At 52.8% G+C, this 68,125-nt stretch overlaps 3 protein-coding genes across 4 annotated transcripts in view; all 3 read left to right on the forward strand.

Annotated features, from left to right (window-relative positions):
- Positions 1 to 775: 775 nt before the first annotated feature.
- Nectin2 (nectin cell adhesion molecule 2) lies at positions 776 to 45,656 on the forward strand. Of its 2 annotated transcripts, XM_045134456.1 has the most exons (9): positions 776 to 1,142; positions 12,933 to 13,298; positions 18,594 to 18,890; positions 23,283 to 23,400; positions 24,790 to 24,938; positions 38,679 to 38,832; positions 42,617 to 42,680; positions 42,828 to 42,914; positions 44,565 to 45,656. In XM_045134456.1, the coding sequence occupies exons 1-9, from the start codon at positions 1,070 to 1,072 to the stop codon at positions 44,841 to 44,843; spliced, it is 1,587 nt and encodes a 528-aa protein (XP_044990391.1). In that variant the 5' UTR covers positions 776 to 1,069; the 3' UTR covers positions 44,844 to 45,656. The 2 variants fall into 2 exon arrangements, with proteins under 2 accessions (XP_044990391.1, XP_044990392.1); XM_045134457.1 differs by lacking the exons at positions 38,679 to 38,832; positions 42,617 to 42,680; positions 42,828 to 42,914; positions 44,565 to 45,656 and adding an exon at positions 33,198 to 33,914 and having other exon boundaries at positions 780 to 1,142.
- Positions 45,657 to 48,843: 3,187 nt separating this feature from the next.
- Positions 48,844 to 60,538, forward strand: Tomm40 (translocase of outer mitochondrial membrane 40). The gene is made up of 9 exons (XM_004670364.3): positions 48,844 to 49,117; positions 49,818 to 49,885; positions 50,378 to 50,470; positions 52,803 to 52,904; positions 52,996 to 53,101; positions 58,872 to 58,994; positions 59,114 to 59,190; positions 59,293 to 59,395; positions 60,039 to 60,538. Exons 1-9 carry the CDS (start codon positions 48,844 to 48,846, stop codon positions 60,176 to 60,178), a joined length of 1,086 nt encoding a protein of 361 aa, XP_004670421.1. The 3' UTR covers positions 60,179 to 60,538.
- Positions 60,539 to 63,853: 3,315 nt separating this feature from the next.
- Positions 63,854 to 68,125, forward strand: part of Apoe (apolipoprotein E) — a 4,748-nt gene continuing 476 nt past the window's right edge. The window contains exons 1-4 of the mRNA XM_004670291.2: positions 63,854 to 63,972; positions 65,149 to 65,214; positions 65,912 to 66,092; positions 67,769 to 68,125. The exon at positions 67,769 to 68,125 is cut by the window's right edge and continues 476 nt beyond it. Of these exons, the coding sequence (XP_004670348.2) occupies positions 65,172 to 65,214; positions 65,912 to 66,092; positions 67,769 to 68,125 (581 nt within the window). The 5' untranslated portion in view covers positions 63,854 to 63,972; positions 65,149 to 65,171. The remainder of the gene's footprint in view (positions 63,973 to 65,148; positions 65,215 to 65,911; positions 66,093 to 67,768) is intronic.

Below are 68,125 nucleotides of genomic sequence, written 5' to 3' on the forward strand. Positions count from 1 at the left end.
CAGAAAGGGCGACATGGGGGATGACCGCGCGACGCTGGGACACGAGCCGGCCTCAGCGAGGGGACACGGCAACGGGGAGACCCGCGCACGGACGGGACGCACGGGGACGGCGAGTCTAGCGACGAGGAGGCGACACGGGCGCCCCAGGAGCAGAGAGATCAGAAAGGGGACGCCCCGAGATGACCGCGACGCTGGACAACCAGCGGGACCGTGAGGCCGGCTGGGGCTGCAGGGCGGAGCCTCCGCGCGGCGGGGGGCGTGGCCAGACGGGGGGCGTGTCCGCGCAGTCCACCTGCGGGTCACCCGTGAGGACAGAGGGGGCGTGGCTTCGTGGGCGGGGCCTCGGGAAGGTCGGAGGGGGCGTGGCCACGGCTTTGAAGCCGCCAGTAGAGGGATGGGGGTGCGCTCCCAGGTCGCGAGGGCAGGGGGCGTGGCTAGGATGTCCGAGGGGGCGTGGCTAGATGCTGGAGGAGGCGGGGCTTGAGCCTAGGACGGGGCCTTAATGGAAGAGGGGGGACGAAGAGGAACAAAAATTGATTCCTGGAACGCAGGCCCTCGTAGAATTCCCGGGTCCGACGGGCGTGGAATTCAAGGGAGCGGGGGGGTGGGGGTGGGGTCGGGGCGGGGGGCGGAGTCATCATCCGGCAGGTGGGCGTGGCCAGGGAGCGGAGATCCGATAGGTAGAGAGAAGGACGGGGTGGATCCCGTGACGTCAACGAGTCCGACCCTCCGGAGCTCAGCGAGCGAGGTGCTGAGGGGCGCGGATCCAGAGAGGGAGGGAGAGAGGGAGAGAGAGAGAGGGGAGAGCGAGCTGAGGCTTAGGGGAAGGAGGGGTGTGTGTGTGTGTGAGAGTGTGTGTGTGAGTGTGTGTGTGTGTGTGTGCGCGTGGTGAAAAGCTGAGCCCGGAGGAAAAAAAAAATACCGAGCTGGAGAGCAGTTGTGTGGCGGGAACCAGGCCTAGAGCCAGACCCTTCAGGCACCTGATCGCCCTCCCAGCCGATCGGTGCACGCGGGAGTGGCCCGTGGGTCCCCCCCTTTGCACGGGCCCAGTCCCTTCCCCGGGCCCCCCATGGCCCGGGCCGCAGCCATCCCGCTGTCCAGATTGTCACCGCTGCTGCTGCTGCTGCTGCTCCGGGAAACAGGTAAAATGACCGTCGTTGTCCTCTCCCCTCCCCTGCCTTCGAATGCCCTAGCGTCGGCCCCCACCCCACTTCCTACAGCCCCGATGCCCCTTCCAGACTGCACCTACCGACTCTGATCCTCCCCACCCCCCCCAGCACACCCCATTCCCTTTCTGAGTCTCCGAACCCCTCCCCTCTGCGTCCCTCCTTCACCCCTGTAACATCTTTCTTAATCCCAAATGCCCATCCTACCAATCCCCCCCTCCCAAGTCCCTGGGCTTTTTCCATCTCCTCCACCTCCCCTTGGATCGCCCCCAGCACCGCGAGCACCGAATGGGTTAAATCCTCCCCACCCTGCGGGGAGCCCCCCCCCATCACTTAGGCTGGATCTGAATTTCCGTCTCTGCTATACCCCCTCCTCAGGAATGTGGGGAATGTTTTCCCCCACTCACTAGCTAGAGAGGGTCGTAATGGTGAGGCGAGACGACCCCCACCCCCGCCTTTTTTTTTTCCTCCTTGTCCAGATTGGGGCGCTGAGGCCCGGGGAGAAGTAGGGGGGGAGTGGGGGCGTCTAGCTAGACAGACAGACCAGGTTATCTAGACCAGGGGTTTTGGGAAAGCTTGGACTTTAGGAGGGGGTGGTGTGTTCGGGGGGGGGGGGGAGACGTGGATGAGCTGAAGTTGGGTTAGGGCCTGAGCCTGAACTCCCGGCTCAGGCCTCTCCAGGAGTTTGCAGTGGGCTCCAGGAGAAAAATGAATGGTTGTTTTTGGGGGGAGAGGGAGCTTTAACCTCAGGGGTCTCAGGTGGGATGCACATGGGAGGCCAGAGGCTCACCCTAAACGGGGGAGGGGTTCTAAGTAGAATTGGTGGGAGGGGTAGGCGCGCGAGGGGCTCAAACTTGGTGCATTTCTGGGCTTCACTGTGGGCATCGGGCGAGCTCTGCCCACCTCCCACAACACCCCGGTGATTCAGGTCGAAGTGGGGTTAGGGTGTGTGCGTGGGGGTGGGGGGAGGGCAGAGGTTCAATTGCACTAGCTTCAGATGGAGTTGTGAGCTCTGGAGTAGTGGTCAGTTGACTGACCTTTTGTCACCCCCCCCTCCCCCATGCTAGATCCAGGGCCAAAGACGGTGCTTGGAAGTTAAGGGACTCAAGTCTGCTGAGCCCCGAGTAGAGTCAGGGGTCGGGACCCAAAGCCTGGGTTCCCCCCCAACACACACACACACCCCTTTCCTTACGAGTGGCGCGGTCCCGGGGGAAGTTTTCCGGGTATCGCTTTCACCCAGCCCGGGAGGGGCGGGGCGGGGCAGGAGCGCGCTCCCAGGTTCCGGGACTCCCGGTTTCGGGACCTCACCGTCTCCCCGCCCCCCCGGCCTGTCCTTTGTCCATGGGGCCCTTTTGGAAAGTGGACGGGTGGAGCCTCCTGGTTGGTGCTTGGGCCCCCTCCTCCACCCCCACTCGGGGAGGGGCTGGGCCCCCAGAGGAGGAGGAGGAGGAGGGGGGGGAGAGGCTGGGAGGAAACAGGTTTGCGAGCCCCGCCCCTTGCAGGTGACCTGGTTGTTTATTATGCCCAGCTACAAATTGTGGGTCTCCATAGGGTCTGGCCAGAAAGGGACTGAAGGGGTCTGGGGGACGGTGGAAGCTTGACGGAGTCTCTCGCCGGTGGTCTGTTCTCATTTTTTTTTTTTTTTCCTCCAGCGTCTCTTAAGTTCTCCCCAACCTTGACCCTGAGCTAAAGACTACCTCTCCCCCTCTTTTTTTTTTCTTTTCCTGTGTGAGAGCCATAGATGAGATCACAACTTGCCACTTCTAGGTAAATGCTGAGAATCCACCAGTCCACAACCCGGGAGGGAGTGGGGGGGGTGCATGATCTCGTAGGTTCCAGATCTTCCCAAAAAACAAACCTTGTCTACTCCCCCCCCACACACACACACACAGACACCCGTCCCCATCTTGCAAATGAGGAAAGTGAAAGGGACAGCCACTTTCACAAGAGCACACGTCTCGGTCCTTGGCCCCCATGCGGAGGCCTGGAGCGCAGAGCCCCGGCCTTTGGGAACACAGCCCACCTTTCAGAGTCCCTGTCCGGGTGGGCTCCCAACCCTGCACCTGTTCGCTCCTTCCTCACAAATCGGGGTAACTGTCCCTCCCCTGTAGGGCTCTGGCCAGGTCTCACTGAGGTCCTTGGAGAGAATTCAGATGCTATGAGAAAGATGGGGGCTAGGCTTTCCTGACCCTTCTTCCTCTCCCGCTCCCTCCCTCCCTCTCTCTCTCTCTCTCTCTTTCCTTTCCCTCACTTCCCCCTTTTCTCATCTCCCCTCCTCACTACACTCTATCCCTCCTTTTCCTTTCCTCTTTCAGTTTCTCCCCTTTCTCTCTCCTCTCCTCTCTCTCTCTCTCTCTCTCTCTGCTTTCCCTCTTCCCTCACTTTCTCTCTTCCCATCTTCCTCTCCCTTCCCCCATCCCGTCTTCCCCCCCCAACCCCCAGAGCTCTCTTCCCTTCTCGCCTCCCCTCTCCCCCTCCCCATCTCTGTCACCCAGGCTCTATCTCCCCTGCTTCCTCCCCTCTGTGGCCTCCTCAGAGAATGGGGGTGCAGCACCTGGACCTCTGCCTGAGCCTTGCCCCTCCCCTTCCCCCCAGTCCTCCCCAAGCTTTCTCTGCTCTTCCAAGTCGACCGTGCAGCGGTGGGGGAGGGGACGGGAGTGGGGGACGCAGGCCTGGCTGTCTCTTCTTGTTAGGGAAGGGGGACTGAGCAGAACTGAACTGAAGGGGGGGGGGCCCGCAAGGACAGCACAGAGATGCAGGGATGGGGACAGGAGCCAAGGGAGGGAGGACTCCGATCAGACCTAGGCATGGAGTCACATGCAGAAGAATGGAGAGAGAGGGAAACGCAGCTGTGAGGACGAAGTGGGGCAGGCTGCGGAAGGGGACAGGGGGACAGGGCATTGGGGGGAGGCGGAGGCTGAGCAGGGACATCAGAAGAGAGGGGCAGGCAGCAGAGAGGTTTGGTGACCATGCGGGATCCCAAAAGACCCCAGCTGAGGAGAGGGGAAGGTGGGTGGTACTATGTATGGCTCACAGAGGACTGGGCACGGGCCATCAGCATGTGGGGGCCACAGGGACTTCTGGTGGACACAGGAGGGACAGGGAGTCATGCACAAGGGCCAGCTCCCCCGCCCCTGCCTAGGACACTGTTACATTTTTAATGTCCCAGTGGTGCTGAGAAATGGAGCAGGCAGCGGGGAGGGGGAAGGGGGAGAGCCCAGGCAGGGCGAAAAAAAAGAAATGAATGTGTCAGAGACATGTGGACACACTGGAGACCCCAGAGAGTCAGAGAGCAAGGACCCTACACCAGGTGTGCTGACACACACCTGTAATCCCAGCACTCACGAGGCCGAGGCAGGAGGATTGTGAGGTGTGTGAGGTCAGCCTGGGCTATGACAGACCCTGGTCTCAGTGAAAGGAACGAATACATGAAGAGTGACCGACAGACGAGATTTGTAGTCCAGACACACAGAGAGACCATAGCCCCCAGGAGTGAGCCACAGAGAGATACCAGCACATTCCAGACTGGAGATAAAGGCCCAAGAAGAGACCTCTGATGTCAGACACCCGGACGAAAGAGAGGTGCTGATAACTTTGTGGCTACTGGAAATGTGATGGTTTTGGGCACCAAGCCCAGGGCCTCATGCATGTGAGGCAAACACTCTACCAGCTGTGTGCTATAATGGGTGATTGTGTACTATGAGGAGGATGTCTCCAGAAATCTGAGGAAGGAAGGGAGGAAAGCAGAAATCCGTGCCTGAAATCCTAACCACTGGGGAGGCTGAGGCAGGAGGATCATGAGTTCCACGCCAGCCTGGGACTACAGAGTGAACTCCAGGTCAGCCTGGGCTAGAGGGAGATCTTACCTGGAAACAAAACAAATAAATTAATTAATAAAAATAAGAAAAAAAAAAACTGGGCATCGTAACACACGCCTTTAATTCCCAGCATTCGGGAGGCTGAGGTCGAAAGATCAGGAGGCAGAGGTGGGAGGATCACTGTGAATTTGAGGCCTGCTTGAGGCTACATAGTGAATTCCAGGTCAGCCTGGACTGGAGCAAGATTCTACCTTGAAAAACCTAAAGAAAGGAAAGAAAGAAGACACACTTTCTGAGCAAGCATGAAGGTCTGAGTTCAAATCTCCAGATCCCATGTAGAACATCTGGGAATGGCTACACGCACCTGTAGCTGAAATCCCCCTGGGGCGGGGACGGGGGTGGGGGGAGAGATAGAGATTCTAGCCCAAAACAAGACAACTAAGCTAGACACCTGACATTCCAGTCCTGCCACCACAGGCTAGCGGACCCCTCCCCCAGGCAAGCACCCAGCGTGCACACAAAGAGAGAAACCCATCTCTCCACATTCAGGAGAGACTTAGTCTCAAGGAAAAAAGAGGAAGAACAGCTGATGGTTGTCTGGCCTGTACACGCCTGTGAGCCCATGTGCACATGTGTAGACACCACACACACTCAGAGAAAAAAAGAGAGAAGCCGGGTGTGGTGTTGCATGCCTTTAATCCCAGCCTTCGGGAGGATGAGGTAGAAAGATCAGAGGGGCAGAGATAGATAGGAGGATCATCGGGAGTTCAAGGCCACCCTGAGACTTAATAATGAATTTCAGGTCAGCCTGGGCTAGAGTGAGACCCTACCTTAAAACAAACAAACAAGTAATAAAGATACAGCAGAGATGCAAAGATCCTTCCAGATGAAAGACTGAGAGAGGGGTTGGAGAGATGGCTCAGCGGTTAAGACGCTTGCTTGCAAAGCCTAATAATGACCAGTTGACCCCCCCCCCAGTACCCACATAAAGTCAGATGCATAAAGTGGTGTGTGCCATCTGGAGTTTGTTTGTAAGAGGTTGGAGGCCCTGGTACACCAATTCTCTTTGTCTGTCTTTTCTCTTTCTCTCTCCCTGCTTGCAAGTAAAGAAATCAAATAAAATTTAGAAAAAGACCGAAAAGAAACCAGAGAAGGAAAAGACTCAGAAGCTGGGAGGCTGGTGTCTCCAGGGACAGACACTGAGGTGTCAACTGTCTTGGCAGGATGTGGGAAGGATCTGTCCCAGGGCTGAGCCAGGACCAGCCTCCCGGGGAGTGTGAGACTCCTGCGGGGGGCTGAGCTATTGCAGCGGGAAAGCCAGAGCCGACCGAGCTCAGGAGGCACAGAAATCTAGTCACCGACCCGGGGTGGACCCAGGCAGCTGATCTCTGCTCAACCCTCACCCAGGCTCCGGATGTCCGCTGTGGGGGCGGGAACTGTGATTAATGTAATTAATTAATTAACCAGGTGGCTGAGGCAGCAGCTGAGGCCACTTTTCTAAGCACTTGGGCCTCACCGGGAGGTCTGCCCCACCCTGCTATGAGGAGCAGGACCCTGTGTTTTCTAGGGCTCCAGGGGTCAGGGCTGAGTGTTAAGGAGCCAGTCAGGCAAGAATGCAGGAATCCAGGACCCAGTCTGGCAGCTCAGACCCAGTAGTGGGGGGTGGGGGGGGGGACAGCCTCTGGGATGCAGACCACAATCGTCCTCCCTCACAGACCCAGGAGTCCAAGCCCCAGGGCCCCAGGCCTGTATATCAACACATTCCAGACTCTTGTGTCCCTGGCCCCTGATGTTCTCTCTGGGCCTCCTGGACGCTGCCCGTTCTGCCTTGTAGGAAGTTTGCTGACCCAGTCCTCATGGAGAGGAAGTGTGTTTGGGGACCCAGATGACATCTCTATAGAGCTGTCACCTATCAGTATTGCCCACCCCCCGCCCCCTCCCCCCCCCAGGAATGGGTGTGGTCTTGGCATGTCCCAGCCAAGGTCACCCGCACCAGCGCCGGCTTGGATTGGATCCTAACACCAAACTAGTCATCTTTGCTTCCTTTCCCTGCCCCCACACACCTGTTAGGGCACCTGCACAAACCCCTGGCATCTCCGGCACCCATCAGACTCAGTCCCAGCCCAGCCTTACCCTTCCTCCCTCTCCATGACTCCCCTGTTGCCCTTGGGGAAATATTTTATTTATTTATTTATTTGAGAGAGAGGAGGAGGGAGAAAGAGCCAGATAGAGAGAAAGAATGGGCGCACCAAAGCCTCCAGCCACTGCAAACGAATTCCAGACACATGCGTCACTTTGTGCATCTGGCTTAGGTGGGTTCTGGGAATGGAAGCTGGGTCCTTAGGCTTCGCAGGCAAATGCCTTAAACGCTAAGCCATTCTTCCAGCCCCAAGCCCACACTGTTTTTTGGGGTTTTTTTTTCCCCCTTTGGTGTAATTTTATTTTATTTGTTTAAGAGAGACAGAAAGAGGCGGGGGAGAGAGAGAATGAGAATGCCAGGGACTTCGGCCACTGTTAAACAAACTCCAGATACATGTGCCACCTTGTGCATCTGGCTTACAAGGGTCCTGGGGAATCGAACCTGGGTTCTTTGGTAACGAATATAGTTTGTTGTTCTTGTTGTTGTTTGTTTGTTTGTTTCTCTGCTTTTGCTTTTTTTTTTTTTTTTTTTTGCCAAGCCCACACTTTAACTCTGCCTGCCAGCTCGGGTTCGGTTCTCTAGCAAGCACCCACATAATGCTAAAATGTGAAAACTGTTCCAGGTAGCATCTGGTATTTGTTTGCAGCGACAAGAGACCTTGGTGGCAATCAAGGAATGGCCACTAAGCAAAAAAAAAAAAAAGAAAGAAAGAAAGAAAGAAGAAAATATGAAGGAAGTGGGGAGAGGAAGCCAGATGAATAGACAGAGAAGGGAAAACAGCAAGTTCAAAGGGCCCTGAGGCAGGACTTGGTTGTGAAGACCAGAGGGAGATCAGTGTGGCTGGAGCAGAGAGGGAAGAGGAACATGAGTGACAAGGTTGAAAAAGGGGTGGACAGTACCATGCAGGATTTTAGGACCCCTGTAAAGACTAGTTTTATGAGCCTGAGATAGCTCAATGGGCAGAGCGCCTACCTAGCATGTGGGAAGCCCTGGGTTCCATCCTGGCCCCACATAAACCAAGCGTGGCGGTCCATGCCTATGATCTCGGCACTCTTGGAAGGTGGAGGAGGCAGATCAGGACTTCAAGGGCATCTTTGGCCACATAGTGAATTAGAGGCCAGCCTGGAGACCCTGTCTCAAAAATAAAGGAATGGAGGGCTGGAGAGATGGCTTAATGGTTTAGGTGTTTGCCTATAAAGCCTAAGGACCCAGGTTCAATTCCCCATTTCCCACGTAAGCCATGGCACACTCATCTGGAGTTCATTTGCATTATCTAGAAGCCCTGGCACGCCCATTCTATGTCTCTCTCTCTCCTTCTCCTTCTGTATTAAATTTAAAAAAATAATAAAATAAAGGAATGGGGGCTAGAAAGATAGCCTAGGGTTGAGCCTCCAAAGCCTAGGAGCCCAGGTTCGATTCCCCAGTACCCACGTAAGCCAGATGTACAAGGTGGTGCATGTATCTGGAGTGAGTTTGCAGTGGCCAAAAGGCCTGCTGTGCCCATTATCTCTCTCGCTCTCGCTCTCTTTCTTTCTCTCTCTCTCTCTCTCCCACACACACACAATTAAGTAAGTAAATAATTTAAAAAAGAATAAATAAAAGGATGAAAGCCTTGCCTTTAGTCTCAGCACTTGGGAGGCAAAGACAGGAGGATTGCTTGAAGTTCAAGGTCAGCCTGCGGCTACAGAGTGAGTTCCAGGTCAACTTGACCTTGGCCAGAGGGATAGCTTAGCAGTTAAGGCACTTGCCTACAAAGCCAAAGGACCCAGGTTCAAGTCCCCAGGACCCACCAAAGCACAATGTGATGCATGCATCTGGGGTTTGTTTGTGGTAGCTGAAGACCCTGGTGTACCAGTTCTCTCTCTCTGCCTCTCTCTTTCTAAATAAATAAATATTTTTTCTTTAAATTTGAATTTTAAATTTGAAAAAATGACTTTATTTTCTTCTCAATTTTTATTAACATTTTCCATGATTATAAAAAAATATCCCATGGTAATACCCTCCCCCCCCCCCACTTTCCCCTTTGAAATTCCATTCTCCATCATATCCCCTCCCCCTCTCAATCAGTCTCTCTTTGATTTTGATGTCATGATCTTTTCTTCCTCTTATGATGGTCTTGTGTAGGTAGTGTCAGGCACTATGAGATCATGGATATCCAGGCCATTTTATGTCTGGAGGGAGCATCTTTCTTTTTTTATTAAATTATTTTTTATTGACAACTTCCATGATTATAAACAATATCCCATGGTTAAATATATATATATATATATATATATTGTGTTGTTTTGTTTTGTTTTGTTTTCCAATGTAGGGTCTCACTCTAGCCCAGGCTGACCTGGAATTTACTCCCGAGTTCTGGGATTAAAGGCGTATGCCACCACGCCCGGCTAAATATATTCTTTTTAAATGTCAATTTTTTTAAAAGAATGTAATACAGTTAATTATTATTTATTTATTTGTAAGAGAGGGAACTGATGAGAATGAGAATGGGCACACCAGGCCACTTGCCATTGCAAATGAACTCCAGATGCCTGTGCCACTTTGCACACCAGGCTTTGTGACTACTGGGGAATTGAACCAGGGCCAGCAGACTTTGCAAGGAAGCACATTTAACTACTGAGCTATCTACTTAGCCCGTTAAATGATGTTTTCTCTCTCTGTCTCTCTCTGTTTTTGGTTTGTTTTTCAAGGTAAAGGGTCTCACTGTGTCCCAGGCTGGTCTGGAATTCACTATGTGGTCTCAGGGTGGTCATGAACTCATGGTGATCCTCTTGTCTCTGTCTCCTAAATGCTGGGATGAAAAGTGTGTGCCACCACGCCCGGCCTTTTTCTGAAGAATCTTTCTAAGCCTAACCCTGTTCCTCTTCCTGGTTAAAACCCTCCAAGGGTTTCCTGATAGATTTCACGCAGGGCAAGACACAGAGACTTCTTGGTTGGGTTGATTCCAAAACTTCTATCCTGAGCTATATACTGAGGTGGAAGAGCTTTACAGGTGGATTGCTGATGGATCCCAGGTGTGCAGACTTTTGATCCCAGCACTTGGGTGGGAGGCTGAGGCAGGAGGATCTACAAGAGCTCAAGGCTAGCTGAAGATAAATAGTGAGACTGTCTAAAACAAAACAAAGTAAAACAGAAACCTCTGTGTTGGCTGAAATAAATGCAGGCCCCAGCCAGATGCAGCCTACAGTGACAGACTGACCTTTTGACCGGGCCTGCAGAGCAGTGAGGTGATCTTTTAGTGGGATTATCACAGGGGACCCTGCGGGGTGGCTTAAATGTCTCCATTTTACACATGGAAGAACTTGGGTTTGAAAAGGTCACTCATTTTGGAGGGACAGGATAGGCTGGAAGCCCACATGGATCTGTGTGTGTCAACGTTTTTCTTAAGCTTCCCCCACCATGGGGCATGGGGATGGGAAACAAAATCTCCAGTATTTCAAGGAAGCTCTGTACCACTGAACCACGCCCCCAGCCCCTCACTGTGGATCTAGACAAGTGCTCTACCTCTGAGCCACGCCCCAGCCCCTCACTGTGGATCTAGACAAGTGCTCTACCTCTGAGCCACGCCCCCAGCCCCTCACTGTGGATTCTAGACAAGTGCTCTACCTCTGAGCCACGCCCCCAGCCTCTCACTGTGGATCCTAGACAAGTGCTCTACCTCTGAGCCACGCCCCCAGCCCCTCACTGTGGACTCTAGACAAGTGCTCTACCTCTGAGCCACGCCCCCAGCCCCTCACTGTGGATCTAGACAAGTGCTCTACCTCTGAGCCACGCCCCCAGCCCCTCACTGTGGATTCTAGACAAGTGCTGTACCTCTGAGCCACGACCCCAGCCCCTCACTGTGGATCTAGACAAGTGCTCTACCTCTGAGCCACGCCCCCAGCCCCTCACTGTGGACTCTAGACAAGTGCTCTACCTCTGAGCCACGCCCCCAGCCCCTCACTGTGGACTCTAGACAAGTGCTCTACCTCTGAGACACGCCCCCAGCCCCTCACTGTGGATCTAGACAAGTGCTCTACCTCTGAGACACGCCCCCAGCCCCTCACTGTGGACTCTAGACAAGTGCTCTACCTCTGAGCCATGGCCCCATTTTCCACTGGTCTGCCCTACACCTCACTTTGCAGCCCGCTGAGGTTAGGTCACGAGGAGAATGCAGGTTGTGTGGTGACAGTGTTGAGCCTTCACTGGTGGCTGTTTACCCATCATCGCCATCACTGTCCCTTCCATGGGACTGTGTTTCTGCCAGGTTCACTCCTTGGTGACATCTGCTCACATTGGCTCAGCTCCCCCGTGTGTGAGATCAGCAGCGGCCGCACACACTGCTCACTGCAAGGGAGCAGCTGACCCTGGAGACAGGCGTGGCACCCTTGGCCTTGTGTCGCCTCAGGGCTGTGTCAAGGGCCGCGCTCATAATTACACCGGCCTCAGTATTTACGTTCTCATCTCCAGCTTCCCGTGGCTCTGTGCCAAGTGCTTCGCAAACATCCCTCGACTCTCATAACAGCCGTGAGAGACAGACACCGTCATTATCCTCATTATACAGCTGGGAAACTGAGGCACAGACCTCAGTTGATGCTGTTGAGAGCCAGCATCCATATGCTCACGTTCTTCCTTGTTCCTGTTGTTATTAAAACGGGGGAAACAAGGGGCTCTGGAGCCGAGTCCACTGGCAAAACTCTTGTCTGGCAAACATGACGCACTAGGCTGAGCAGCCATGCAGGAGCTGGAACCCCGGCACTGGGGAGTTGGAGTCAGGAGGATCCCTGGGTGCTCGCTCCCTAGCTCGACAAGCCACACTGGTGAGCTCTAAGTTCAATGAGAGATGACCCTGTCTCAAAAAATAAGGCTCAGGGGCTTGAGAGATGGCTTAGCAGTTAAGGCGTTTACCTGCCAAGCCAAAGGACCCTGGTTTGATTCTTCAGGACCCACGTAAGCCAGATGCACAAGGGGGCGCATGTGTCTGGAGCTTGTTTGCAGTGGCTGGAGGTCCTGGTGTGTCCATTTTCTCTGTCTCTCTCCTATCTCACTGCTTGCAAATACATATTTTATTTAAAAATATATATGTCGGGCATGGTGGCACATGACTTTAATCCCAGCACTCAGGAGGCGGAGGTAGGGGGAGTGAGTCTGAGGCCACCCTGAGACTCCATAGTGAATTCAAGGTCAGCCTGGGCCAGAGTGAGACCCTACCTTGAAAAAAAAAATAATAATAATGCCAAGCTGGAGAGATGGCTTAGTGGTTAAGGTACTTCTCTGCAAAGCCAAAGGACCCTGGTTTGATTCCCCAGGACCCACATAAGCCAGATGCACAAGGTGGTGCATGCATCTGGAGTTTGTCTGCAGTGGCTGCACCCATCCATTCTCTAATCTCTCTCTCAAAAATAAATAAATAAAACATAATTTTAAAAAGTGAGGGATGAGTGATTGAAGAAGATGCCAACCACCAGCCTCTGGCCTGTACGCACATGCATCCACACATGTATGAACACGTGTACATGAATGTACTCTCTACACACACGCACAAACTGAGAAAAGAGGGCTGGAGAGACGGCTCAGCGGTTGAGGCGCTTGCCTGCAAAGCCTAAGGACCTGGGTTCAATCTTCCCCGGTATCCACACAAAGCCAGATGCCCGAACTAGCCCGTGTATGTGGAGAAAAGTGATACAACGGGGCAGAGGGTGTGTAGCTTCATAGAATTCTCCTTCTAGCCGGGCGTGGTGGCGTGCCGTGAGTTCAAGGCCACTGTGAGAATACATAGTGAACTCCAGGTCAGCCTGAACTAGAGTGACCTCTTTCCTCTCTCTCCAGGAGCCCAGGATGTGTGGGTGCAAGTGCTTCCTGAGGTGCAGGGCCGCCTGGGAGGCTCTGTGGAGCTCCCCTGCCACCTGCTTCCGCCCACGTCGAATGTGCGAGTGTCTCAGGTGACCTGGCTACGCCTGGGGGTGGCCACGGTGGCCGCCTTCCACCCTTCCTTCGGCGTGCACTTCCCCAACCCTCAGTTCAGCAAGGATCGGCTGTCCTTTGTCAAAGCCAGCCAGGACGCCAGCGCCGACCAGCGAGATGCCACGCTGGCTTTCCAAGGACTGGTGGTGGAGGACGAGGGCAACTACACCTGCGAGTTTGCCACCTTTCCTAACGGCACCCGCCGGGGCGTGACCTGGCTCAGAGTCATAGGTGAGCAGACGGGTGCGGTGTCCTTTCCTGGCCTGCTTCTGTGGTCTCAGCTTTAAAATTCATGTTTTCTTTTCTTCCTTCCTTTCTTCTTTCCCTCCTTTTGTTTTGTTTTGTTTTCGAGGTAGGGTCGTGCTCTATAAAATAAATGTTGTTTTTTTTTTTTCTTCTTTCTTTCTGGTTTTTCGAGGTAGGGTCTCGCTCTAGCCCAGGCTGACCTGGAATTCACTATGGTGTCTCAGGGTGGCCTCGAACTCACGGCGATCCTCCTACCTCTGCCTCCGAAGTGCTGGGATTAAAGGCGTGCGCCACCACAGCCGGCTTAAAATAAATGTTTAAAATAAAGAAAGAAAAGAAAAAGGGGAGGAGGTACCATAGTCAGTACAAGGCACTGTTGCCCAAGGGATGGGGGAGAAGGACCAGAAAGACTCCAAGCCTGCTCATGCCACAGGATGTGGCCGATGCTCATGGGTGGGAGACATTTCTCACTAAGTCTGGGAGAGTCCCCTTCAGAGGTCCTCTTCCCTCCCTGCATCTTTCTGGAAGCCACGTCACTCTGGTTATTCCATTTCCTTTTTTTTTTTTTTTTTTTTGGTTCCCATGAGTTGGAAGCCACCCTGTAAACTTCCTTTCCATCAAGCCCTAATACCACCGCAACTGGCCGCACTGCTCTCCCGGGTTAGCTGGTGTAGGCCCATCATGTCAGCGACTTGACGTGACGTAGCAGAAAGAGGATGGAAAGTTTGAGGCCCGCCTGGGCTACAGAGTGAGTTCAAGGACAGCCTGAACCATTAGTGAGACCCTAGCTCACCCTAGGAAAAAAGAGAGCTAAGGGGGTAACTGTATTAAAGATCACTTGCCTACCAGCTGCAAGACTGTCGGGTTCAATTTCCAGTACAGAAAGAAAGAGAGAGAGAGGGAGGGAGGGAGGGAGGGAGAGAAGAAGGAAGGAAGGAGGGAAAGAAGGAAGGAAGGGAGGAAAAAGGCTGGGTGTAGTAGTGCAGACGCAAGCCTTTAATCCCAGCAGAGGCAGGAGGATCACTGTGAGTGTGAGTTCTAGGCCAGCTTGAGAGTACATAGTGAATTCCAGGTCAGCCTGGGCCAGAGTGAGACCCTACCTAGAAAAAAACAAAGAAGCATTCATGCTGAGCATGGTGGTACACATCTTTAATCCCAGCACGTGGGAGGCAAAGGTAGGAGGATTTCAGGGAGTTCAAGCCAACCTGAGACTACATAGTCAATTCCAGGTCAGCCTGGGCTAGAGTGAGACCCTACCTTGAAAAATAAGATTAAAAAAAAAAAAAAAAAAAAAGATAAAACCAAAACCAAACAACTGGCTTTTTATTTTGAAACAAAGTTATCTGTAGCCTAGGCTAAACTCAGACTTGAAATCCTCCTGTTTCATTCTCCCAAGTTGTGGGAATACAGATGTGTGCCACCACACCTGGATCCCACATCATTGATATCATGTCGCACCGTCATACCGGAAACCAGCTCTTCATCCCATGAAACTTTGGAGGGAACCCACACCGTAGCAGAGCCATTAGAGGCTGTCAAAGCCCAAGATGAGTCAGATCACCTTGTTGACATTATAACATGATCGCTTCTGAACAGGAAATTGGGAGTTTGGAGAGAAGGCTTAGTGGTTAAGGTGCTTGCCTGCAGAGCCTAAGGACCCAAGTTTGATTCCCCAGTGCCTACTTAAGCCAGATAATACATGGTGTTACATGCATCTGGAGTTTCTTGACAGTGGTTGGAGGCCCTGGTGTGCCCATTCTCTCTCTTTCTCTCTTTGACTCTTTCTCTGTCTTTCATAAATAAATAATTTTTTTTAAAATATTACAGTAGAAAAAAGTGGTAGTGCACGCCTTTAATCCCAGCACTAGGGAGGCAGAGGTAGGAGGATTGCCATGAGTTCGAGGCCACCCTGAGACTCCGTAGTGAATTCCAGGTCAGCCTGGGCTAGCGTGAGACCCTACCTCAAAAAACAAACAACAAAAAAAAAATTACAGTAGGAATAGGCCAAGGAAACTGAGCAGGCAGGAAGAAAGTTCAGTTTAGTGTATTACGTAGACTGTCTCAGAAAAAAAAATTGGGGGCTGGACAGACAGTTTCTCAGTTGAAGGAGCTTGCTTGCAAAACCTAAAAGCCTGATGGCCCTGGTTTAATTCCCCAGGATCCATGCAAGCCCAGTGGACAAACTGGTGCGTGTGTCTGGAGTTTATTTGCAGTGGTTAGAGGCCCTTGTGAGCCCATTCTCCCTCTGGTTTCTGTCTGCTCCCTCCTTCCCCATCTCTCAAAAACGAAACAAAAGGGTTAAAGGAGGGCTGAGGGCATGGGTCAACAGGAGAGCACTTGTCTCATGCACAAGGCCCTGGGTTCCATTCCTGACACTGCAAAAAAAAAAAAAAAAAAAAATGAAGGTAGACATAGTGGTGCCCATCTTTAGTCCCAGCACTGGGGAGACAGAGGTAGGAGGATCGCCATGAGTTCGAGGCCACCCTGAGACTTCATAGTGAATTCCAGTCAGCCTGAGCTAGAGTGAGATCTTACATTGAGAAAAGAGAGAAAAGAAAGAAAAAGAACTATATATACACATATACACACCTATATACATACATACACATATACATATATATGGCCTATTTTGTGAGAAGCTCTGGACTTGGTTCTCAGATTGCATAAACTCTCAGCTGTATGGAAAGTTCTAGGACAGCCTGGGCTACATGAAACCCTGTCGCAACAACATATAAATAAACACGGAAGGGACCTGCTTGAGTAAATAATACTTCAAGCCAGTCAAGGCTACAAAAAGACCTGGCTGTGAGAGAGATGTTGAGAACACCCGCTAAGCCTCCAGGCTCACACCCGGGGACAGAGAGAAGCAGCCATGTATGGAGGGGCAGGTGCCGTCAAAGCCGCCGAGGGGAGATCCAGCAGAAGTCCCTGAAAGGAAACAAGGCTCCCCTTGTCATCTGAGACCCCGAAGTGTGGCAGGAGTGGGGATTGAGGTGAGGGTGGGTTAGGGAATGTCTGAAGTCACCACCAGCAGTTTTTGTTGTTGTTTGTTTGTCCCTCCCCCCCCAGGCAGGGTCACACTCTAGCCCAGGCTGACCTGGAAATTCAGGATGTAGTCTCAGGGTGGCCTTGAACTCACTCACGGTGATCCTCCTACCTCTGCCTCTCCAGTGCTGGGATTAAAGGTGCATGCCCCCATGCCAAGCAGGACTGCCCGTCTTAACCAGAAGTTCCCATGGGGAAGTAGTAGGTTTGGGTTCTGGAACATTCCATTGGCTGTAGAAAGTTGGGAAAGCCTGAAGGAAGGCTCTTGGAAGTCAGAGATAGGAGAGATAGAGAGCCTGAAAGATGCCCCCGCGGGCAGGTCTAGAGAAAGCTGGAGCCGCACAGGTCCAAGCCCCAGGGTCAGCCTGCGTCTGTGACCATCAGTGAGAGTGCTTTTGCTAGCTCCCTGGGGCAGGTCCTTTCATCGCTGAGATCTTACAAAAAGGACTAGGTGAAAGGGGTGAAACCAGATAGGGACTCTCCCTTGGCTTTAACTCACTTTCAAATCCCAGCATAATGATGCATGCATTCAAAGAATTATACATTACATAAAATTAATTTTATTACTTAATATTATTAATTTTATATAAATTATAAAATATATAAAATCATATATATATATATTTATTTTTGGAGATAGAGTCTCACTGTAGCCCAGGCTGGCCTGGAATTTACTATGTAGTCTTTGGGTAGCCTCGAACTCATGGTGGTGGTTCTACCCCTGCCTCCCAGGTGCTGGTATTAAAGGCGTGCACTACCGTGACTGACTCTGTACCCTTTTTTTTTTAAAAATATTTTTTGTTCATTTTTTATTTATTTATTTGAGAGTGACAGACACAGGGAGAAAGACAGAGGGAGAGAGAGAGAATGGCGCGCCAGGGCCTCCAGCCACTGCAAACGAACTCCAGACACGTGCGCCCCCTTGTGCATCTGGCTATCGTGGGACCTGGGGAACCGAGCCTCGAACCGGGGTCCTTAGGCTTCACAGGCAAGCGCTTAACCGCTAAGCCATCTCTCCAGCCCTTTTTTTTTTTTTTTGAGGTAGGGTCTCACTATAGTCCAGGCTGACCTGGATTGCACAATACACACACACACACACACACACACACACACAGAGAGTCTCAGGGTGGCCTGGAATTATTCATGGCAATCCTCCCACCTCTGCCTCCCTGGTGCTGGGATTGAAGGCGTGCACCACCACACCCGGCTTACTTGATTTTGGAGACAAGATCTCACTATGCAGTCCAGACTGGCCTCAAACCTGCAATTATTTATTTATTTATTTATTTATTTATTTATTTATTTGACGAAGAGGGAGAGAATGGGCGTGCCAGGGCCTCCAGCCACTGCAACCGAACTCCAGACGCGTGCGCCCCCTTGTGCATCTGGCTTACATGGGTCCTGGGGAATCGAACCTGGGTCCTTTGGCTTCGCAGGCAAACGCCTTAACCACTGAGCCGTCCCCCCGGCCTTCGAACCAGCAGTCTTCCAACCTCCATAGTTTTAGGGTCACAGGCCTGTACCAACACACCCAGCCTGTGTGCCATCCTGACGGAGCCAAACACGTTGCAGCACATGCCCCACACAGGGATGGCATCGTGTGTGTCACTCCCCCCCCCCCCCCAGGCAGGGTCTCACTGTAGCCCCGGCTGACCTGGAATGCACTGTGAAGTCTCAGGGTGGTCTCGAATTACCGGCGATCCTCCTACCTCCGCCTCCCAAGAGCTGGGATTAAATGTGTGCGCCGGGCTGGAGAGATGGCTTAGCGGTTAAGCGCTTGCCTGTGAAGCCTAAGGACCCCGGTTCGAGGCTCGGTTCCCCAGGTCCCACGTTAGCCAGATGCACAAGGGGGCGCACACACCTGGAGTTCGTTTGCAGAGGCTGGAAGCCCTGGCGCGCCCATTCTCTCTCTCTCCCTCTATCTGTCTTTCTCTCTGTGTCTGTCGCTCTCAAATAAATAAATAAATTTTAAAAAAATGTGTGCGCCCCATGCCTGGCGGTGTGTGTGTCCCTGTCTTTGACCTAGGTGACAGTCCTGTGGGTGAAGACTTTTCGTTATCCCTGTCTGTCACAAAAGGAAAGAGTTGCAAAATACTTTGCCCAAAGCCATACACCTGGCTGTAGTGAACATGAGCTTGCCCTCAATCCTGGCAGCCGGGACTGGCCATGCCCCTCCACTGCTGCTGAGTTGCAACGGCAGGGGAAGTGACTCACTCCTCTCTGGTCTCTCCCCAGCCCAACCCGAGAGCCACGCCGAAGCCCAGGAGGTCACACTGGGCCCGGAGCCCGTGCCCGTGGCCCGCTGTGTCTCGGCCGGGGGCCGCCCACCTGCCCGGATCACCTGGATCTCACCACTGGGTGGAGAGGCCAGAGACACCCAGGAGCTTGGGCCACAGGCTGGCACCGTCACGGTCATCAGTCGCTACACCTTGGTGCCAGTGAGCCAAGTGGATGGCGTCAAGGTCACATGCAGGGTGGACCACGAGAGCTACGAGGAGCCCGTCCTGCTGCCGGTGACTCTCTCTGTGCGCTGTGAGTGTGACAGGCGTCGCCCCACCCCAGCAGTTCTGTAAGATTTCCTTCCTTGGTTTCCATCAGCTGAATTAAAAAAATAAATAAATGAAGAGAAAGCTGGGCGCGCACGCCTTTAATCCCAGCACTCAAGAGGCAGAAGTATAGGAGGGTTACCGTGAGTTCGAGGCCACCCTGAAACTACATAGTGAATTCCAGGTCAGCCTGGGCTACGCTGAGACCCTACCTTGAAAAACCATAAAAAAGAAAAGAAAAAAGCAAGCAAGCAAGTTGGGGTGGGGGGGGTGCGTGCCTTTAATCCCAGCACTCGGGAGGCAGAGGTAGAAGGATCGCCATGAGTTTGAGGCCAGCCTGAGACTACATAGTGAATTCCAGGTCAGCCTGGGCTAGAATGACACCCTACCTCAAAAAATCAAAATAAAAAAGAAAAGAAAAGAAAAAGAAAATACAATACATATATATATAATTTGCTTTAAAAAAATTTTTGTTTATTTTTATTCATTTATTTGAGAGTGACAGAGAGAGAAAGAGGCAGAGAAAGAGAGAGAGAATGGGCACACCAGGGCTTCCAGCTACTGCAAACTAACTCCAATTGCGTGCGCCCCCTTGTGCATTTGGCTTACGTAGGTCCTGGGGAATTGAGCCTCGAACCAGGGTCCTGAGGCTTCACAGGCAAGCACTTAAGCACTAAGCCATCTCTCCAGCCACTATAATTTGCTTTTTGAGGTAGGGTATCACTCTAGCGCAGGCTGGCCTCAAACTCAGAGTGATCTCCTATCTCTGCCTCCTGAATGATGAGATTAGAGATGTGAGCCACCATGCCTGGCTTCCTGCCCCTTGTCTGTCCCGGCCCCATGGGTTACATTCTACACGCCGCCCTCACCATTCACGACACGGACTTCAATGGAATCCTGTCATCTTGCCCCCCAGTCAGTGCCCACCTGAGAGAGGGCTGGATTTCCTCCCGGGTCTGCGTCCAGCGAAGTCTTGCTGGTAGTGTGAAATCAGCTGAGGAAAGCAACAGGCCCTACAGAACCTCAGAATTGAATTCCGCCTTCTGGGAGGCTGGGCTGCCTCTGACAGCTGTCCCAGCTTTCTTTTGTGTCCCCCAGGGACTGCAGGTGACAGGCCATATTCCCTGACTATTCTCCTCAGCGTTCCTAGGGCACTGAGAACCTTGTCCAACCAACATGGCCTCACACTTTCCCTCCGTAGATCGCCTCCCCTGGGCAGTCAGTCTATGCAGGGACCTGTTTCCTTCTCTCAGGGCCTTAGGGGTTCTGAGCCCTCCCTAAAACTTCCTAGATTGGGCTGGAGAGATGGCTTAGCGGTTAAGCGCTTGCCTGTGAAACCTAAGGACCCCAGTTCGAGGCTCGGTTCCCCAGGTCCCACATTAGCCAGATGCACAAGGGGGTGCATGCGTCTGGAGTTCGTTTGCAGAGGCTGGAAGCCCTGGCGCGCCCATTCTCTCTCTCCCTCTATCTGTCTTTCTCTCTGTGTCTGTCGCTCTCAAATAAGTAAATTAAAAAAATTTAAAAAAAAAAAAAACAACTTCCAAAATTAAGTCCTCTAGGAACTGCTGAGGGACCACAGCACACCTCGTCCCCTCCCAGGATGCACAGCCAACACTCTATACAGAGCCTAGAAAGGTTTTCTGTTTTTTCTGTTTTTCTTTTTATTATTTAAAGATTTTTTTAACATAATTTACATATTTATTTGTAAAAGAGAGTAAGAGAATGGGCACCCCAGGGCCTCCTTCCACTGCCAAGGAGCTCCAGTTGCGTGCGCCCCCTTGCGCATGAGGCGTTATGTGGGTCCTGGGGAATCGAACCCCAAGGCTGTCCGGCTTTGCAAGCAAGTGCCTTCAACTTCAGGGCCATCTCTCCAACCCTGTTTTGTTTTTGCGAGGTAAAGTCTCACGGCAGCCCGAGCCAAGCTGGAATTTACTCTGTAGTCTCAGGATGGCTTCGAACTCACAGGGATCCTCCCACATCTGCCTCCCAAGTGCTAGGATTAAAGGCATGGGCTATCACGCCCAGCTCGTTTCATTGATTTATTTTTATTTATTTATTTTGGTATGTGTGTGACTGTGTAGCGTGTGTGCCGCACGCATGTGTGTGTGCAGATGTACACCCTCTGCTCACAGAGGCAAAAGCAAGAGAAAGACGTGGGACCCTCCTCCATCACTCTGCCACGTTAAAGGCTTGAAGCAGGGTCTCTTGCTGAATCTGGATGTCTACGAGTTTTCTTTAGACTTGCTGGCCAGGGAACCCCAACAATCCCTCACTCAAATGGTGGGGTGGTTATAGGTTTGCTTGGCCGTGTCTGGATTTTATTTTTAATTAAATGTATTTTATTTATTTATTTATTTGATAGAGACAGGCAGAGAGATAAAAGGGAGAGAGAAAATGGGTGCCCCAGGGCTTCCAGCCACTGTGAACGAACTCCAGATGCATGCACCCCTTTGTGCATCTGGCTTACGTGGGTCCTGGAGAATCGAACCAGGATCCTTTGGCTTTGCAGGCAAACTCCTTAACCGCTAAGCCATCTCTCCAGCCTTCCCATGTCTGTTTTTTTTCTTTCTTTTTTTTTTTTTAATTTTTTTCTGTTTGTTTATTTGAGAGCGACAGACAGAGAAAGAAGCAAATAGAGAGAATGGGCAATTCTGGTTTTGTTTGTTTGTTTGTTTGATTTTTCAAGGTTGGGTCTCACTATAATTCACTATGTAGTCTCAGGTGGCCTCGAACTCATGGTGATCCTCCTATCTCTGCCTCCTGAGTACTGGGATTAAAGGCGTGAGCCACCACGCCTGGCTATTCTTTTTTGTTTTTTTTTAAGGGCAAGGAATAGTACTTTATTTACCATTTGGTCTGCAGTTCCTGGTGCCCCCTAAAAACAACTGAAAGAGAATATTTCTTTTTTTAAAAAAAAAAATTTTATTTTATTTTTTTAAATTTTTTAAATTTTTATTAGCATTTTCCATGATTATAAAAAAATATCCCATGGTAATTCCCTCCCTCCCCCCCCCACTTTCCCCTTTGAAATTCCATTCTCCATCATATTACCTCCCCATCTCAATCATTGTACTTACATATATACAATATCAACCTATTCAGTACCCTCCTCCCTTCCTTTCTCTCCCCTTTATGTCTCCTTTTTAACTTACTGGCCTCTGCTACTAAGTATTCTTAACCACTAAGCCATCTCTCCTGTTCTAATTTATTTATTTGTTTGCAAGGAGGGAGAGAGAGTGAGCAAGAGAGAATGGGCATACCAGGGCTTCTTGCCACTGGAAAATAACTCCAGATGCATACACCACTTTGTGTACCTGGCTTTATTTACATGGTTACTGGGGAATCAAACCCATGCCTCCTGGCTTTCTAAGCAAGTGCCTTTAACCACTAAGCCAGTCTCCCCAGCCCTTGTTTAATTTTAATTTAATTTAATTTATTTATTTGAGGTAAGGTCTCACTCTAGGCCAAGTTGACCTGCAATTCACTATGTAGTCTCAGGTGGCCTCGAACTCAGGGTGATCCGTCTATCTCTGCCTCCCGAGTGCTGGGATGAAGGCATATGCCACCATGCCCGGCCTTTTTTAAATTTTTGAACCAAGGTCTCATATAACCCAGGTTGGCCTCGAACCCCTGATTCTCCTGCCTCCACCTCCCAAGTGCTGGGACTATAGGCGTGCACCACCATGTCCGGCTAGAACCTGGGAAATATTGATGGTGTCACCCCGTCTGTTCATTGTCCCAACTTCAGAGCTGTGTGGACTCACTGCCGAGGTGACATTCATTATGGACGCCCAGCATGCAAGCCTGGCCCAGTGCAGTGGACTTCCTGTTTGTCTCCACCGACTGCCAGACCCTGGATCCGTACCTTCCCTCCCATATAGACTGCTGTGGGCATATCATAGACAGCATGCATGCGCACATGTGCAGTATCTGTGTGGTCTTACTCTTTTTTTTTTTTTTTCTTTTTTAATTTGTTTGTTTCGTTTCTGTTTTTATTTTTCCAAGTAGGGTCTCACTGTGGCCCAGGCTAACCCGGAATTCACTATGTAGTCTCAGGGTGGCCTCGAACTCACAGCGATCCTCCTACCTCTGCCTCCCCAGTGCTGGGATTAAAGGTGTGCGCCACCACGCCCGGCTCTGTCGTATCTTGCTCTTGCCTGCCACGGACATTTGCAATTTTGGGCTGGTCCCCAGCTGCTTCCTTGGTGGGGTCTCCCTGACTTAGACATACAAAACAGCCAGGGCTGATGACCCAGCTCCCTTAGGACCTGGGTGCCCCTTGTCCCCTGCCCCTTTTAGGCGGAGTCCTCGGTGGCTGCTGGCTTGCGCCCTGTGCTGGGTTTCTCTTGTCTCTAAGCCAGCCCCGCCCTCTCCCCAGACCCGCCCGAGGTCTCCATCTCCGGCTACGACGACAACTGGTACCTCGGCCGCAGTGAGGCCGTCCTGACCTGCGACGTGCGCAGCAACCCAGAGCCCACGGGGTACGACTGGAGCACGTGAGTGACGCCGACCTGGGCTGGGTCTGCGGGAGGAGGGCTGGGCCTGGACCCCAAGTCTGAGGGAGGGGGGCTGGGTCTGGGCCCCCAAGTCTGAGGGAGGAGGGCTGGGCCTGGACCCCTAGGTCTGAGGGAGGAGGGCTGGGTCTGGACCCCAAGTCTGAGGGAGGGGGGCTGGGTCTGGACCCCCGGGTCTGAGGGAGGAGGGCTGGGTCTGGATCCCTGGGTCTGAGGGAGGGGGGCTGGGTCTGGATCCCTGGGTCTGAGGGAGGAGGGCGGGGTCTGGACCCCTGGGTCTGAGGGAGGAGGTCTGGGCCTGGACCCCAAGTCTGAGGGAGGAGGGCTGGGTCTGGACCCCCGGGTCTGAGGGAGGAGGGCTGGGCCTGGACCCCCGGGTCTGAGGGAGGAGTGCTGGGCCTGGACCCCAAGTCTGAAGGAGGGGGGCTGGGTCTGGACCCCTGGGTCTGAGGGAGGAGGTCTGGGCCTGGACCCCAAGTCTGAGGGAGGAGGGCTGGGTCTGGACCCCCGGGTCTGAGGGAGGAGGGCTGGGCCTGGACCCCCGGGTCTGAGGGAGGAGGGCTGGGCCTGGACCCCTGGGTCTGAGGGAGGAGTGCTGGGCCTGGACCCCAAGTCTGAAGGAGGGGGGCTGGGTCTGGACCCCTGGGTCTGAGGGAGGAGGTCTGGGCCTGGACCCCCGGGTCTGAGGGAGGAGGTCTGGGCCTGGACCCCCGGGTCTGAGGGAGGAGGGCTGGGCCTGGACCCCCGGGTCTGAGGGAGGAGGGCTGGGTCTGGGCCCCCGGGTCTGAGGGAGGAGGGCTGGGTCTGGACCCCAAGTCTGAGGGAGGGGGGCTGGGCCTGGAGCCCCGGGTCTGAGGGAGGAGGGCTGGGCCTGGACCCCAAGTCTGAGGGAGGAGGGCTGGGTCTGGAGCCCTGGGTCTGAGGGAGGAGGGCTGGGCCTGAATCCCTGGGTCTGAGGGAGGAGGGCTGGGTCTGGACCCCTGGGTCTGAGGGAGGAGGGCTGGGTCTGGACCCCTGGGTCTGAGGGAGGAGGGCTGGTTCTGGACCCCTGGGTCTGAGGGAGGAGGGCTGGGTCTGGACCCTTGAGTCTGAGGGAGGAGGGCTGGGCCTGGAGCCCTGGGTCTGAGGGAGGAAGGCTGGGTCTGGATCTCTGGGTCTGAGGGAGGAGGGCTGGGCCTGGAGCCCCGGGTCTGAGGGAGGAGGGCTGGGCCTGGACCCCTGGATCTGGGGGAGGGAAGGGCTGGCAGTTTGGGTCTTCAGGGATAAGGCAGGTGTTTAGAGCTTGCCTATTGAGTTCTGTCATCAGATCAGGACCAGCCTGTCCCCTCTGTGACCACTGCTGTGGCCCTCACCTCACTCCACACCCTCCAGGACATCGGGCGTCTTCCCAGCCTCCGCAGTCATCCAGGGCTCCCAGCTGCTCGTCCACTCCGTGGACCATCTGGTCAACACCACCTTCATCTGCACGGTCACCAACGCCGTGGGGACGGGCAGGGCCGAGCAGCTCATCTTGGTCCGAGGTAAGCTGGCCTTGACAGTTGAATACGGAGACCTGGGTCTTCCCCTCAGCTGTTCCGTTGGGGTTTGGTTTTCACGTTGGGGGGGTGGTCTCATGCTGCCACAGCAAGGGAGGGACTCTGACCTGCCTTGTGAGCACAGCCCAGTGTATGTTTTGGTTTGTCCATCTTGGCCAGAGGAGCTGAGGGGCTAGAGACCCGTGCTGGGGTGTCCAAGGCTTCGGCTCAGCAGGGAATGTGCGCCTCTTGAGAGGCAGTGGCAGGAGGATTGCCGCAAGTTTAAGACCAGCCTGTGGTACCTGACTTCCAGTCCAATTTATGTTACAGAGTAGACCCTGGGTTGTTAAAAAAAAAAAAAAAAGTTAGGGAGGAAGGAAGAGAGGGGAGGGGAGAGGAAGGGAAGGGAGGAAAGGGGAAAGAGAAAGAAAATAAATACGGACAAGTCCCAAGACCCACAATGGGAGAAGAGAAGCAGGATGCTGATGTAGGCTTATGGTGGAAACGGGGGTCAAATCCGAACCGTAGAGCCAGGATCCTGGAAGACAGGGCTGTCACCAGCCACAGATTTCCTGAAGCCACTAACAGAGTGACCCCTCGCAGTAGGGAATTGTGTGACCGTTTGTGACAAATAAAGCCCCAAGACCCACAGCCATGGAGACACCCAAGGCTCAGAATTCTGTCGCAGAGAAGCGTGGGAATCCAAACAGTTGCCCAGATATAACCCTCCACACTGGGACCCGATGTCACCAAGACTCGCCCAAACAGTGGCGCCAGGCAAGACCCACTGCACAAGGGCAGGTGATGCTGACCCGAGCCTGTGACATACCACGGGAGCCTGGGAAGAGCCATTGTAGAAACATCCTTGGCTAAGCCAGGTAGCACAAGGCTGTAGTCTTAGCTACTTCGGAGGCTGAAGCCAGCTTGGGCCACAGAGAGAGACCCTGTCTCAAAATAAAAGGAAGAGAACTAGAGCCAGGTGTGGTGGCGCCTGCCTGTAATCTCACCCCTCAGGAGGATTGCTGTGAGTTTTGAGGCCTGCCTGGACTTAGAGTGAATTCCAGGTCAGCCTGGGCTACAGGGAGACCCTACTTATAGTGGGGAAGGCGGTAAGGTGGTCCAATGGTGTGGCTCAGCAGTAGAGTCAGTGAGGGGCTGGGGGCGTGGCTCAGAGGTAGAGCACTTGTCTAGAGTCCACAGTGAGGGGCTGGGGGTGTGGCTCAGAGGTACAGCACTTGTCTAGATCCACAGTGAGGGGCTGGGGGCGTGGCTCAGAGGTAGAGCACTTGTCTAGATCCACAGTGAGGGGCTGGGGCGTGGCTCAGAGGTAGAGCACTTGTCTAGAGTCCACAGTGAGGGGCTGGGGGCGTGGCTCAGAGGTAGAGCACTTGTCTAGATCCACAGTGAGGGGCTGGGGCGTGGCTCAGAGGTAGAACACTTGTCTAGATCCACAGTGAGGGGCTGGGGCGTGGCTCAGAGGTAGAGCACTTGTCTAGAGTCCACAGTGAGGGGCTGGGGGCGTGGCTCAGAGGTAGAGCACTTGTCTAGAGTCCACAGTGAGGGGCTGGGGGCGTGGCTCAGAGGTAGAGCACTTGTCTAGACCCACAGTGAGGGGCTGGGGGCGTGGCTCAGAGGTAGAGCACTTGTCTAGAGTCCACAGTGAGGGGCTGGGGTCGTGGCTCAGAGGTAGAGCACTTGTCTAGAATCCACAGTGAGGGGCTGGGGGCGTGGCTCAGAGGTAGAGCACTTGTCTAGATCCACAGTGAGGGGCTGGGGGCGTGGCTCAGAGGTAGAGCACTTGTCTAGATCCACAGTGAGGGGCTGGGGCGTGGCTCAGAGGTAGAACACTTGTCTAGATCCACAGTGAGGGGCTGGGGGCGTGGCTCAGAGGTGGAGCACTTGTCTAGAGTCCACAGTGAGGGGCTGGGGGCGTGGCTCAGAGGTAGAGCACTTGTCTAGAATCCACAGTGAGGGGCTGGGGACGTGGCTCAGAGGTAGAGCACTTGTCTAGAGTCCACAGTGAGGGGCTGGGGGCGTGGCTCAGAGGTAGAGCACTTGTCTAGAGTCCACAGTGAGGGGCTGGGGACGTGGTTCAGAGGTAGAGCACTTGTCTAGAGTCCACAGTGAGGGGCTGGGGGCGTGGCTCAGAGGTAGAGCACTTGTCTAGGATCCACAGTGAGGGGCTGGGGGCGTGGCTCAGAGGTAGAGCACTTGTCTAGAGTCCACAGTGAGGGGCTGGGGGCGTGGCTCAGAGGTAGAGCACTTGTCTAGAGTCCACAGTGAGGGGCTGGGGGCGTGGCTCAGAGGTAGAGCACTTGTCTAGGATCCACAGTGAGGGGCTGGGGGCGTGGCTCAGAGGTAGAGCACTTGTCTAGAGTCCACAGTGAGGGGCTGGGGGCGTGGCTCAGAGGTAGAGCACTTGTCTAGGATCCACAGTGAGGGGCTGGGGGCGTGGCTCAGAGGTAGAGCACTTGTCTAGATCCACAGTGAGGGGCGTGGCTTTGTAGTGGATTGCTTGCGAATCACATTGGAGGCAGTAACACACTCACACAAAGGAAAAGTAAAACACACCCTTGCACGTGGCCAGCCACATAGTTCACCCTTGCAAAATTATGACTCCAAAAGAGCGGCCCCACCAGGCAGTATCTGATCTCCTCAGAGGGACTCCCAAAGATGGAGAAAGTGGGATGTGGTCAGACACGTCCTTCCTGAGATCACATGCACATAACATGCATAAGGCCACCCCAAGGAAAGTAGACCAATCTGTAGGAATTCAGACCATGGGCCGGGATGTGGGACACCAATATTAAGAAACTCTCTCACCAACCCAGAGACACAGTCACCTCCCACAGCAACTGACACATTTACACACACACACACACACACACACACACACACCCCTGAAGGGAGGCGCTGTCACACGAGGCAACAGCCCCATATGCAGAAATACTGTTTTGTGCACATGAGATGAGGAACATTCTAGATCCTCCCCACTACCACCACCACCATCACTACTGCACACACAGACTGTTTGGAAATTCCATTATGAGAGATTCTCAGTTGTCAGTTTCTGATGTCTCCCATTCTAAGAAGGCTCTACCCAGGTGTGGAACATGCAGAATAATCTCTCTCTTTCTCTCCCCCTGTCGTGTTCCATAGAAATTTTAATATTTTTCCTGTTTTGTTATTTTCTGAAAGTTGTTCTTCCAATTTTCATAGGCCAATATTGCATTATCATCTCTGGTACTTTGCTTTTTATTATTTACCTAGCTGCATGTATGTGCACGCGTACACTCCAGGGTATCTTACCACTTTGCACGCAAATGGTCCATCTGTCTTTACAAGGGTTGCTAGGGAATTGAACCTTGGCCAGCAGGTTTTGCAAGCAAGCGTCTTTTAACAGCTATGCCATCTTCGCTATTTTCAGGTACTTTGCTTTTGGTTGTTATTATGAAGCAAGCTTCTTTATGAAGCAAGGAGGCTTGATTCAGCCCAGCCCATCTTGCTAGAATTATCCACCGGTGCTCAGGGTATTATATAGCCAGAGACCCAGAACATGTATGTGCATGTCTTCTTTATATTTTATTTTGCTTTGTTTTTCAAGGTAGGGTCTCACCTAGGCTGGCCTGGAATTCAATGTGTAGTCTCAAGGTGGCCTGAGCTCACAGTGATCCTCCTACTTCTACCTCGGAGTGCTGAAATTAAAGGTGTGCACAAAGCTGGGCGTGGTGGCGTACGCCTTTAATCCCAGCACTCGGGAGGCAGAGGTAGGAGGATTGCTGTGAGTTCGAGGCCACCCTGAGACTCCATAGTGAATTCCAGGTCAACCTGGGCTAGAGTGAGACCCTACCTCGAAAAACAAAACAAACAAACAACGACAAAAAAAAAAGGTGTGCACACCCATTCTTGGCTTTAAACATTTTTACTTTTTTATTTTTATTTTTATTTATTTATTAGAGAGGGAGAGAGTGCACCAGGGTCTCCAGCCACTACAAATGAACGCCAGTCGCAGGTACCACCATGTGCATGTGGTTTATGTGGGACCTGGAGAATGAAACCTGAGTCTTTAGGCTTCACAGGCAAATGCCTTAACCACTAAGCCATGCAGCCCTTTAAAAACTTTTGTCATGACTGTGTGTGCTGGCACACGCCTTTAATCCCAGCACTCGGGAGGCAGAGGTAGGAGGATTGCCATGAGTTCGAGGCTACCCTGAGACTACAGAGTGATTTCCAGGTCAGCCTGAGCTAGAGTAAAACCCTACCTCAAAAAACAAAAAACAAAAAAAAATTTTTTTTTTTTTTTTTTGTAATGGATTACAGGCTGGAGAGATGGCTTAGCGGTTAAAGCACTTGCCTACAAAGCCAGAGGACCCAGGTTAAATTCCCTTTACCCACGTACTCCAGATGTACAAGGTGGCGCATGTGTCTGGAGTTCGTTTGCAGTTCCTGTTGCACCCATTCTCTCTCTCTCTCTCTGTGCCTCTGTCTCTTAAGTAAATAAATGAAAACATATACATATATAAAATAATTGTAGCTGGAAAGATGGCTTAGCAGTTAAAGGTACTTTGCAAAGCCTAACAGCCTAGGTTTGATTACCCAGGACCCATGTAAAGCCAGGCTCACAAAGTGTCTTGTGCATCTGAAGTTCATTTTCAGTAGCATGAGGCCCTGTTGTGCCCATTTTCTCCCTCTCCATCTCTCTTTCTCTTTCTGCTTGAAAATAAATACATTAAAAAAAAAGTCTGAATAGATTGCTCAGTGGTTAAGGCACTTGCCTGCAAAGCCTAATGACCCAGGTTCAGTTCCCTAGATCCCACTTAAGCCAGAGGCTCTAAGTGGTGGATGCATCTGGAGTTTATTTTCAATGCATAGATATCCTGGCATGCCCATTCTGTCTGTCTCTTTTTGCAAATAAATAAATAAAATCTTTTAAAAACATATTTGGGGCTGGAGAGATGGCTTACCAGTTAAGGCACTTGCTGGGAAAGCTAAAGGACTCATGTTCCCAGTACCCACGTAAAGCCAGAGGCTCAAGGTGGCACATGCGTCTGGAATTTGTCTGTGGTAGCTAGAGACCCTGGTGCACCTATTCTCTATCTAATTGCCTCTTTCTCTCTCAAATAAATTTTTAAAAAATTGGCCATATGTGGAGGCAAATAACTTTGATCCAAGCATGCTGGAGGCAGAGGTAAGAGAATCACTATGAGTTTGAGGTCAGCCTTAGACTACATAGTGAATTCCAGGTCAGCCTGGACTAGAGCAAAACCCTACCTCAAAAAAAAACCCAAAAAACTTCTGGGTGTTGCATGATGCTGGGACATGACTAGTGAAATCAAACTGCACCAGGCTGCGTGTGATTGAACTTTCAACAGGAGTAGCTAATGGGTATTCATGAGGCCTGAAGGCACGGTGAGTTACGGTACAAAAGAATTCCGAAAGTGGTACCCAGTGAGGAACGGGACGGCCGTATTGCAGGAGTCTTAAGCTGTCACCGCAGGCTATGCTCTGCGGTGAATTCCCGGTCAGCCTGGGCCACAGCGAGACCCTGCCTGGGGGGCTTGGTGGGGGACACCACTTCTGGAGCTGGACAGATGGCTTAAAGTTAAAGTGCTTGCCTGCAAAGCCAAAGGACCCAGGTTCTATTCCCCAGGACCCACGTAAGCCAGATGCACAAGGTGGCACGTGTTTCTGGAGTTTGTTTGCAGTGGCTGGAGGCCCTGGCGCTCCCATTCTCTATCTGCCTTTCTTTCTCTCTGCTGCTTTTTCTCCCTCTCAGCTTAATAAATAAAAAAATATTAAACATTTTTTAAGCCGAGCATGGTGGTGCACGTCTTTAATCCCAGTACTTGGGAGCCAGAGAGGTGGTAGGATTGCCGTGAGTTCGAGGCCAGCCGGAGACTACATAGTGACTTCCAGGTCAGCCTAGACCACAGTGAGACCCTACCTCGAAAAAACCAAGAAAAAAATTAATCAATAAAATATAAAATAAAACCAGTTTCAATGAACCTTAATATTTATTTAGTTAGTTTTGTTTTTTCAAGGCAGGGCAGAAGTAGGAGGAGAATCGTTGTGAGTTTGAGGCCACCCTGAGACTACATAGTGATTTCCAGGTCAGCCTGGGCTACAGCAAGACGCTATCTAGAAAAACTAAAAAGAGAGGCCTGGGGATATGCTTCAGTGGTTAAAGACACTTACTTGCAAAGCCTAACAACCCCTGTTTGATTCTCCAGGACCCACATAAAGCCAGATGGACAAAGTGGTGCATGCATCTGGAGTTTGTTTGCACATTTGCACTGGCAAGAGGTCCTGGCATGCTCATTCTCTTTCTTTGCAAATAATTTTTTGTTGTTGTTGTTGCTTTTCCATGGTAAGGTCTTCCTGTAGACCAGCTTGACCTGGAATTCACTATGTAGTCTCAGAGTGGCCTCAAATCCATGGCAATACTCCTACCTCTGCCTCCCAAGTGCTAGGATTAAAAGGCCTGAGCCCCCACGCCCGACCCAAATAAAATATTTTTTAAATAAATTCAAAGCCACGCCCCCAGCCCCTCACTGTGGACTCTAGACAAGTGCTCCGCCTCTGAGCCACCCCCCCGCCCCTCACTTTGGATCCTAGACAAGTGCTCTATCTCTGAGCCACGCCCCCAGCCCCTCACTGGTGGGTTTTAGAGAAGCACTCTCCTGTGTGACATCCCAAGCCCAACAATTTTTATCCTTTTTGGGTTTTTTGTTGGCTTTTTTTTTTTTTTTAAATTTTATTTTTTTATTTGAAAGTGACAAACACAGAGAGAAGGACAGATAGAGGGAGAGAGAGAGAATGGGCGCGCCAGGGCTTCCAGCCACTGCAAACGAACTCCAGATGCGTGTGCCCCCTTGTGCATCTGGCTAACGTGGGACCTGGGGAACCGAGCCTCGAACCGGGGTCCTTAGGCTTCACAGGCAAGCGTTTAACCGCTAAGCCATCTCTCCAGCCCTTTGTTAGCTTTTTAAAAAACATTTTATTTCTATGTATTTACTTGAGAGCAAGAGAGAGATAAAGAGAGAGAGAAAGAGAATGGGTCACCAGGGCCTCCAACTGCTACAAATGAACTCCCGATGCGTACACCACATTATGCATCTGGCTTTACATGGGTACTGGGGAACTGAACCTGGGTCCTTTGACTTTGCTGGTAAGTGCCTTAACCATTAAGCCATCTCTTCAACCCTTGGTTTTTTTAATGTTTTATTTATTTATTTATTTGAGAGAGAGTGTGTGTCAGATAGAGAATGGGCATACCAGGGCCTTTTGCCACTGCAAAGGAACTCCAGATGCATGTGGAGAATTGAACCTGGGTCTTGTGGTTTTGCAGACAAGTGCCTTAACCACTAAGCCATCTCTCCAGCCCTCCTCTCTGTCTCTCTCTCTGTCTCTCTGTCTCTTTCCCTTCTCTTTTGAGATAATGTCTTGTTCTAGCCCACGCTGACCTGGAACTCATTATTTAGTCTCAGGGTCACCAGGAGTTTAGGGGATCCTCCTACTTCTGCCTGGAGTGCTGGGATTAAAGGCAAGTACCACCATGCCCAGCTTTTTTTTTTTTTTTTTTTCTTTTTTTGGTCTTTTTCAGATAGGGTTTCAGGGATGGGGAGATGACTCAGGTGTTAAAGGCACCTGCTTGCAAAGCCTACAGGTGTGGGTTCAATTCCTCAGGACCCATCTAAAGTTAGATGCGTAAAGTGGCGCGTGCATCTGGAGTTTGTCTGCAGTGGCAAGACCCTGGTGCACCCATGCACACGAGTGAAGGAGCGAATGAATGGATGCAGAGTGTCACTAGGTCGCCCAGGCTGCCTTGCCACCCGTGATCCTCCTGCCTCAGCCTCCCAAGTTCTAGGTGACAGGAAGTTGGCCTCATTCTTCATTTGAGAGGAGGTCTTTTTGAAGTGAGGTCTCACTTGGTTAGCCCAGGTTGGTCTTAAACTCAGGGTAGTCCTGTCTCAGCCTCCCCATTGCTGAGATGGGGGGGCTGTAGGTAGACATCTGGGCAGCACCAGTTGGCATCCCCTCCTCACATAGTGCTCAGTTTGAGGTGAGGGGGGGTCCCAGCCCTTCCCCCCTTTCTCTCCCACTCTTCCCTTCTTCTCCCAGCTGGTGATCTCCTATGCTGTGGTTACTATGGTTACTAACCAGTGTCCAGAGTCTCCCCACGCCTCACCCCAGATGTGTGCTCTTGACTTCGTCTCCCTCTCTTTCTCTCCCTCCCTCCCTCCCTCCCTCCTTCTCTCTCCTCAGACACCCCCCAGGCCTCCCGAGATGTGGGTCCACTTGTGTGGGGGGCCGTGGGGGGAACATTGCTGGTGCTGCTACTCCTGGCTGGGGGGTCCGTGGCCTTCATCCTGCTGCGGGGGAGGAGGAGGAGGAAGAGCCTCGGAGGAGCAGGAGGAGGAAGCAACGGCGACAGAGGGTCCTATGACACAAAGACTCAGGTGTTTGGGAACGGCGGCCCCGTCTTCTGGACACCCACAGCTCCCGGTCCCATGAGGCCTGATGGCAGGGATGAGGAAGAAGAGGAGGAAGAGGAGAAGGCAGAGGAAGGCCTCATGTTGCCTCCGCCGCCCGGGTCGCTGAAGGACGACATGGAGTCGCATCTGGACGGCTCCCTCATCTCTAGGCGGGCGGTTTACGTGTGACCCCCCCTTGACACAGACACTGGACCGAGAGACCCACATCCCCACCCCCAACCAGCTCCAGCCAACCACGGGCGGGCTCCAGACCGGTTGGACTGGTTTGTCTGGCACCCCAGCTTTGGACTAACCCCCTTTCTGGATGGTGGGGGTCGTGGAACCACACACAGGACTCCTCCCTCCCGTCTCCAGGGCCCCAGAGGAAGGGGGGCCCCTGGAGCTCCATGGTGCACACTCGCGTCGGACTCCTCAGAGATGACTTTCTGCCCCAGCCTCTGCCCCTGGCCCCAGGACACTCAGGAGCAATAAATGCCTTGTCAAGAAACCTTGGGGTGTCTTGTGATAAATACGTCAGGGACCATCTATCTAGTCCCAGGGCAGTGGGTGTGGAACCGGGCCCTGGGACGGGGTCCTGGTGAGAGTCAGGCCACTTGGATGTCCAAGCCCCCATGAGACAACTGGGATTTGAAACTGACTTGCTGCACTTATTTATTTATTTGTTTATTTATTGAGGTAGGGTCTCACTCTAGCTCAGGCTAACCTGGAATTCATTATGTAGTCTCAGGGTGACCTCGAACTCAATGGTGATCCTCCTACCTCTGCCTCCCGAGTGCTGGGACTAAGGCTTCCTGCCAGCAGCAAAGAACCCCAGACGCATGAACCCCAGACGCATGACACTTTATGTGTCTGTCTTTTCCTTCTACTTTTTTTTTTTTTATTCACAACTTCCATGATTAGAAAAAATAGCCCATGGTAATACCCTCCCTCCCCCCGCTTTCCCCTTTGAAACTCCATTCTCCATCATATCCCCTCCCCCTCTCAATCAGTCTCTCTTTTATTTTGGCGTCATGATCTTTTCCTCCTCTTATGATGGTCTTGTGTAGGTAGTGTCAGGCACTGTGAGGTCATGGATATCCAGGTCATTTTGTGTCTGGAGGAGCACGTTGTAAAGAGTCCTACCCTTCCTTTGGCTCTTACCTTCTTCCCGCCACCTCTTCTGCAATGGACCCTGAGCCTTGGAGGGTATGATAGAGATATTGCAGTGCTGAGCACTCCTCTGTCACTTCTTCCCAGCACCATGATGCCTTCTGAGTCATCCCAAGGTCACTGCCATCTGAAAAGAGAAGCTTCTCTACCAAAAGTGAGAGTAGCATTAATATAAGAATATGAAAGGGCTGGAGAGATGGCATAGCGGTTAAGCGCTTGCCTGTGAAGCCTAAGGACCCCGGTTCGAGGCTCGGTTCCCCAGGTCCCACGTTAGCCAGATGCACAAGGGGGCGCCCGCGTCTGGAGTTCGTTTGCAGTGGCTGGAGGCCCTGGCGCGCCCATTCTCTCTCTCACTTTCTATCTGCCTCTTTCTCTCTCTCTCACTCAAATAAATAAAAAAAAAAATGAATCAAAAAAATATACATATAAGGGCATGAACATTAAGAGAAGTGCTGATTGGGCAGTTTGATAAGCGTAGTATATACATTTAGCCTTTCTTTTTTTTAACCTTGAAGAAGTTATGTTTCACTTTATTTTCTTCTTTTTTCCTTTCACTTTTTTTTTTTTTTTTTTGAGGTAGAGTCTCACTCTGGTCCAGGCTGACCTGGAATTCACCCTGTAGTCTCAGGGTGGCCTCGAACTCACGGCGATCCTCCCAAGTGCTGGGATTAAAGGCGTGCGCCACCACGCCCGGCTTCACATTTTTTTTTAATTAACAACTTCCATGATTATAAAGTATCTGGCTTTTCTTGTGTACTGGGGAATTGCACCCAGGCCATCAGGCTTTGCAAGCAAGCATCTTTAACCGTTGAGCCATCTCTTCAGTCCAGGGCTGAGCTTCTTGATAGAGCATGGCTGGCTATATTAGACCCTTGGGGCCTCCAGTGATGATAGCAGTGGTCAGGGTCTTGGGTCCTGACCCTTTAGAGGACATCTCAGGTCCCCCTTTTTGGCTGCAGAGGGTTCTGAAAAGGGGCTTTGTGGCTAATGGGGAAGATACGGGATACCAGGTGGGCTTAACCTCCCTGTCATTTTTGTTGTTGTTTTTCGAGGTAAGGTCCCACTCAAGCCCAGGCTGACCTGGAATTCACTAGGTATTCCCAGGCTGGCCTCGAACTCACAGCGATCCTCCTACCTCTGCCTCCGGAGTGTTGGGATTAAAAGTGCGCGCCACCACTCCCGGCCCTTCCTGTCATCTTGGCATCGCATGATGTGGTCCAAGGTGTTTCTCAGTCACCCACACACACACACACAAACATGCACGTCCCTAGTAAGGACCACGACAGATGCAGAGGTTCCCGGGGCCCCGGCGTCTGGGAGGTAGAGGGTGGGTTTTACCTGTCCCACCTCTGCCTGTCACAACGACTGTATGGCCTGCTGGAACATGAGTGGGGAATCTGCTCAGAGGGCTGTCAGGGTATCACTGGATCCCAGGAGTGGAGCAGCCAGCAGATCTGGATACATCTTTCCGTAGCTAGCAGATCTTTGACTTCCATCTGTATAGAGTCAGTACCTGGCCGTGCTGGGGACACAAGTGTGGCCCAGATTCTCTGGCCCTGATCCCTCCTGGGGCCCAGCCTGTAGCCGTTAGCAATCACAGGAAGAGCTGAATGTTTCTCAAGTGTGTGTGGACCACGCGCCGACGACACTGCAGCTACGCTCCTGCGCAAGCAAGCCTTCCGGAGCAGGCTCAGCGAGGACCAGAAACCGGATGTCAGACACAGAGGGCGTCCCCTGGGCGGCTTCCCTTTGTTCCGCATAGGGGTGGCAGGAAGGATGCCAGAATGACACCTAGGGGCTCCCCCCCTGTCCCTTGTCCACTATGCTGATTCCTACCCCCCCCCCACTTCCTCTGTGGGCTCACCGCCCATCCTTGGCAGGGCTTTTTCTTCTGCACACAGTGGGTCCTTTAGCGCCCAGTAGGGTAATACAGGGCTCTGGATCTAGTGAGGAAATTGTCAAGGAAACAGGTAACGGCTCCACCGACTACTGTGTTAAGAGAGGGTCTGGGGATCTTGAGGCCTCTGTTCTGTTAAGACTGGAAGACAACTTCACTCCCCATAATGAGTGGTTCTGCTTTTGGTTCCAGAGTCTCCCCGATTCTCTTTCTAACCTTGGAAATGCTCCCTTCGTCCCCCTCAGCACTCTGGTCCAGCCCCCACAGTCTCCTTGCTAGTCCTGTGTGCGTCTTTCTTTGTGTTTGTTGGGATGGTCTTGGCTGTGTCGCTCTGGCTGGCCCAAAGCTCACTGTATAGCCCAGCTTTGCCTGGAAACTCAGAGTAATCCTCCTGCTTCAGCCTCCTGGATGCTGTGATTACAGGCATGAGGCACCACTCCTAACTGTCATTGCTCTTCCTTAAAAAAAAAAAAAAGACATGGGGCCGGGCGTGGTGGCGCACGCCTTTAATCCCAGCACTCGGGAGGCAGCGGTAGGAGGATCGCTGTGAATTTGAGGCCACCCTGAGACTCCATAGTGAATTCCAGGTCAGCCTGGGCTAGAGCGAGACCCTACCTCGAAAAACATGAAGCAGGCTGGAGAGATGGCTCAGTGGATAAAGCATTTGCCCTGCAAAGCCTAAGGTCCCAGGTTTGATTCCCCAGTACCCACTTAAAGCCAGATGCACAAGGTGGTGCATGTATCTGGAGTTTGCAGTTGCTAGAGGCCCTGGTGTGCCCATTCTCTCTCTCTCCCTTTCTCTCAAGTAAACAAATAATTGTTTGTTTTTTGAGATAGGGCTCACTCTAGCCCAGGCTGACCTGGAGTTCACTATGGAGTCTCAGAGTGGCCTCAAACTCACGGCAGTCCTCCTACCTCTGCCTACCGAGTGCTGGGAATAAAGGCGTGCGCCACCACACCTGGCTATCTGCATAATATCTTAATATTTACAATATTACAATACAATTTACAATATATATAATATAAAAATATGCATATATTATTTATTTATTTGCAAGCATATATATATAGTGAGGGATGAGAGACAGAGAGTATGGAAGCTCCAGGACCTCTTGCCTCTGCCAACAAACTCCGGACACAAGCACCACTTGGTGCATCTGGCTTTATATGGTACTGGGGAATCAAAATCAGGTCGTTAGGCTTTGCAGGCAAGTGCCCTAACCGCTGAGCCATCTCTCCCGCCCCCTAGTTGGCTTGTATCTTCCATCTCTGATTCACTTGGCATTAGACATCACATCTGTTTGCAGCGTGTGCCTCCCTGTTCAGCAGCACTGTGAGCTCCTGAAGGGGGAGACGCACGTTTGGTCCCCCTCAGTACCACCATGGTCTGCACGCTCCTGCTCCTTATTCATGTACACTGAGGGGTCAGGTGACACACTCGCACCTACCCACGGAAGGGTCAGTTAGAGAGAGCACTTACTTGTCTAGCAAGCCTAATGGCCTGGGTCTGGTCTCCAGCACCACCAAAACCCAAACACCTGCCCATCGTGGTGTGCGCCTTTAATCCCAGCAGCCAGGAGGCAGAGGTAGGAGGATCACTGAGTTCGAGGCCCGCCTGAGACTACAGAGTGAATTCCAGGTCAGCCTGGGCCAGAGGGAGACCCTACCTTAGGGTGGGGGAGGGGGAACAACATGTCATCGAGTCTGGTAAGTAAGCAGTGTCTTGGGGGCGGTGGGACTGGGATCCAGCACCAATGGCTTCTTTCCTCAAGGCCCCTTAATATTTTATGTATTGATTTATTGATTTTTTTTTTCTTTCAGTTTTTCAATGTGGGGCTTCCCTCTAGCCCAGGCTGACCTGAAATTCACAATGTAGTCACAGGGTGGCCTAGAACTCGGGGTGATCCTTCTACCTCTGCCTCCTGAGTGCTGGGATTAAAGGTGTGCACCATCACTTCTGTCCACTCTTAACATTTTATTTATTTATTTGAGAGAGAGAGAGAGAGGAAGATGTAGATAGAGAAAGAATGGGCTTACCAGGCCCTCTAAGCAAAGGTATGCCAGACGCATGCGCCACCTTAAGCGTCTGGCTTACGCGGGTGCTGGGGAATGGAACCTGGGTTCTTAGGCTCCGCAGGCGAGCGCCTTGACCGCTGAGCCATCTCCCCAGCCCTCAACGAGACACTCTTGCCTCTGTCCTCACAGAATCGCCCAGCACAGCAGGCGCAGGGGCCACGGGCGGCATCATCGGGGCCATCATCGCCACCATCATAGCCACCGCGGTGGCCGTGACAGGCATCCTCATCTGCCGCCAGCAGAGGAAGGAGCAGCGCCTGCAGAGCGCAGAGGAGGAGGAAGAGTGAGTGGCCCGTCCCGAGAGGAGCCCGGGAACGGGGTGGCAGAACTGGGGAGTGCTGGGGCCCGCTATCATGGGGCCCTCCTTTAATCCCAGCACTCTGCAGGCCGAGGCAAAGAGGATCTCCGTGAGTTCGCAGCCACCCTGAAACTCCATAGTGAATTCCGGGTCACCCTGGGCTACAGTGAGACCCTACCTTGAAAAACCAAAAAACAAAAAAAAAAGAATTGGGAAGTGCTGATGGGAACTTAGGATGGGAGGCAATCACCCCTAAGGGCTGTGTAAAGCAGGAGCGCCCCAAACAGCAGGTGTCTAATGGGATTCTGTCCTATAAAGTATCGTTAGGACAGCTTTGCTCTGAGATGCCATCAGAGCCCAGGGCCCTGCCATCTTGTTGTTCCACACATTTCGCAGGGTGTGGCCTACGTACACATTCCAAGGTAGCTTCTGCAGTCTTCCATCCAGGTCTGTGGTACCGAGCCAGGCACATGTCTGTGATTTCGGAGGTAGAGGCCAGAGGATCAGGAGTTCAAGGATATCCTTGGCTACACAGCAGGTTTAGGACAAACACAGACTTTATAAAAGAAACCAAACTGGGGCTGGAGGAATGGCTTAGCGGTTTGTCTGCAGAGCCAAAGGACCTAGGAAGGTTTGATTCCCCAAGACCCACCTAAGCCAGATGCACAAGGTGGCACATGTCTGGAGTTTGTTTTCAGTGGCTGGAAGCCCTGGCGCCCCCATTCTCGCCCTCCCTCTTTCTCTGTCCCCTACCTTGGGAGGGGGAAGGGAAGAAGAAAAAGAAGGAAGAGAAGGAGGAAGAGGGAAAATATAAGGGCTGGGAAAATGGTTCAGTGATTAAGGCACTTGCCTGCAGAGCCTAATGACTGGAGTTCGAGTTCCCAGTACCCATAAAAAGCCAGATGCACAAACTTTGCAACAGCTGGAGGCTGAGAGTGATGTGTTCTCTTGTCAGTTCAGACCAGCAGCTTGCTCTTTTTTTTTTTTTTTTTTTTTCTCGAGGTAGGGTCTCATTCTGGCTCAGGCTGACCTGGAGTTCACTCTGTAGTCTCAGAGTGGCCTCAAACTCACAGCGATCCTCCTACCTCTGCCCCCGAGTGCTGGGATTCCCGGTGCTAGGATTAAAGGCTTGCGCCACCACACCCAGCAAGACCAGCAGCTTGCTCTTATTCCGTGTGTGTGTGTGTGTGTGTGTGTGTGTGCGCGCGCGCGCGCGCACATGCGTGTGCATGTTGTGTGGCATATGCGCGTGCACGTACCTTTCTGGCGCCCCATGCCCTCACCACTCTTATGTGCTTTTGGGTCAGAGTCTCCTACTCGTTCTCTCCAGAACATTTTTTTGGTTTGTTTGTTTTTCGAGGAAGGGTCTCACTCTGGTCCAGGCTGCCCTGGAATTATCTATGTAGTTTCAGGATGGCCTTGAACTCTCAGCAATCCTCCTACCTCTGACTACCGAGGGCTGGGATTAAAGGCGTGCGCCACCACGCCCGGCTCACTGGAGACATTTAAAAATATATATATTTATTTATTCATCTGACAGAGAAAGAAGGGGAGAAAGAGAGAGAGAGAGAGAGAATGGATATGCCAGGGCCTCCAGCCACTGCAATCGAACTCCAGACGTGTGCGCCCCCTTGTGCATTCGGCTAATGTGGGTCCTGGGAAATTGAACCTGGGTCCTTTGGCTTTGCAGCCCTAACAGCTAAGCCATCCTCCAGCACCTCCCCCCTTTTTTTTTGAGAGAAAGAGAGAATGAGCATGCCAGGGCCTCTAGCCACTGCAAATGAACTCCAAGTGCATGTGCTACCTTGTGCATCTGGCTTACGTGGGTCCTGGGGAATCGAACCTGGTTTCTTTGGCCTTGCAGGGAAGCATCTTAACAGCTAAGCAATCTTTCCAACCATGGAACCATTTTTTAATGATTCTTTTTTATTTTAAATATCTTATTTATCTGAGTCGGTAAAAGCAGCAGAGAGAGAGAGAGAATGGGCACTGCAAATGAACTCCAGATGCACGTGCTGCCTTGTGCATCTGGATTATGTGGGTCCTAGGGAACTAAACTTGGGTCCTTGGGCTTTGCAGGCAAGGGCCTTAACTACTAAGCCATCTCTCTAGCCCTGATACTTTTCTAAATTAGTATTTGTTTACTTATTTATGTGCACATATAGAGAATGGGCGCACCAGGGACTCCATCAGCTGCAAAAAAAAAACTCTATTTTTTTTTTAAACATCTTTTTCTTTTATTTTATTTGCTTATTTATTTGAGAGAAATAGAGGCACGTAGAGGAGAGAAAGAGAATGGGTGCACAGGGCCTCTAGCCACTGCAAATGAACTCCAGGTTTATACACCACCTTGTGTATATGGCTCATGTGGCTACTGGAGAATTGAACCTGGGTCCTTCAGTTCACAGGGCAGGATCTTATCCGCTAAGCCATCTCTCCAACCTCCCCCCCCCCTTTTTTTTCATGATTCTGTAGTCTCTGCTCCCCTGTGGCTTGGGGTGACAGGCGCTTGTGGCCATCCCCAGCTAGTCATGTGGGTCCTGAAGATTCCAACCCTGCCAGTCTCAGGGCCCCTTGGGCCTTCATGCTCGTTCGTGAAGCTCGTTAAGTCCCCTGAGCTGTCTCTCCAACCCCAAGCGGCAGCTTTCCCTTGATCTAATGATTGCTTGGCTCCATGCTGCGCCCCAGCACCCCTGAGATGGCCTCCCTTCAGCTTTCCCTCCTGGCTTGGGAGACAGATAGATAGTCATAGGGCACTCAGGGAATGTGGAAGGCCAGAGGGCACCTGACCCAGCTTGGAAGGACAGGGAGGGCTTCCTGGAGAAGGGGATGCTGAGTTGATTTAAGGCATAGTGAGCCCCCTCTCATCAGTATGGCGAAAAGATACCCTCATCTATTAGTAGATAGAATGCAGGACTTTAGGGCTGAAGAGATGGCTTAGCAGTTAAGGTACTTGCATACAGAGTCTAAGGACCCAGGTTCGATTCTCAGGACCCATGTAAGCCAGATGGACAAGGTGGCGCATGCATCTGGAGCTCATTTGCAGTGGCTGGAAGCCCTGGTGTGCCCATTCTCTCTCTCTCTCCTTCTCTCTCAACATGGATAAATAAAATAAAATAATATTTAAAAAAATATTTATTTAGAGCCAGGCTTGGAGGCGCACTCCTTTAATCCCAGCACTTGGGAGGCAGAGGTAGAAGGATCACTGTGAGTTGAAAGCCACCCTGAGACGATATAGTGAATCCCAGGTCAGCCTGGGTCAGAGTAAGACCCTACCTCCCCCCCAAAAAAATAAATAAATAAAATAAAGAATTTATTAGGGCAATAGACACAGAGAGAAAGAGGTAGACACAGAGAGAATGAGTATGGGAATGCCAGGACCTTCTGCCACTGCAAATGAACTCCAAACACATGCGCCACTTTATCCATCCGGGTCCCAGGCACTCAAACCTGGAGAATCGAACCCAGGCCATCAGGCTTTGAAAGCAAGTGCCTTTAACCACTGAGCCGCACAGACAGTATTTCCAACACAAACTCAGCGAGCCAGCAGCAGGGGACAGCTAGATGTGACCAAGAATCCCTGATCCCTTTGGAAAATCACAGGCACTTTCCTGCAAGAGGAGGAAGCAGAGGAGTTCCCAAGTGCTGGGGTGGGCAGAGGCGGCGGGTTCCTGGCAGAGGGAGCCGCACCCGCCGTCACCCTGGGGAGGAATTATTCTCAGAGCTCAGCCCTCCCTTGACCTGTCCCCATCCCCATTCTACCCCACAGATTGGAAGGCCTTCCCTCCTACAAGCCACCAACCCCAAAGGCCAAGCTGGAGGAGCCAGAGATGGTGAGCTTTCTCTCCTGGAGCCTAGGCCGCCCTGACTCCATACCCAGCTTAACCCACTGGGACCAGACGGGGAAGGGACTGGGTTGACTGGGAAAGGGGAAAGACTACTGTGGAGGAATCCTGACATCCTTCCCCCTCCCACCACAGCCCTCCCAGCTCTTCACTTTGGGGGCCTCAGAGCACAGTCCACTAAAGACCCCCTACTTTGATGCTGGCGTCTCCTGTGCCGATCAGGTAGGCGCTCTGCAGAGAAGCGGGGCGGGGGGGGGGGGGTTGCAATCTGGGTGGAAGGACTGAAGATTGAGCCTGAGTCTTTAGTCACAGCTCGGGACATGGCACTGCAGGACTTAGGTCACAAGAAGAGACAAAATATCCAAGGACACCAAGCGAGAGAGTGAAGTCACTCCTTTTTGTTGTTGTTCATTTGTATTTATTTATCTGAGAGCGACAGACAGAGAGAGAAAGAGGGGGAGAGCGCGAATGGGCGCGCCAGGGCTTTCAGCCACTGCAAACGAACTCCAGATGCGTGCGCCCCCTTTGTGCATCTGGCTAACGTGGGTCCTGGGGAACTGAGCCTCGAACCGGGGTCCTTAGGCTTCACAGGCAAGCGCTTAACCACTAAGCCATCTCTCCAGCCTGAACTCACTTGTTTGAGCAGCTGCATTTGCCAGGGGCTATGCCTGCATCTGGAGCCAACCCTCCCCCCTCCCCCTCGGGCTCTCCTGGAAGTCAGGAGTCAGATTTGAAGGCTGAGATAAATTCAAGTTCCCAGGTTGTTTAGGCCTCAAGGCTAAGTAGCCAAAAATCAAGAGCTGGAGAGCTGAGCATGGTGGCGCACGCCTTTAATCCCAGCACTCGGGAGGCAGAGGTAGGAGGATCGCCATGAGTTCGAGGCCACCCTGAGACTCCATAGTGAATCCCTAGAGCTGGGCACCACGGACCAGCACTCAGGAGGCTGAAGCTGGAGGACCCCCACAAGTTCCTGGGGTTACATACAGAGTGAGACCCTGCCTCCAAAGAAAGAAACACAAGTTTGGAGTCAGGCCAGGCGTCATGGCGCATGCCTATAATCCAAGCACCTGGGAGGATAGCGGTTCAAGTTCATACTGTACCAGCCAGTAAATTGGAGGGCAGCCTGGGCTACATGGGACCCTTGTCTCACAAACAACATACACTGAGGGAATGGCTCAATCACTCCGTAAAGTGCTTGTCTAAATTTGGGACTAGCTTTGTGGTGGTGCATGCCTGTAATCTCAGTGTTGGGGAGACGGGAGGTTCCCTGGGGCAAACTGGCTGGTTAGATTAGCCAAATGAGCTAATTGATAGGTTCAGTGAGAGACCTCTCTCTCTCTCTTTTATTTTTTGGTTTTTCGAGGCAGGGTCTCACTGTAGCCCAGGCTGACCTGAAATTCACTCTGTAGTCTCAGGATGGCCATGAACTTGCAGCCATCCTCCTATCTCTGCCTCCCAGATGATGGGATTAAAGGCATGTGTCACCACGCCCTGCTAGAGGAAGATACTCAACATTGACCTCACAGGCAGGCATGCACACATGCGTTTGCACACACGCGCACCTACACACATACCCACATGCGTACCCCATGTGCACCTGCAACAACAGCAAGACTGAAAGACTGAGGCCAAAAGCTACTGGATAACAATAGCGCCGTGGCCCAGAGGCAAATGTGAGGCCTCGGGACACACAGGGGAAGGTCCATGCCTTGGTTTTGGATCAGGGATGACTTTGTGATTGTCAGAGAGCGGTTTGTCTCAGAGGAGAAAGGCTAACAGTGGTGAAATCGGGCCTGGCTGGCGCCAGGACAGGAGAGGATTCTCTCATGCTCACGAGATGACCTTGAGTTTCTGCCTGCTCCCCACCTCCAGGAAATGCCTCGGTATCATGAACTGCCTACCTTGGAAGAGCGGTCAGGGCCCTTGCTGCTGGGGGCCACAGGCCTGGTACCCCCCATCCTGGTATCCCCAGGGCCACCACCTACTGTGGAGGGGGTTTCCTTGGATCTAGAAGACGAGGAAGGGGATGAAGACGAGGAGGAAGACTTTCTGGACAAGATCAACCCCATCTACGACGCCCTGTCCTACCCCAGCCCCTCTGACTCCTATCAAGGCAAAGACTTTTTCGTGTCAAGGGCCATGTATGTGTGAGGTGCCATGGTCCTGGCCTCTCTCCCTTTGATCTCTTAGCTATCTGCAGGGATCTAGTTGCATCTTGACCTCTGGCCAAGCCACAGTCACCCGTACATTCCATCTGTGACTTCTTCATTACTAGCTCCATCCACCATGACCTCTAACCCATGATCGCTGACCCAGAGATCCCTGCGTTAACAGTGGGAACCTGAGACTTTCCTCTCGGCAAGCAGCGAGTTTACAGGATGGTTCTGCCCGACCTCTGACACTTCCCCAACCCCCCCACGGGGCTTCTCTTTTCAGAATGAGACCCTTTGACCGTGCCACTACTATCCTACCCACATCTCGCAGCTTTCCCTAAAGAAGACCCCAGACCTCTGACTTGTCTTAAGCAATGAAGTCCCCAAAAGGTCTATGAGCCCCGGGGGCTCCCTGCTGCTCAGACCTGAGCCCTCCAGGCAGCAGTGCCCCACCTTCAGTCTCCCCAACCATGCTCCCCAAAAGTGGAAAGAGAGGGGCTTCCCCCGTGGAAGGTACAACTTCCCCCATCTCCACCCTCCTGCAGGCAGGAGTCTCAGGGCCCAAACCTTCCCCCTCATTCCTCAGCAACACCCCCACCCCTGCTCCTCAGCTCCTGTCTACAAAGCATGAAGGAGTGAGTCTCATGCAATGTGCCTTGCCACCCAGGTTTGGGAAGAGAATTTTCTGTGAACCTTGAAGACTACTAAATCTCTTTGACCCTTGTTGGAGGGGAAAGTAGAGCATCTGGGTTGAGAGTAGGGCAATGATGTTTTGTAAGCATTTCCTACAAAATATGAGTTTATACTTTGACTGGGTCTCATGTTTTCTGTGGGGAGTGAAGGGAGTGGGTGACTCAGGAATGGAGGTGGTTCTTCTGCCCTGTATCAGCATATGTCAATGCTCTGACATATGGGAATTTGGGAGTCTCCCCCAAATTCTTTTTTTTTTTTTTTTTTTTTTTTTTTGATGTAGGGTCTTACTCTAGCTCAAGCTGACCTAGAATTCACTAGTCTCAGTGTGGCCTTGAGCTCATGGTGGTCCTCCTACCTCTGCCTCCCGAGTGCTGGGATTAAAGGCCTGCGCCACCATGCCCGACTCATTCCTCCCCCATCTCCCCTCAGATAGGGTCTCACTCTAGCCTGGGTTGTCCTGGAATTCACTCTGTAGTCCAGACTGATCTCAATTCATGGTGATCCTCCTACCTCAGCCTCCTGAGTGCCTGGGATTAAAAGTGCACCACTACACCGGCTCTTTCTTTTCTCTGTCTTATGAATTCAAATAATTGAAATCCACACACCAGAGGGTAAGGTTTGGAGAGATTTTATTAGACTAAGAAAAGGAGAGTATAAAAAGACAAGAACGAGTTAAAGCCCACCTAGAGAACCAAACTGGAGTCACTGAATGGGGGCTGAGCTCACCACCCTGACACCAAGTTTTCTTTTTTTTTCTTTTTTGTTGTTTTTTTCCGAGGTAGAGTTTCACTCTAGCCCAGGCTGACCTGGAATTCACTATGTAGTCTTAGGGCGGCCTCAAACTCTCAGCGATCCTCTTACCTCTGCCTCCCGAGTGCGCTCGGCATGACACCATGTTTTGAGGACTCAGCTGCCCATCCACAATGCCAGGTTCAGGTTTACTGCTTCCCAGAATCTTATTTGAATGGCAAACTCCTTTCAAAGGGAGGGACTCAGGTTGAGTTACTTACACCTATAATCCTAGAAGCAGTATCCCTTTCTAACCTCATTCCCTATTTTTATTTTGGGGGCCCAATCACCCTAAAATGCCTCAGCAAGGTAGGGCATGAGGGAAATGAATTGGAGCTCCAGACCTTGAAGGAATGAGTGAGCTATAAGTCAAAACAAAGGGGAAGGCAAAGACAGCGCCTACCCCCTCAGTTGATCTGGTAAAGCTACATCGGCTAACCCCAAAACGATGGACCTGGGAGGATGGATGGAGAGCTGTCTGGAGCATGCTTTTTTAATGAAAAGGAAACTGTAATGGCAATCTAATGAGTCATGCACAGAAATAAACGAAGCAAAGTTTAAAATAGCAGGAACTAGCTAAGAGGGGCTCAGATTTAGTGAGGAAATGGCAAGAATAGGCCAAGAGCTAAGCTGGGGGTGGGAAAGCATGCTCTGGAGGTGGAGGCAGAAGTTCAAGGTCATCCTTGGCTACACCGGGAATTCAAGGCCAGCCTGGGATACATGAGCCCTTAACCAGAGAGACCGTGGGGTGCTGCTTGGAAGGCTAAGGTAGGAGGACTGTCAGAGTTCAAGGCCAGCCTGGGTTATACAGTGAGCTCCAGGCAAACCTGAGCTAAGAGCCAGATCCAAGCTCAAAAAGAGAAGGGGGAAGGGGAGGGCTGAGATGGGTTAACGGGTAAGGTAGCTTGCCTGCAAAGCCAAAAGACCCAGGCTCCATTTCCCCGGACCCACATAAGTCAGATGCACAAGGTGGCGCATGTGTCTGGAGTTTGTTTGCAGTGGCTGGAGGCCCTGGCACACTCATTTTCTTTCTGTCTCTCTCTCGCGCTCTCTCAAATGAATAAAATTTTTTAAAAAAAAATTTTTTCTTAAGAGGAGCCGAGCGTGGTGGCTCACGCCTTGCATCCCAGCACTCTAGAGGCAGAGGTAGATGGACTGTTGTGAGTTCGAGGCCAGCCTGAGACTACATGGTGAATTCCAGGTCAGCCTAGGCTAGCGTGAGACCTTGCTTCGAGAAGCCAAAAATAAACAAGTAAAATTAAATAAAAATTAATAAGCAAAAAAAAAAAGAAGAACAACAACAACAACCACCAAGAATAGGCTAAACGCAAAATTCTTAAGGTTTTAAAAGGAGCCCAAGGCACAATGGGTATTAAATAAATCTAAATGAATGACCCGAAAGGACGATCATCAGAACTAGGAGGCGGGCTAAGGGAGCCTGGGGAGCTTGACAGCAAATTAGAGAACGGCCGCAGGGATGATCTAAGTGAACGGGCAGAAACAGGCTAAAGGGAGTTCGGGAAATGAAGCTGAAATGAATGGGGCGTGGGGGGTGAGGGAAATGCATGCTGGGTAGTGGGAAAGGAATGAATGGGCCAAAGATAGACGCCGCAGTGACGCCGCCGGGGAACCGGCAGCATGATGGGTAACAAAAGGGGGAGGCATTGTGGGTAACCCCGGAGCTGGGCACGGTTCAGCCGGCAGGTGGGGAAAAAAATCCGCACCCCCTCCGCCCCCACAAACAAGGGCACTGTGGGAAGGGTCAGCACTTCCGGTCTTGTGGGGAGGGGGTGACTCGAGCGGACCAGGAGTCCGGAGGGACAGAGCGCCCGTCCCGCGGTGCCTGGTGGGACGCGAGGCCTGACCTTGCTGCCTAGCAGCGTCTGCCGCGCAACCCACCTTCGCCCGCGCCCCTTGACCCTGCACTCTCAGCCAATGGGAGACTGAGGCGGGTGTGCGTCATCGCTATTGTCCAATCGGGATCCCTAAAACTAGCAGCGCATTCGCCAATTACCACAGCCTTCGCTGAGGGGCGGGGCCTGGAGGAGTAGGGAGGAGACGCACCAATGGGCGTTGCCGAGCTAACGGTATAGCCCAATAGCGTGGCAGCCGTCCGGGGACCCGCGGCGGCGCGAGCCAATGAAGAAGGTGTTGGCCGGCTTGCGCGTGAGAGCCAATAGGAAAGGCGTATCAGCGAGGTGGGCGGGATTTGTCTCCAGACGTCCAATAGTAAGCCCGGACTTTGAGGGCCCAGTGGACTCTGAACCAATGGGCTCTGCGTGGGGCGGGGACGCGGCGGTGGCTGCGGCGGCAGCGGGTTCGGTTGCGCGCGGCGCACGGGGTAGGAACCTGAGCCCAGGCCGGGGAGCAGGCGCCGCCGCCGCCGCCGCCTCCAGTGAGCACGGGGATCCGCTGCAGGGTTGGGGCGGGGCGGTGTGGGGGGGGAGGAGGGGGATGTTGGCTGAGGGTGAGACCCCTGACCTTCGCCCCCTGACCTGTCCCCCTCGCAGACGACCATGGGGAACGTGCTGGCCGCCAGCTCGCCGCCCGCAGGGCCGCCGCCGCCTCCCGCGCCGTCCCTCGTGGGGCTGCCGCCACCTCCGCCTCCGCCGCCGGGCTTCACGTTACCGCCGCTCGGGGGCGGCCTGGGCGCCGGGGCGAGCTCGGCTCGGGGTTCGGAGCGGACTGCCGGAGGTGCGGTCACTGGCGCTGCAGGGGCGGCCGACGATGGGGCCTGCGGCTGTCTGCCCAATCCGGGCACGTTCGAGGAGTGCCACCGGAAGTGCAAGGGTGAGGGGAGGGGAAGGGGGGAGGGCCCCCCAGTGGGGAGGGGGCGTGGTGGGCCGCGTCTCGGTGGGGCTAGAGCCTGGACCCTGGGACCTTGGGAATTGGCGCGCACCATTGCAAGTCATTTAGCTCAAGGTGGAACCTTGGACTTGGGGCATTGGAAGCATGGTATCTCCAATGGTGGAGCACCCCCCCCCCCAGGTAGAATGGCACAGCAGTAAAGTCCTAGGGGAGCTCTAGAGCCCACCACCACCACACCGGGCCCAACCCATGTCAGACTGCCTACCGTGATCGAGAAGGGAACTGAGGCCCAAGGTCACAGTGTCTGCACGGGATGCAAGCCATGGCTTCAGGATCCTGTTTCAGGGTCATCGTGATCACACTAGGTGTGGGCCTAGCGAGCACGAATACTCAGTACGGGTTAGCTTGTTAAGTCCTTGGAGCAAATAGGAGGAGTGAGGCTCCCCATCTTACAAATGAGGAGTAAAGTGTGAGGCTGGCTGAAGTCACCCAGCGTGATGGCACTGGGCTTTGGAGACAGGCAGAGAAAGGCGTTGGTCCCATCCCCTAGGCAGAACTGCATCTACTGGTTGGGACACTTTCGTGAAATGTGGGACGTAGGGACAGAGCTGGGTTTGGAGGGAAGGAAGGAGGGCAGTGGCCTGTGTTTAGGGTGGAGTCTAACAGAGTCTCTCTTCCCCAGAGCTGTTTCCCATTCAGATGGAGGGTGTCAAACTTACAGTCAACAAAGGGTTGAGTAACCGTTTCCAGGTGAGCCTTCTTGGTTCCTTGGTCCTCCAGAGATCATGTACAGACATACAGTTCCTCAGACTAAGGGGGATAGGCACCTTAGTACTTGAAAAGAGTTAAGGGATAGCCAAGTGCGGTGGCCCACGTCTCTAATCCCAATACTTGGGAGGCCAAAGTCCCAGGTTAGGCTGGGCTCCAGAGGGAGACCCTGACTCAGAACATAAAGCTATTGGATACCTTTCAAGTTGAGTACTCAGTGGGGCCAGGAGGGAAATGCCAGATGTGTGTCCCACTGGCTCGCCTTTAGTGGCCCCTAATGTAGTCAGGCCAAACCTCTGGTTTTGGTTGCAATGCTAGTATGGAACCCTTGGGTTTCTCTGTTGGTAACAGAATCCTATAGCTGAGCCCCAGCCTCACACCCCCAGTTTTAATCTCCTGCCCCATCCAGGTACCCTATCCTTACCCTCTCTGGTTGTCAAGAGCAACACCTCACGGCTCGCTTTCTTCTCCTAGGTGACCCACACAGTAGCCCTTGGCACAATTGGGGAATCCAACTACCACTTTGGGGTCACATATGTGGGGACAAAGCAGCTGAGTCCCACAGAGGTGAGGTTCATCTTGTCATTCTTTCACTGTGTCTTTCCTTGAACACACAGGTAGCCACACGCCCAGCTCAGGAGTTTGGTGGGGCAGAGGTCAGAGCAGCCAAGAATGCTGTGGGTGTTGGGAGATAGGGCTGGGCCTGGGTATGGTAACATGAGAATAACCTTCCGATGTGACACCCCTGAGTCGTTACTGTCTGCCTGACCCAGTGCTGGGTGATGCTGGAGTTATCCCCAAAACTTCAGCAGTCCTGTCACTGAACATCCCTGGCCCAGATGGGCCCTGGGTGTAGGGATTTGAGTGGCAAGCTACATGCTTGGACATCCTCTAGGGGGCGCAGGAGGACCACAGAGCGATTTGACAAGTCTGAGGGATGCTTTAGGCTTCACCCTCCCAAGGCCATGGAAGGCTGGACACTGAAGTTAGCTAGGAGTGGGAACTGGTACTGAATTAGATATCTGCTTATATCACCTGTCTACTGTTTTGTTGGTTTTTTTGTTTGGTTTTGTTTTGTTCTGGCTTTTTGGTGTATTGTTTGGTTGGTTGGTTTTTTGAGATAAGGTCTCACTCTAGCTCAGGCTGACCTGGAATTCAGTATCTAGTCTCAGGGTGATCCTCCGACCTCTGCCTCCCAAGTGCAGGGATTAAAGTATGGCTGGCCTTGAACTCAGATCCTCCTACCTCTGCTTCCAAGTGCTGGGATTAAAGGTGTGCACCATGCCCTGCCTTTTTTTTTTTTTTTTTTTTTTGAGACAGGGTCTCATGTTTGTAGCCAAGGATGACTGTAGTCTTCTGATCCTCCTGCCTCTACCTCCCAGGCGCTGGGTTGCATTCCTGTGCTGCCATACCCATCTCATGTGGTGCTGGGGATGTGGGCTTCCTGCCTGCCAGGCGAGCGCCCTCCCACCTGAGGTCCACCCCCAGCCTCTACCCATGTCCTCTCAGGTTTTACTCAGAAAACCCAGCTAGGTGCGGTGGCACATGAAGGGTTAATAGCCTTCCCTGAAAACTAGAGGGAACTAAAGAGTTAATAACTAACCTTAAGATCAGAAGGCCATAAAGAAGGAGACAGCCAGTCCTCCCTAGACAAGTCTGCAAAAAAAAAGCTTATTCTGAGCAAGGACACGAATAACTTCCATTCTTTATCTGCTTCCCTTGGACCTGCGGCTGGTTCAGGCTGCTTGTCTTAGGGTCCTCCTCGTAAGTTTGAAGCCCAGCCTGACTCACAGCTGAAGCCTTCAGCATGGACCTGTCATCCCAGTACTTGGGAGGCTGCAGCAGGGAGTTGCTGAGTTATGGGCCAGCCTGGGCCACATAGTAACACAAAAAAACCTCAAGCTGAGCTTGATGGGGCAAGCCTATTGTAGCAGTCAGCCTCAGGTTGCTGGGTTGAAACTTCCAGACCAGGCACAGTTATGGGAGGAAGAGGTTTATTGAAGCTTACAGATTCAGGGTAAGTTTCATAATGGCATAAGAAGTTGTTCCTGCCCACCCCCTTTCAGTTTTTTTTTATTTTCATTTTTTAATTTATTTATTTGAGAGAGGGACAGAGAGAAGGAGAGAGAGAATGGGCGCGCCAGGACCTCCAGCCGCTGCAAATGAACTCCAGATGCATGCTCCCCCTTGTGCATCTGGTTTATGTGGGTCCTGAGGAATCGAACTGGGTCCTCTGGCTTTGCAGGCAGATGCCTTAACTGCCAAGCCATCTCTCCAGGCCCCCCTCCCCGTTTTTCACAGATCCGAGCAGAAAGAAAAGATACTACCAACACTATAAGCAAGCACACTCCAGGAACTCCGTAATGACAGAACTCACGCACTTGCCATGTCCTTAGACTGGAATTTCCCAAACACACTTTCGGGCTGGACCCTAGGATCCAACCCCAGTGATTCCTCCTCTGGCCAGGTAGCTGGAGATGTAAGTTAGAAGCTTTAAGAAACTCCTGAATGTTTGTAGGGACATCCATTCAAACTACCACACCTATAATCCCAGCACTTAGAAGCCGGAGACAGGAGGAAGGAGTGAGGTCAGCCTGGGCTATATAGTGAGGCTCTGTCTTAGCTAAAACAAGGATCTGTACCTGGATTCTCTGCCCAGGACACGGGCAGCCATGGGACTGTCAGTCCAGTGGGGCAGTGACACGTGTTCCCAGGGAGTGACAGCTCAAGGTGGGCAGGGCTAAAAGCAGGAGGCTCAAAGGCTGTGGGAGCCCAGAGGTGGACACGGACTGACTCAGCCCACAGCCTGAGGAAGGGCCTTGTGGAGGAGATGCCAACGTGAAGCCAGCTCGTGCTCGTGCCCTTCCCCCTCTGGCTCTAAGCTGCCCTCTGCTCGCAGGCGTTTCCGGTGCTGGTGGGCGACATGGACAACAGCGGCAGCCTCAACGCACAGGTCATCCACCAGCTGAGCCCCGCGCTCAGGTCCAAGGTGGCCATCCAGGTGAGGCGTGGGGTGGCCGTGGCCCACTGCCCTCCCCGGGGCGGGCTCGCTCTCGGCTCACGGCACGGCTCATGCGCCCCCTCTCCCGCAGACCCAGCAGTCCAAGTTTGTGAACTGGCAGGTGGACGGGGAGTACCGGGGTTCTGACTTCACAGCCGCCGTCACCCTGGGCAACCCAGACGTCCTGGTGGGTTCAGGTAAGAGGTGGGGAGGGGTCACAGAGCCCTTGTTCCAGCTTGCCCTGGCAGATAGGATGGCCTGTCTGGCTTCCTGTCCTGCCCTCTTCAGAACAGCAGAGAGCTGCAGGCGTGGTGGGCACCCCTGCGACCCCAGCTAGCTCTCTTGAGGCTGAGGCTGGGCGGTCAGGAGGTCGGGGCCAACTGGGCTTAAGTCCCCAAATCAGAACTCAAACAAGTGGGGCTGGAGAGATGGGGTAAAGGTTAAGGCACCTGCCTGTGAAGCGTAAGGACCTAGGTTCAGTTCCCCAGGAGCCGCATAACCCAGATGCACACAGTGGTGCATGCAGCTGGAGTTCACTTGGAGTGTCTAGGGGTCCTGGCATGTCGTTTCTCTGTCTCTCAATCTGCCTCTTTCTCAAGTAAATAAACATGGTGTATGGTGGTACACGCCCATAATCCCAGCACTAGAAGGCTGGGGCAAGAGGACTATAGGTTCAAGGCCAGCCTGCTGTATGTAGTGCAGCCCTGCCTGTCAGAAAAGGGGTGTGTGCTACAGATACTTCTTAGCAGGTAAGGTGCTTGCCTGCAAAGCCAAAGGACCTCGGTTCAATTCCCCAGGACCCACGTAAGTCAGATGCACAAGGGGGCAGGCACATGTGTCTGGGTTTTGTTTGCAGTGGCATATATCTTTAATACTAAAGACAGCCAGGCATGGTGGCTCATGCCTTTAATCCTAGCACTCAGGAGACAGAGGAAGGAGGATTGCCGTGAGTTCGAGGCCACCCTGAGACTACATAGTTAATTCCAGGTCAGCCTGAGCCAGAGTGAGACCCTACCTCGGAAAAAAAAAAAAAAAGAAGAAGAAGCAAGCAAGCTAGGTGTGGTGGCTCACGCCTCCATAGTGAATTCCAGGTCAGGGCCAGGCATGGTGACGTACACCTTTAATCCTAGCACTCAGGAGGCAGAGGTAGGAGGAACGCCATGAGTTCAGGGCCACCCTGGGACTACAGAATTCCAGGTCAGCCTGGGCTAGAGCGAGACCCTACCCTGGGTGTGGGGGGATTTCATTTAAGGGCTGTAGAAATTGTTCAGTGGTTAATGGCACTTTCTTGCAAAATTTGGTGGCCCAGGCTCAAATCCTCAGTACCCACATAAAGCAGATGCACAAAGTGGTGCAGCATCCAGAGTATGTTTGCAGTGGCATAAGGCCCTGGTACACGCATTCCCTCTCCTGTTCTCTCCTCTCTCCCTCCCTCTCTCTCTCTCTCTCTCTCTCCCTCCCTCTCTTTCTCCCCCTCCCTCCCTCCCTCCCTCCCTCCCTCCCTCCCTCCCTCCCTCCCTCTCTCTCTCTCTCTCTCTCTCTCTCTTTCATTCTCACTTGCTCTCCTTGCAAATAAAGACACTTTTAAATATTAAGGGCTGGAGAGGTAGTTCAGCATTTTGAGGCACTTTGCCATAAATCCTAACAACCCAGACCCACGTAAAGCCAGATGCAGAGTAACACGTGCGTCTGGACCCTACCTACCAAAAGCACAATTCTAAAGGGGGTTGCAGAGATGGCTCCGGGGTTAAAGGCACTTGCTTGCAAGGTCTTGGCAGCCCGAGTTTGCCCCCCCCCCCCCGGACCCCACGTAAAGCCAGGTGCACGTAGTGCTGCATGTGTCAAGTTCGTCTGCAGCAGCTGGAGGCCCAAGCATGCCCATTCCTCTCCATTTTCCCTCAAGTATTTTAAAAATAAAGAGGGCTAGAGAAGTGCCTTAGCAGTTGAGGTGCACTGTGAAGCCTAAGGACCCAGGTTCAATTCCCCAGAACCCACATAAGCCAGCTGTACATGATGGGGCACACACATCTGGAGCTTGTTTGCAATGGCGAGAGGCCTTGGTGTGCCCATTCTCTGTCTTTTTCTCCCCGTCTAATCAACTTTAAAATTAAAAAGAAAAAAAAAAGCTCAGCTTGGTAGTATACACCTTTAAAAGCAAATGAGGGCTGGAGAGACGGCTTAGTGGTTAAGCACTTGCCTGTGAAGCCTAAGGGGGAGGAACCTGAATCTGATGGCTTGTTTGTTTTGTAATTTATTTGACAGAAAGAGGGGGAGAGAATGGGTGCACCAGGACCTCTAGCCACTGCAGATGAACTCCAACTCCCTTGTGCATCTGGCTAGTGTGGGTCCTGGGGAATCAAACCTGAGTCCTTTGGCTTTGTAGGCAGATGCCTTAACCACTAAGCCATCCCTCCAGCCCCTGGTTTTGGTATTTTGAAGTAAGGTCTCACTGTAGCCAGGCTGTCATGGAATTCACTACGTAGTCTCAGGGTGGCCTTGAATTCACGGCAATTTTCCTACTTCTGCCTCCTGAGTGCTGGGATTAAAGGCGTGTGCCACTACGCTTGGCTTTGTGTGTGTGTGGTTTTTTTTTGTTGTTGTTGTTGTTGTTGTTTAATTTGTGTTTGTTTGTTTATTTATTTATTTATTTAAGAGTGACAGAGAGAGAATGGGCACACCAGGGCCACCAGCCACTACAAACAAACTCCAGATGCATATGCCACCTTGTGCATCTGGCCTATGTGGATCCTGATGAATCGAGCCTTGAAACAGGGTCCTTAGGCTTCACAGACAAGCACTTAACCGCTAAGCCATCTCTCCAGTCCTGTTGTTGCTTTTTGTTGTTTTATTTTTCCGGGTTGAGTCCTGGTCCTATCCTAGGCTGACCTGGAAGTCACTCTGTAGTCCCAGGCTATCCTTGAACTCACAGTGATCCTCCTCCTCCAAGCCTCCCAAATGCTGGGGCTAAAGGACAGTTTGTTGTTGTTTTAATTCTCTTTATTATTGACAAGTTCCATAACTATAGAAAATAAACCATGATAATTCCCTCCCTCCCTCCCTCCAGTTTCCCCTTCACCATCGACTCTTCATCATACCCCCCCCCCCCCGTCTCCCTTTTATTTTGATGTTATGATCTTTTCCTCCTATTATAGTGGTCTTGTGTGGGTAGTATCAGACATTGAGAGATCATGGATGACCCGGCCATTTTTTGATCGTTTTTTTTCCTTCAACTTTGTACTTTTGGCTGCTGGGTCTGTCTTCATCCACTCAGTGTGTCTGTGGAATTGCCCTGTGCTGAGAGTATGGTGGTGAACTGAGCATGCTTCTGGAAGTTTCCATCCCAGTAAGCCTCTCTAGTAAAGTAGCATGTGGAACTGTTCAGATGAGGGTTGGGAATGTGGCTCCATGGTTGAGCACTCGCCTAGCCTCTCCCTCTCCAAGGCCCTGGGTTTGATGCCCAGTACTGGGAGAGAGTGTCATTTGGGGATGCAGAGAAAGAAAGAGACCTCATTCTGTAGCTGACATTTGACCCAAGTTTGAAGGATGTGAAGGAGCCGGGCAGATACATGGGAAAATGCTTGTCGGTCTGTGGAAGTATCTGGAAATTAGAGCGGTAGGGTTTGCAGATGGGTGTGGTGGTTAAGAGAAGAATGGGGTGAGTTTGGATTCGAAAGGCAGAAGGTTTGGTGGCTCTGTCCTGCTGTTCATACTGTCAGGGGAGGCAAGCTCGTGACCCCAAGTTTTGGGGGTGTGGGGTTGGGGAACTAGGGCTGGTTTGCAGTCTCTGCCTGTGTCCAGGGAAACGTAGTTTCCAAAGGAAAGAACCGGTCACCCCTCCAGGAAATAGGAGCAGTCCCCTGAGGAGCAAGACAGAGCCAGCAGTAGAGAGGGAAGGGTGGCCACATGGCAAATTCCAGAAGCCCAGTGCGCTGGGGCAGGTGAACCTCTGAGGGAGGCTGGCTCCGGCACCTCATGGGACAGGGTCAGCTGTGGCCTGTCCCTGCCGGCTTGACCGGCACGCCACTACGAGCTTTTCCACAGTTCATGCTGCGTGTGCTGCTTGGAGTGGCTCGTGCGGGCCTTCCGTAGCTGCCCGTCCTCGGTCATCGCCTTCTCAAAGGCCTTCCCCAACGTGGTGCCCGCACTTTGCACTGAGTCGCCTTCCCCTGTCCCTAGGGTTTGTCCCACTTCCCTCTGAAGTGTCCCCGGCCGCTGTCTTCACAGTACTGTCCGCTGCACTGGCTGGGCCGGCTGTGCTCCTAACACAGTCACAGTGGGCGCTCCCGGCGTGGGGCTGCCAGTCCCTCTTGTACATCCGCTTGCGGTGCTAGAGATGGCGCCGGGTGCTTGTGACTGTTAGACAGGCCCTACCACTCGTTGACGTCCCCACCTCAAGACACCACCCCCATTTTTTTTTTCCCCATTTTGTTTTTCTAGGTACAGTCTCGCTGTCGCCCAGGTTGATCTAATACTGTGTAGTCTCAGGGTGGCCTCGAACTCACCACAGTCCTCCTACCTCTGCCTCCTGAGTGCTGGGGTTAAAGACGTGCGCCACCACGCCCGGCTAAGACCCATATTTTTCCCCTTCCTTACATGTGTCCGTAGTACATTTTGTGTCTGTCTTTGCGTGGTCACCCTAGCCGTGGGTACGGGGTGGACGGACAGGCTGTGAGGGAAGCAGCTCAGTGGCTCCTTCAGCAGCCCTGTGAGCTACGCTGCCACGACCCCGTCTTCCTGAGGCCCAGAGAAGGGAGCAGGGCGCACGCAGAGTCAGACTGTTCTGTTCTGCAGTGCAGCCCGTGTGCTGTGCCCCTGCTTGGGCTGGTCATTTGATGCCCCCGACACCAGCCTGGACCCCAGGGCCGCCCGCACTTGCCCCTTGGTTATGTGACCCAGACATTAACAGTACCGGGCTGAGCACCCCAGGCACCAACGGCAACAGCAGCTCGCGCACTCGTCATCCCAGTGCTCAGAAGACAGGCAGGGATCCAGTCAGAGGCTGGTCTGGAGATGGCTTAGTGGTTAAGGTGTTTGTCTGAGAAGCCAAAAGACCCAGGTTCAATTCCCCAGGATCCACATAAGCCAGATGCACAAGGTGGTGTGTGCATCTGGAGTTCATTTACAGTGGCTGAGGGTCCTGGTGTGCTCATTCCCTCCTTCTCTGTCAAATAAATAAGCCACCTTGAGCTTGACCTAGATTCTCAAGTGAAGCCAGGAATGGTCACACATGACTGTCATCTCAGACCTTGGAAGGTTGAGGCAGAAAGATTACCACCAAGTTCCAGGACAGCCTGGACTACACAGGACAGCAAGGTTTGGAGGTGTGGTTCAGTTGATGAGGGGCTGGGCCATAACTCAGGGCTAGAGCCTTTGCTCAGCATGTCCAGGCAGGGCCCATCCCTAGCACCCCGCCACACACACACACACTATCTATCTATCTATCTATATAGATGCCTAAGGAATCAGATTTGATTTCTCACATAAGCCAGATGCATGCATTTAGAGTTCAGTTGCAGTGGCTGAGGCTCTGGAGTGCCAATTTCCTCTCAGTATCTCTCTCTTCCTCTCAAAAAAAAAAAAAAAAAAAAAAAAAAACCTTAAAAATTCTGGTGTGAAGCCGGGTAAAAGCACATGCCTTTAATCCCAGCACTAAGGAGGAATAGGTAGAAAAATCTCAATGAGTTCAAGGTCATCCTGAAACTACATGGTGAATTCCTGGACACCCTGGGCTAGAGTGAGACCCTACTTTGAAAAAGAAAAAAGAGATAATTAATATATTAACATTGTAGTGTAAGCCGGGCATGGTGGAGCACACCTGTAATCCCAGCACAGGGGAGGCAGAGGTGGGAGCATCACTGAGTTCAAGGCCACTGTGAGGCTTCATAGTGAATTCCAGGTCAGCGTGGGCTGTGGTGTGAAGCAGTGAGACTCAGGTGGAAGTAGGCTCTCACTGCCCTCTCCCCACAGGCATCCTGGTCGCACACTATCTCCAGAGCATCACACCGTGCCTGGCACTGGGGGGCGAGCTCGTCTACCACCGGCGGCCTGGCGAGGAGGGCACAGTCATGTCTCTGGCCGGGAAATACACGTGTGAGCCTGGGACGCTGCAACTAAGGGAGGAAGGGCTGGGCTGGGACCCTGAGGCTCTGGGTTCCCCTGCCTGTGTCCCCCTGGTAATCCTCCCCCCCACTCCATCCTGCATTTTGCAGTGAACAACTGGTTGGCAACAGTGACGTTGGGCCAGGCAGGCATGCATGCGACATATTACCACAAAGCCAGTGACCAGGTGAGTGGGAGGGGACCCCTCACCTCTGGGTGTGCTTCCTGGGCTGGGGGAGTTTGAACTGAGGGGGGAAGCTCACTCCTGGGTGTGGCCTGGCTCCCTCAGCTGCAGGTAGGTGTGGAGTTCGAGGCCAGCACAAGGATGCAGGACACCAGCGTCTCCTTCGGGTACCAGCTGGATCTGCCCAAGGCCAACTTCCTCTTCAAAGGTATAGAACTTCTCCACTTGGGAAAGAAAGAGAGGGTGACCCAGCTTGTGGAGGTGCTGTGGGAGACGAGAAGTTGGCAGTGTGCTGGGACTTTGTGTGCCTCCAAATTCCCCAGGGAGGTGTGTTGACCAATGGACGCTGGGGCCCACTTGGTGCATCTGATGGATGCTTAAGGCCGAGCTGCTTCTGCCCAGCCTCTGCACCCGGCCTTCCTCAGCCTGCCCAGCCCATTCCTCCCACCACAGTGTGAATTGAAGCCCTAGAAGGTTCCACAGCCGTGATGTGATCCAAAGCGAGGCTGGCTGACCAGGTCTTCGTGGACCTCAGTGGTGGGCACTGTCCATCGTAGGGGACCATCTGGTGGCCCGGGGCGGGGCTCTGCAGGGGCCGTTCGGCCTACTCTACCTCCCTGTCTACTCATGACCCCCCTGCTCCATGGTCACCTGGGGAGGGGCACTAAGTCCAGGCCTTCTGCTTCTGTCCCATGCTTTCTAGACCTTCTGCCCGGGTGGAGACAGCTTCCATCCTGGGGCCACTGCTGAGGTTCTAGAGCCAAGAACTGGGAGCTGGGGGGAACGAGCCCTGCACGGCCCGGCCGAGGTGGCAGAGCGTCCCCCCACTTAGGCTCGCTGCTGTTCCACAGGGTCCGTGAACAGTAACTGGATCGTGGGCGCCACGCTGGAGAAGAAGCTGCCCCCCCTGCCCCTGACGCTGTCCCTGTGCGCCTTCCTGAACCACCGCAAGAACAAGTTCCTGTGCGGCTTCGGCCTGACCATCGGCTGAGCTGCGGCCCGCGCCCCGCGCCTCACCCCCTCCCCGCAGAGCCCGCAGCGCCGCCCTCCTGCCCTCCCTCCCGGGTCGGCAGCGGGAAGGAGAAGGAGGGCCCAGCCCAGGAAGGGATCCTGGAACCCAGGGGACACGTTAGGGTCCCGAGCGCTGGAGGGCAGTGTGCCCAGGGGGCTCGGGGGCGCTCATTCCGAGTGCCCAGGCAGAGGCGGCCGGACAAGCTCAGGGAGGAGTGGCATGGCGTCCCCATCCTCCCCAAGGGGCCCTGGCAGCCCCGAGGGCAGTGGAGGAGCACCCGGTCCACCAGGCCGCCCCCTTTTCCCTCCACCCCTCCATATAAATCATGTTTATAAGTTATGGAAGAACCGGGACATTTTGCAGAAAAAAAAAAAAAAAGAAAAAATACACATGGAAAAAAAAACGGATACGGGGAGTCCTTGGTTTCCCCAAGTCCCTGGCCCTTCTGGAACCTTTCGGCCTGGTGTGCCCCGTAGCTGGCAGCAGGGGGCGCCGAGAGCCGCGGGAGCGGGCTCCCTGAAACTTGCGGGGGTCACAGCCCGCTGGGGACTTCCCGCAGGGACGCCGCAGAGCCTGCCCCACCGCGAGGGCATTGCCTCGAGCTCCCTCGCCCCTTCGATGCCCCAGCCAGAGCCGTGGCAGTGGACTTTGCCTCCGCAAACAAACAGCAGGGATGGGGGGCAGGGAGATGGGACTGCAGGGTGTGAACAAATGCCAGGGAAAACTGCGGCTGGAGGGTTTGAGACTTGTGACGGGAAGGCTAGCGCGCAGAAGCCTCGGGAAAGCACTAGTAGCTGGCCCGGGGAAGGAAGGGGCTAGAAGCCTCTCCTGACTGACCAGGCCTTCATGGACCTCAGTGGTGGACACTGTCCATTGTAGGGGACCATCTGGTGGCCTGGGCTGGGTTCTGCAGGGACCATTCGGCCATACTCTACCTCCCTGTCTACTCACCCAGCGCTGAGCAGTCAAGATTTGATTTTTTTTCATATGTTTACTTACTTGAGAGCAGAGAGCCAGGGAATGGCCGCCTCAGGGCCTCCAGCCACTGCAAACTCCAGATGCGTGCGCCCCCTTGTGCATCTGGCTTACGTGGGTCCTGGGAAACAGCCTTGAACCGGGATGTTTAGGCTTCAGAAGCAAGCACTAAGCCATCTCTCCAGCCCCAAGATTTATTTATGTATTTTTGACAGGGAAAGAGGGAAAGAGAGAATGGGCGCGCCAGGGCCTCTAGCCACTGCAAGTGAACTCCAGACACGTGAACCCCCTTTGTGTAGCTGGCTAACGTGGGTCCTTTGGCTTGGTAGGCAAACGCTTTAACCTCTAAGCCACCTCTCCAGCGCCCCCCCCCCGCTTTTTTTTGAGGGGGGTTGGTTTTTCGAGGTAGGGTCTCATTGTAGCCCAGGCTGACCCGGAATTCACTATGGAGTCTCAGGGTGGCCTCGAACTCAAGGCAATCCTCCTACCTCTGCCTCCCGAGTGCTGGGATTAAAGGCATGTGCCACTACGCCCGGCTTTTTTTTTTGTTTTTTTTTTTTTTGAGGTTGGGTCTTGCTCTAGACCAGGCTGGCCTTGAACTCCTACCTCTGCTCTCAAGTGCTAATAGGATTTTTGTGTGTGTGTTTGGTGGTGGTTGTGTGATGGAACCCAGGACCTCGTGCCTGCCAGGCAAGTGCTTTGCGCCAGAGCTACACCTTGGTCCTTTTGCGGGGAGGGGATAATGAGGAGGTAGGAAGCAAAGATACAAACAAGGTCTCGTCATGTGGCCCAGACTGGCCTCAACTCTAGATCCTTCAGTTTCCATCCCGGCGACCATAACGGCTCCCCACCACACCCAACAGGAAGCGTGACCCCTCTCCAGACAGGGGAACCGAAACCTAGTCTGTCCCTTACTCGGCAAAGTTCGGGGGGGGGGGGACTGGCGGGGAGAAATGACCCTTAGTGACCCAGAGAAGCTACCTCAGCACACCTGCTCCCTGCCAGGTGTCCTGATGCCAAAGGTAACAGGCCTGGGCCTGGCCTGGCACAGCTTCTCCAGAGCCAGGTGTGCAGCAGACGCCCACCCCACGGGGGCTGGTGTTCCCACCTTTTGGCTAGCCAGATCTTGCTAGCCTCCACCCTCTGGGAACAGAAGGCATTTATGGGCCACTGATGCTAGCAAGCTGCCAAGGTTTGTGCATCCCCAACCCTCCCAGCCCTTGGCCAGAATCTAGTTGGTATGCCCACAGCTATCCATAGCTACGTTCCTTTTTTGTTTTGTTTTTTGAGGTAGGGTCTCACTCTAGCTCAGGCTGACCTGGAATTCACTGTGTAGTCTCAGGGTGGCCTCGAACTCATGGCGAGCCTCCTACCTCTGCCTCCCCAGCGCTGGGACTAAAGGCATGTGCCACTTTCTTGATTGTATGGGGTAAAGAAACTTATCCAGGGGGCTGGAGATGTGGCTCTGTAAGGAGAGCCCAGAATTCCATCACCAGCGGCTTGACCCAGCATGGTGCTTTGTACTTCCCAGCATTTGGGAGGTGGAAGGAAGAGGTTGGAAGTTAAAGGTCATCCGTGGTTTCATAGTAAGTTGGAAGCAGGCCTGAGCTACATGACTCTCAAAAAAAAAAAGAGAGAGAGAGAGACAGAGGCCGAGTGTGGTGGCACATGCCTTTAATCTCACCACTCGAGGCCAAGGTAGAAGGATCGCTGTGAGTTCGAGGCCGCCCTGAGACTACATAGTGAATTCCAGGTCAGCTTGGGCTAGAGCACGTCCCTACCTCAGAAAAGAGAGGGAGAGAGCTAGGCACTCCAAAGGCAAGAGGATCACCATAAATTCAAGGCCAGCCTGGGACTACAGAGTGCCAGATCAACCTGGGTTAGGGTGCGACCCTACCTCAGGAAAAAATAATAATATAACAAAGAGAGACAGGAAGTGATCCAAAAACTTCAGTGTAATCCCAGGACTCCAGAAGGCTGAGGTAGAAGGATCCTGGTGAGACCCTCTCTCTAAAAATAAATAAATAAAATGCTCAGAGAGGCTAGGTCGTTTACCCAATGTAAGGACTGAAGCATTTACCATCAGGTTCCAGGGCCCTAGCTAGTTTCAAACTCATTTGGGAGGCATCCTGTTTCCGATGCCACAGAAGACTAAGTGAGGAGGTTAGGGTTCAAACAGGATTCATGCCAGAAGCCTAGGTTTTTGGTGGACAACCCACACCCATTTCTTTTTTTTGTTGTTGTTGTTTTTGGTTTTTCCAGGTAGGGTTTCTCTCTAGCCAGGCTGACTTGGAATTCATTATGTGGTCTCAGGCTGGCCTCGAACTTAAGGCGGTCCTCCTAGCTCTGCCTCCCGAGTGAGCCACCACTCCCGGGCCCCGATTTACTTCTGTCTCAGCCCACCACCACCCCCCAAAGTATGCAGGCACCCACAAAAAGAAGTGCCCTGGGTGGCAGGCAGCCGGCTTGTTCCCAAACGTCTACAGCTGTCCAGAAAAGAGGGGAAAAGATGCCTGGATTATTGAGTGAAATGTCAGTAACGTCCCTCACAGGGGACCAGTATGGTGTTGGGGGGGGTTGTCACAAGACCTCCCAGCCCCACCTCCCTCCACCCTTCAGTGCAAGAAGAGGGGGAGGTGGGAAGAGGACATTCCTCCGCGTGACAGGGGGGTTGGACCAGCCCGCCCTAGCCTTGGGGAGGGGGCGGAGCAGGGGGAGCCTTATAACTGGTACGAGTTTGGGATCCTGGAACCCTGCTCAGCCTCGGGAGGCGAAGCTCTCTGTACCTTGGGAAGCTGGTAAGAATTGCTGGCGCGGGTCGGGACAGGGCCATAGAAACAGTCTTTCCAGGGACCAAGGGACACCCCCACCCTTCCTCCCCAGCCTCCAGACGAGTCAGGGGCTAGGAGAAAAAGGCAGAAAGCGCCACAGGGTGACTTGACCGAGGGGATTAGTTTATGCTCCGGTCAGGGCAGATGCAAGGGCTGGAGGACCAGCCCCGGACAGTGGACTGACTGGCCATGCAACTGGTGATCTAGACAACCCAGAAGGTAGGGTGAGGAAGTGTTTGAAACTGTAGGAAAAGACCCAGGGTTTGGTTTTTCCGAGCAGGGTCTCGCTGTAGCCCAGACTGACCTGGACTTCACTCTGTAGTCTCAGGCTGGCTTTGAACTGACGGCGATCCTCCTACCTCTGCTTCCTGGGATTAAAGTCGTGCGCCACTACGCCCAGCAGGTCCCAGTATTTACTAAAATGCGTGGGGGGTGGGGGGCTGGAGAGATGGCTTAGCAGTTAAGGCATTTGCCTGCAAAGCCAAAGGACCCCGGTGCGATTCCCTAGGACCTACGTAAGCCAGATGCACAAGGTGGTGCATGCCTCTGTAGTTCATTTGCAGAGGCTGGGGGCCCTGGCGTGCCCATTCTTTCTCTCTTATCTGCCTCTTTCTCTCTGCTTCTTTCGTTCTCTCTCAAACAAACAAACAAATAAATGAGGAGAAAAAAGAAAATATAGTTTTTTTAATGCATAGTGGATGACCCCCACCCTGCTCCCACCAAGGAGCCTAGGCTGGCCTCAAAGTCTCCCACCTAACTTCCTGAGTGCTCACTTGAGATGACAGGCAGAGATGTCCCAAAGTCCGCTCGCCACGGGGAGGATTGTGAAATGTGGGTTAAATTAATAGCAAAATGGGAAAGGGAATTTAGCAGTGTGGGTTTTGGAGCTCAGGACCTTAAAGGTAGAAAGGGGAAGGTGAAGTGGGACTTTGGAGAGCCCTGCTGGGGCCGGGGGGAGGGGGTCTGTTGGAATGGAGGGGGTGGAATTTGAACCCCAGGAGATGGAGAATTTTGGCTTTGGAACCCGCCCTGGGGATGAATGCGGAGATAAGACAGGACAAAGAGAGGTGGGGGGTGGGGGTGCTGGGTAAACGTTTAGGATTGGATGAAGATGCTGTTGATGGACAGTTTCTCCCTCCACAGACTGGCCAATCGCAGGCCGGAAGATGAAGGTTCTGTGGGCCACGCTGCTGGTCACCTTACTGGCAGGTATGAGAGGCCGGACTTGCCCCTGGCGCCCTTGGCTCCCCACTTGTGCCAATTATCCTGTGCCTGCCTCCCCCCCCCCCATTCCAGCCCTGGGGCTCTTTTTCTAGCCCCGTGAGAGAGCAGTTTTAGGTCGGAGACCACTCTGTCCTACACTGGCACTGGACTGCTGTTTCATGGCCTCTGTGGGCCTCATTTTTCCCATCCACAAAATGGGAGGGATCATCTTTCCATATACCCATCTAGTGTAAGCTATCGTGGGTATTATTCTCCGTTCCTACCTTTTTTTTTTTGTCTTGATTTGTTTTTCGAGGTAGTGTCTCACTCTAGCCCAGGCTGACCTGGAATGCACTATGTAGTCTCACGGTGGCCTCGAACTCACGGCGATCCTCCTACCTCTGTCTACCGAGTGCTGGGATTAAAGGTGTGCGCCACCACGCCCGGCTGTTCCTACTTTTTTTGGGGGGAGGGTCTTGTTTTTTGGTTTTTCAGTGTAGGGCCTCACTCTAGCCCAGGCTGACCTGGGTGGGTTTTATTCTCAACACTAGGGGGTTGGAGGGGGGGGGACGGGAAGGGCACAACAAATGATCAAGCAAATTCCATCCGTCTCTCCTGCCCGCCTGGTGTCACAGCTGTAAGAAGCTTTACCCACCACCGCCCACCCACCCCTCTCACCCAGCCGTGAACTTGTTCCTCACAGGATGCCTGGCGGAGGTAGAGCCAGAACTGGACGCCGAGTTGACAAATCGGGTGGGATGGCAGGGCAGCCAGCCCTGGGAGCAGGCCTTGGGCCGTTTCTGGGATTACCTGCGCTGGGTGCAGACGCTGTCTGACCAGGTGCAAGAGGAGCTGATGACCACACAGATCACCCAGGAACTGACGTGAGTGCCGCCCCCGCCTTTGGCCCTCCTCCTGAGCGGCAGCCTCTGTAACCTCCCAAACGCCACACCTAGGTTTCCTTCTCGGCACCCTTTCTTGCTTCCTCTTCCCATTGCCTCAGGTGACCTTTGGCTGTCCCTCCTCCTGCCCCATTTATTTACCCTTCAGGGTTGGGGATTACAGACAGCTTGTACTCATTTGCTTATTTTTAATTTTTTTTTCTCTCAATTTATTAACTTTTCCAAGTTTCATTAATCTTAGAACAAGTTACAATAAATTTTTTTTTAAGTCTTATGCAAAATAATTCTTAAAAAGCTGGGCGTGGTAGCGCACGGCTTTAATCCCAGCACTTGGGAGGTAGAGGTAGGAGGATCGCTGTAAGTTCAAGGCCACCTTCAGACTAGATAGTGAATTCCAGGTCATCCTGGGGCTAGAGTGAAACCCTACCTCAAAAAAAAAAAAAAGAAAGAAAAAGAAAAAAATCATATGCAAGAAAGCCAGAGTGAAGAGAGACAGAGAACGGGCATGCCAACGCTTCCAGCTGCGGCAAATGAATTCCAAATGCATGTACCACTTTGTGCGCTTGGCTTTACTTGGGTGCTGGGGAATTGAACTCAGAGTGTTAGACTTTGCTGGCAGTTACCTTAACTGCTGAACCATCTCTCCAGCCCTTAAATCTGTGTTTCTGTTTCATTTTTCAAGATAAGAGTTTTGCTGTATCCCAAACTGACCTGGAACTCACTCTGTAGTCTCAGGCTGGCCTCAAACTCACGACTGTCCTCCTACCTCTGCCTCCCATGTGCTGAGATTAAAGGCAGCTCTTTTTCTTTTTTAAATACAAATAAAGTTGTATTTATTTGTTTGTGAATGGAGAAAAAAATATGGGTGCACCAGGGCCTCATGCCACTGAAAACACACTCTAGATGCATGCCCCATCTGGCTGTCCATGGGTTAGAGTTAGGCTTTCCAAGCAAGTGACTTGAACTCCGTCCTTTATTTTTGTTTGTTTTTGTTTTTCAAGGTAGGGTCTCACTGTAGCTCAGGCTGACCTGGAATTCACTATGTAGTCTGAGGGTGGCCTCGAACTCACGGCGATCCTCCTACCTCTGCCTACCGAGTGCTGGGATTAAAGGCGTGCGCCACCACACTCATCTTGAACCCTGTCTTAATCTTTTCTTTAATATTAATATTTTTAAATATTTTATTTTTTACTTATTAATCTGAGAGAGAGACATACAGAAATAGGCAGGCAGGAAAAGAGAGAAATGGGCATGCCAGGGCCTCCAGCCACTACAAACAAACCCTGGATACTTGCGCCTTCTTGTGCATCTGGCTTATGTGGGTCCTGGGAAATCGAACCGGGATCCTTTGGCTTTACAACCCCTTAACCTTTTATTATCTGTCTCTTCTATGTTCCTATTCATGTTCTCTGCTTCCTCCCCACACACGTACACCAAAAAAAAAAAAAATCTATTTATTTGCAAGAAAAGGGAGAGAGAATGGGCAAAACAGGGCCTTCAGCCACTGCAAACAGACTTCAGGTGCTGGTATCACTTTGTGCCTCTGTCTCCACATGGGGACTGGGGAAGTGAACTCGAGTCCTTGGGCTCTGAAGGCAAGTGCCTTAACCGCTGAGCCATCTCTCCAGCCCCCGGGTCTCGACCCTCTCTGCCCACAGGGTGCTGATGGACGAGACCATGAAGGAGGTGAAAGCCTACAAGGCGGAGCTGGATAGCCAGTTGGGCCCCATGGCGGAGGAGACTCGGGCCCGGCTGGCCAAGGAGGTGCAGGCGGCGCAGGCTCGGCTGAGCGGGGACATGGAGGACGTGCGCAATCGGCTGACCCAGTACCGCAGCGAGGTGCAGACCATGCTGGGCCAGAGCACCGAGGAGCTGCGGGCTCGCTTCGCCACGCACCTGCGCAAGCTGCGCAAGCGCCTGATGCGCGACTGGGAGGATCTGCAGAAGCGCCTGGCCGTGTACCGGGCCGGGGCGCGCGAGGGCGCCGAGCGCGGGGTGGGTGCCATCCGCGAGCG

This window comes from Jaculus jaculus, chromosome 14, assembly GCF_020740685.1.
Source record: "Jaculus jaculus isolate mJacJac1 chromosome 14, mJacJac1.mat.Y.cur, whole genome shotgun sequence".
NCBI classification, from domain to species: domain Eukaryota; kingdom Metazoa; phylum Chordata; class Mammalia; order Rodentia; family Dipodidae; genus Jaculus; species Jaculus jaculus.

Excerpts from the sequence above, each read along its gene's own strand:
- Tomm40 (XM_004670364.3), top strand. The coding sequence starts at position 48,844 with ATGGGGAACGTGCTGGCCGCCAGCTCGCCGCCCGCAGGGCCGCCGCCG. Across the intron at positions 49,886-50,377 it reads GGTTGAGTAACCGTTTCCAG|GTGACCCACACAGTAGCCCT; the intron begins GTGAGCCTTCTT and ends TTCTTCTCCTAG. Across the intron at positions 53,102-58,871 it reads AGACGTCCTGGTGGGTTCAG|GCATCCTGGTCGCACACTAT; the intron begins GTAAGAGGTGGG and ends CTCTCCCCACAG.
- Nectin2 (XM_045134456.1), top strand. The coding sequence starts at position 1,070 with ATGGCCCGGGCCGCAGCCATCCCGCTGTCCAGATTGTCACCGCTGCTG. Across the intron at positions 13,299-18,593 it reads GACCTGGCTCAGAGTCATAG|CCCAACCCGAGAGCCACGCC; the intron begins GTGAGCAGACGG and ends GTCTCTCCCCAG. Across the intron at positions 42,915-44,564 it reads GCGTCTCCTGTGCCGATCAG|GAAATGCCTCGGTATCATGA; the intron begins GTAGGCGCTCTG and ends CCCCACCTCCAG.